General features: G+C 47.6%; 1 protein-coding gene and 2 pseudogenes across 1 annotated transcript; all 3 read left to right on the plus strand.

The window, feature by feature from the left end:
- The first annotated feature begins 9,640 nt into the window (after positions 1–9,640).
- On the plus strand, positions 9,641–10,221 carry LOC129395853 (immunoglobulin heavy variable 3-15-like; annotated as a pseudogene).
- A 1,168-nt stretch (positions 10,222–11,389) lies between these two features.
- On the plus strand, positions 11,390–41,437 carry LOC100973968 (rho GTPase-activating protein 23-like). Its single transcript, XM_055107281.1, has 16 exons — positions 11,390–11,723; positions 11,948–12,059; positions 12,271–12,328; positions 14,275–14,418; positions 20,030–20,347; positions 21,895–21,956; positions 22,226–22,356; positions 24,508–24,629; positions 25,009–25,164; positions 28,540–28,618; positions 32,604–32,677; positions 32,958–33,047; positions 33,900–34,025; positions 40,269–40,312; positions 40,902–40,996; positions 41,418–41,437. Exons 1-16 carry the CDS (start codon positions 11,390–11,392, stop codon positions 41,435–41,437), a joined length of 1,965 nt encoding a protein of 654 aa, XP_054963256.1.
- A 28,890-nt stretch (positions 41,438–70,327) lies between these two features.
- Positions 70,328–70,770, plus strand: LOC129395856 (immunoglobulin heavy variable 1-3-like; annotated as a pseudogene).
- Positions 70,771–71,385: the final 615 nt, after the last annotated feature.

The following is a 71,385-nucleotide window of genomic DNA, read 5'->3' on the forward strand; positions in this document are numbered from 1 at the left end:
CTGAAGTGGGTCAGGTGTGTAGGTCATGAGGAAGCACACAGTACCACGCGCTTCTCAAGAGTCCAGTCACCACCTCCAGATACACATTCAGAAAGCAGTTTTTCCTACAGCTGAGCTACATGTGCAATGAGTACACCACCATGGATTTTTATACAAAAGACACAGAGGGGGAAGTCATTGTGAGGCCAGACACAAACCTCCCTGCAGGGAAGCTCAGAACACCAGGGGGTGCTCAGGTCACCAAGGGGTGCTCAGGACACATTAAGGCAGGTGCAAGAGGGGAAAAAAGGTGCTGGAGGTGGGGTTTTTCATCACTGACATATTTTACTCTCCACCATATTTATTCTAATGTATATTATTGTATTATTAGACAATGATATTTATATAAATATATAGCCATACGTAGGTGCACCAAGTTGTCCTCTCCATCTAATGTGGACTTTGTCCTTCAGGACTAAGTCCTTGTATATATTTGAGCACCTCATAAATTATGGTCAGTTATGTAGGATCTCTCACTTGTTCTGTGTCCCTTCCTCCCTCCTCTCTCACACACAAACTGACACACACAAAGAGTTCTACAACTTTAATTACCTGATGTGTTGAAGAAAATTTATTGAAGTGCAGCTTTTTCAGTTTAACTGCTGTTCACATTGATGTAGGAATAAGAACATTGTCTTTCTCAACTGTGTAGTTCTCTAAGCTGAGTAGCACCTTTCTTTATAATACCCAGATACTGAAAGCAATCCAAATATTGATCAGCAGGTTAAGCAGTAAACACTTTGTTCTAAATTCATTCACTTGAATAATACCCACCGTTCAAACAAGTACTGCTGGAAATGCGCAACAAGGGTAAATTCACAAGTACTTATGACGAGTAACATAAACCAAAGAAATACAAGTACATACATACAGTTCCACTTTTATAAATTCTATAAAATGAAAACTAATCTAAAGTTACATAATGAAAACCAGTAGTTGGCCATGGTCATGGTATGAGAAGGGAAGGTGTAGGAAGTGGAAATTACAGGACAACGAGAGGAAATTTTGAGGATAATTTTTTCTGTATTGAGAAAAGTTATGGTTATGTCATTATTTGTTAAATTGTACACATTAAGGGAAGATTGTTACTTTCTAATTTCAACTTATTAAAATACTACAAATTTAAACGTATATAATTTGGTAGAAAAGTATTTAGAGATGGATAAAATATATGAGAAATAAAAAAGAAAATCTCAGAACGATGGCATAAGGACTTCAATCATCAAACTAAAGAAATTTTAAATTTCTCAACACAGAATTAAAGATTCATAAAAGCAGCTCCTGGATCATTGATTTTTTGGAGTTGATTTTCATGTCTTTATCTCCTTCAGTTCTGCTCTGATCTTAGTTATTTCTTCTCTTCTGCTAGCTTTTGAATTTGCTCTTGCTTCTCTAGTTCTTTTAATTTTGATGTTAGGGTGTCAGTTTTAGATCTTTCCTGCTTTCTCTTGTAGGCATCTAGTGCTATACATTTCCCTCTACACACTGCTTTAAATGTGTCCCGGAGATTCTCATATGTTGTGTCTTTGTTCTCATTGGTTTCAAAGATCATCTTTATTTCTGTCTTCATTTCTTTATTTACCCAGTAGACACTCAGGAACAGGTTTTTCAGTTTCCATGTAGTTGTGCAGTTTTGAGTGAATTTCTTCATCCTGAGTTCTAATTTGACTATTGCACTGTGGTCTGAGAGACTGTTTGTTATGATTTCTGTTCTTTTGCATTTGGCGAGGAGTGTATTACTTCCAATTATGTGGTCAGTTTTAGAATATGTGCGATGAGGTGCTGAGAAGAATGTATATTCTGTTGACTTGGGGTGGAGAGTTCTGTAGATATCTATTAGGTCTGCTTGGTCCAGAGCTGACTTCAAGTCCTAAATATCCTTGTTAAATTTCTGTCTTGTTGATCTGTCTAATATTGGCAGCGGGGAGTTAAAGTCTCCCACTCTTGTTGTGTGGGAGTCTAAGTCTCTTTGTAGGTCTCTAAGGACTTCCTTTATGAATCTGGGTGCTCCTGTATTTGGTGCATATATATTTAGGATATTTAGCTCTTCTTGTTGCATTGATCCCTTTACCATTATGCAGTGCCTTTCTTTGTCTCTTTTGATCTTTTTTGGTTTAAAATGTTTTATCAGAGATTAGGATTGCAACTCCTGCTTTTGTTTTTTTTCTTTTTATTTCTTTTTTTTTTTTTTTTTGCTTTCCATTTGCTTGGTAAATATTCCTCCATCCCTTTATTTTGAGCCTATGTGTGTCTTTGCACATGAGATGGGTCTCCTGAATACAGCACATCAACAAAATAGATAGAAAGTTAGCCATATTAATAAAGAAGAAAAGAGAGAAGAATAAAATAGATGCAATAAAATGTAATATAGGGGATATCACTACTGATCCCACCAAAATACAAACTACCATCAGAGAATACTATAAAAACCTCTATGCAAATACACTAGAAAATCTAGAAGAAATGGATAAATGCCTGGACACATACACCATCCCAAGTCTAAATCAGGAAGAAGTCGAATCCCTGAATAGAACAATAACAAATTCTGAAATTGAGGCAGTAATTAATAGCATACCAACCAAAAAAAGTCCAGGACCAGATGGATTCACAGCCAAATTCTACCAGAGGTACAAAGAGGAACTGTTACCATTCCTTCTGAAACTATTTCAAACAATAGAAAAAGAGGGACTCCTCTCTAACTCTTTTTATGAAGCCAGCATCATCCTGATACCAAAACCTGGCATAGACATAACAACAAAAAAAAGTTCAGGCCAATATCCCTGATGAACATCAATGCACCAATTCTCAATAAAATACTGGCAAACCGAATCCAGCAGCACATCAAAAAGCTTATCCACCACGATCAAGTCTGCTTCATCCCTGGGATGCAAGTCTGTTTCAACATATGCAAATCAATAAGTGTAATCCATCACATAAACAGAACCAATGACAGAAACCACATGATTATCTCAATAGATGCAGAAAAGGACTTCGACAAAATTCAACACCCCTTCATGCTAAAAACTCAATACTCTAGGTATCCATGGAATGTATCTCAAAATAATAAAAGATATTTATGGCAAACCCACAGCCAATATCATATGGAATGGGCAAAAACTGGAAGCATTTACTTTGAAAACCAGCACAAGACAACCATGCCTCTCTCACCACTCCAATTCAACATAGTATTGAGAGATCTGGCCAGGGTAATCAGGCAAGAGAAAGAAATAAATTGTATAAAAATAGGAAAAGAGGAAGTCAGATTGTCTCTGTGTGCAGATGACACGATTGTATATTTAGAAAACCCCATTGTCTCAGCCCAAAATCTCCTTAAGCTGATAAGCAACTCCAGCAAAGTCTCAGAATACAAAATCAATGTGCAAAAATCACAAGCATTTCTATAACCCAATAACAGAAAAACAGAGAGCCAAATCATGAGTGAACTCCCACTCAAAATTGCTACAAAGAAAATAAAATACCTAGGAATACAACTTACAAGGGATGTGAAGGATCTCTTCAGGGAGAACTACAAACCACTGCTCAAGGAAATAAGAGAGGACCCAAACAAATGGAAAAACATTCCATGCTCATGAATAAGAAGAATAAATATCATGAAAATGGCCATACTGCCCAAAGCAATTTATAGATTGAATGCTGTCCCCATCAAACTACCAATGACTTTCTTCACAGAATTGGAAAAACTGTTTTAAAGTTCATATGGAACCAAAAAAAATCCTGCATAGCCATGACAATCCTAAGCAAAAAAAAAAAAAAAAAAAAAAAAAAAAACAAAGCTGGAGGCATCATGCTACCTGACTTCAAACTATACTACAAGGCTACAGTAACTGAAACAGCATGGTACTGGTACCAAAACAGATATATACACCAATGGAACAGAGCAGAGGCCTCCCAAATAACACCACACATCTACAACCATCTGATCTTTGACAATCTTGACACAAACAAACAATGGGGAAAGAATTCCGGAACTATTTAATAAGTGGTGTTGGGAAAACTGGCAAGCCATATGCAGAAAACTGAAACTGGACCCCCTTCCTTACAGCTTATACAAAAATTAACTCAAGATGGATGAAAGACTTATCAAGACCTGAAACCATAAAAATCCTAGAAGAAAATCTAGGCAATACCATTCAGGACATAGGCATGGGCAAAGACTTCAAGTCTAAAACACCAAAAGCAATGGCAACAAAAGCTAATACTGATAAATGAGATATAATTAAAGTAAAGTGCTTCTGCACAGCAAAAGAAACTATCATCAGAGTGAACAGGCAACCTACAGAATGGGAGAAAATTTTTGCAATCTATCCATCTGACAAAGGGCTAATATCCAGAATCTACAACAAATTTACAAGAAAAAAAAACCCATCAAAAAGTAGGTGAAGGATACGAACAGACATTTCTCGAAAGAAGACATTTATGCAGCCAAAAAAACATGAAAAAATCCTCCTCATCACTGGTCAATAGAGAAATGCAAATCAAAACCACAGTGAGATACCATCTCACACCAGTTAGAATAGTGACCATTAAATAGGAAACAACAGATGCTGGAGAGGATGTGGAGAGATAGTAACATTTTTACACTGTTGGTGGGAGTGTAAATAAGTTCATCCATTGTGGAAGACAGTGTGGCGATTCCTCAAGGATCTAGAACTAGAAATACCATTTGACCCAGCAATCCCATTACTTGGTATGTACCCCAAGGATTATAAGTCATTCTACTACAAAGACACATGCACCCGTGTATTTATTGCGGCACTATTCCCAATAGCAAAGACTTGAAACCAACCCAAATGTCCATCAATAATAGACTGGATAAAGAAAATGTGGCACATATACACCATGGAATACTATGCAGCCATAAAAAAGGATGAGTTCATGTCCTTTGCAGGGACATGGATGAAGCTGACAACCATCATTCTCAGCAAACTAACAGAAGAATAGAAAACCAGACACCGCTGTTTTCACTCGTAAGTGGTAGTTGAACCATGAGACCACATGGACACAGGGAGGGGAATATCACACACTGAGGCCTGTCAGGAGGTAAAGAGCTAGGGGAGGGATAGCATTAGGAGAAATACCTAAGGTAGATGGCAGGTTGATGGGTGCAGCAAACAACCATGGCGTGTGTATACCTATGTAACAAAACTGCACATTCTGCACATGTACCCCAGAACGTAAAGTATAATTTAAAGAAAGGATTACATATTCCATTAAATATATATGAGAAATCAGTGACTCCTGAATATACACATGAATACACGCTGGGTCTACCTGTATTTTTAGGGAAACACTAGAATACAGCAAAATAATGTCATGATTTTATTAAAAATGGGGGTTTATCAAACCACACCAGGCATGTCCAGCTCTGTCCTGGAGTTGGTTCAGGGAACAGGTGTGTCCTGTGTTTAGCAGCCATGACAACAAGCTCACAGCATCAGTTCTAGTTGACACCTCAAAAAGGCGAAGGGATCTCAACTAAAATGTCATGTGGATGTCACATCTGTGGGTGCTGCGTACTCCCTCGATGTGAATATGGAAAAGTTAATTACCTCTTGAGGCGTCTGTTGAGATTAGTGCTGGTCTCTAAGGAACACCCAAAATGGCTCGATAGAGCCAGAAAGCAGACTGGCTCAGGGCTTTTGTGATGGTTTCGTGGTGGGTCAGAGTGAGGCTTCCCACTCACAGGAAGGGGATTGCACAGTGTGAAACACCCACTGGTGTCAAATGAGGAAGCTCCTGCGATTCCTAACTAGATTCACATTGTGTGATAAAAGACACACAATAGACATAACTTCATGGTCGGATATCACAAAATGCTGTTAAAAGATGTGGTAAAAAGGCAACTTTAAATTTTTAGTCATTGGAGTGTGTATAACACAAAAATCATTTTCAATATTTTGTAACACATGCATGCAATAGGACAAAGGTATGTGATGAGGGTAAAATCTCGAAAGTGTGAATTTTCCAGCTACCAAGTCATAGGGTAATAACTGATGTGTGCTGAGGGAGGAAACCATCATGCCATAGTGCTAATGGTATAACCCTTGGTGAATAGAGTTCAATATTTTATTGAAGTTTTCATAATTTTTATTTGAAGGTGCCATTTTTCAACATATTCAGATGATTGTGAGTGCCATTGATTCTGTATCATATGAACAATGGCAATACCTTCCATGTTTACATAATATTAAAAACCATGTTAAGACTGAATATTTGGTGTAATGGTGCATCACATTATTCTAGCTTCCATACTAGTTGTTTTATTTGTTTGTTTTCTCCTTTGTTGGCATTTGGTTTCAAATTCATATGTCAGGTCTCTATAATGTAGGAATTTATTTAAAAGTGTCTTTTTTTGTCCATTTTGATGGGGCTTCTAGGAGACATAAGAACCTCCTCTGCTTGCAACACATTTCAAAATTACACACTAATGTAGAACATCTGTATTTAATCCTGGTTTTTAGTTAATTGACAAGCTCTAATAAGAGAAGTAACTTCTCCATTCTGGGCTGATTTTACATCAGGTATAGGAATATGCCCTAGGTGAAAGTTTATACCAGTAATATGAATTATTAGGTAATAACCTCCACCTTTATGATTTAGGTGTTATTCATCAAGAAATAGTGTTAAATCAGGAGTCTCAATGAAAGTATTACTTAAGGGATATACAAAATATGTTGCTAATCTACATAAAACAGATGTGAACACACTCTTAGTATCCAGCCATGTTTCCTGTCAACCACACAGTAACTTTGACTTCACTTGGGACTTGCTCTAATTTTCAAATTAGTTACTTATTAATCTTAATGCTTCTAGATATTACGTGTGACTATTTTAGCAGAGAGTGAAGAAAGACAACCTAGGCTGACTACACAATGAGGAAAATCACAACCTGATGAAACAGGAAGCCTCTGGAAGTGAGTGGCTCCAGGATTGAATAATTTGACAGCTCATGTGCCCAAGAAGTTTCTTTTCTCAATTTTCCACACTGATGCATCCAGAAAGTCAGCTTCACCCCTCAGGTGACTCCCATCATGCAGTTACATGGTGACAATATTCCCATGGTCACATACATATTTTATATATTGGCTGGAAAAGGGGCAGAGACAGTTCTGCAATTCTCCTCTGAAGGACCAGGAACACCTGAACAGACCACCTCCCCTGCCCCCATGACTAGAACTGCACCACGTGCCCACATGGACACTCATCCCTGATGGGGATAATAAGACTCCATTGATGAGGCCAACTATTTTAGCATATAAATTAGTAAAGACTGATATAAAGGTTTCAACAACTAATTGAAGTCTGTTCTTCTATGTCCAGCAGAGACTACAGATGCTCCAGTGATATCTTGTTTTTCTTTGCTGCGTGACTGTGTCTCTTCTCCTTGTTCCATCCTCCAGAGAATCTCTTTCAGCTCCCACAGGTGCATTCCTCTGTTATATGTAACTGACAATTGATAAATTAGTGGAAGCCCTTACACTGAAAGAAGAGTCTCTGACCTCATCTCGGTCCATATTCCTAGAAAGGCATTGTGCCCGTAAGTCTGGGTGTGACCTTCTGAGTGTTCCTGACCCTCCTCCAGATGAGATGCTCATCTGTGTGTTCTTGTCCCTTCCACTGGGGTACAGCCCCCCTGTTTCCCCCAGGTGTTCCCTCCCACAGCTCCAGTGTTCCCCATCAGGGTCATCACCTCCCAGATCTGCTGCCCTGCCCTGCAGACTAAAGCTCTGATTCCATAAGAAAGAGAGTTATGTCTCAACAGAACTTCGTGGCAGTGACCTCTGTTCCCATCTCAATTCCTGAGGAGTTGCACCAGTGCCCCTAGGGTACTGGTTTTGGTGGTTCCCCTGCAAAGTAATTTTTAGTTCTGTAGTGGATATAAGGGAGTCGAGTCTGAATGCCTTTCAAAAATGGGGGCTCTTGTTCTCTCCCAGACAGACACTTTGGGAAAGGAAGATTTTGTGACTGCCCCTTTTTTGGGGAAAGGGATTCAAGAGGATAGAAAAGCTCTTCAGTATGTGATCCCTTAGAATTTCAAACTACAACAAGCTAACCATATTCCATTTCAAGCAATCCCATATATATTTGCATTTTTATCTTTAACAGCCTATATTTCATATGCCAGACTCTGCCTTAGGTAATCTCATATGCTGGCTTTGTTACTCTCTACAAGAACTTGCTTCTTGTTAAATTTAAGATTTTTTTTAACTTCAGTTTTCCTAAGCATTCAGAAATTTGCAAAATTTCATCTTGACTGTTTATCTGTTATTGTTGATGTAGTTGTAAGAAAAAAAGAAAATATATTCCTCATTTATGTACATTTTCAAGTTGAGTAGTAGATTTTTAGTACTACCAGAGTAATAAAATAATTTGAACATTGTTAAGCTGCTTAACAGAAAATCAAATTATGGTAAATTTGTTCAATGGAATACTACACAACATTTATAATAAATAATTGTCTGATACATGCAACAAGAAGGTAAAATATCTAAGTATTTTTGCTGAGTAAAATAAACCAGACAAATGAGAAGATTTACCATATAATTTCATTTATATAAATTCTGGAAAATAAAAACTGAACTTAAGCAATATAACAACAAGGTAAAATATCTAAGTATTGATGTTCAGGAAAATAAAGCAAACAAGAATATGTACTATGTTATTCCATTTTAATAAATTCTGATAAATTAAATTGAATCTACAGCAATATAAAGAAGATCAGAATTTACCATTTGGGGAAATGGTAGAAGAAGAGAAGAGGAAAGGAGGAGGAATATGGAAGAATGAGAGGGAAATTTTGAGAATTTTCTGGTTCACCTTGATAACTAGGATGGTTACATCAGGTTTATCAATTGTACACTTTAAATATGTGAAGTTTGTTATCAGTAAACTGAAATTTATAAAATTTATTACCAGCAAACAAATGAAAACTTGCACAAGAAGTGATATAAAGATAGAAAAAATACTAAATTTCAGAAACACCTAATAATTTATCTTCGTGAACCCTAGTTCTCACCATATTTTTAGGTGAATGCTAGAATGCAGCAAAATTACACATGTTCTCAATACAGAAAGAGGGTTTCACAAACCACGCTAGGCATGCCCAGCTCTGTCCTGGAGTTGGGTTAGGGAGTAATATAGGGCCAGTGGATGAGGAGCACAGGCCCAGATACTGGGGCTCACTAACCTCAGGTATGAGCTCTTAGATACATACAAAGCCCCTCCACGTATGGGTTTACTTCGCCATCTGTAAATAGAGAAACCATTGACCCCTAAAAATATGATTTACACAAATATGTGAAAATGTAAGAGAGTGATTAGTGCAAAGTGTTTATCACAGCACAATTTCCTAATAAGACAGCAAGTTTTCCAAACACCATCATTGTCATCAGATTCTTGCAGGGCATCATTACCTTATCTGGGCACTGCCCTCTGCTCAGGCGTCCCACCCCAGAGCTTGCTATATAGTAGGTGACATGCAAATAGGGCCCTCCCTCTCCTGATGAAAACCAGCCCAGTCCTGACCCTGCAGCTCTGGGAGAGGAGCCCCAGCCTTGGGATTCCCAAGTATTTTCATTCAGTGATCAGGACTGAACACACAGGAATCACCATGGAGTTTGTGCTGAGCTGGGTTTTCCTTGCTGTTATTTTTAAAGGTGATTTATGGAGAGCTAGAGAGATTGAGTGTGAGTGGACATGAGTGAGAGAAACAGTGGATATGTGTGGCAGTTTCTGATCTTAGTGTCTCTGTGTTTGCAGGTGTCCAGTGTGAGGTGCAGCTGGTGGAGTCTGCGGGAGGCCTTGGTACAGCCTGGGGGGTCCCTTAGACTCTCCTGTGCAGCCTCTGGATTCACTTTCAGTAACACCTGGATGAGCTGGGTCCGCCAGGCTCCAGGGAACGGTCTGGAGTGGGTTGGCCGTATTAAAAGCAAAGCTAATGGTGGGACAACAGACTACGCTGCACCTGTGAAAGGCAGATTCACCATCTCAAGAGATGATTCAAAAAACACGCTGTATCTGCAAATGAACAGCCTGAAAACCGAGGACACGGCCGTGTATTACTGTACCACAGACACAGTGAAGGGAGGTCAGTGTGAGCCCAGACACAAACCTCCCTGCAGGGGCGCGCGGGGCAACCAGGGGGCGCTCGGGACCCACTGAGGACGGGACAGGTCCCAGGAGCAGGTGCCGGGAGAGGTTTCCTTTCTCCTCAGCTGGAAAAGTCACGTTTATCTTCGCAGGACTCTGGAGTCTTCTAGGCTGTGATATTTTGTTACTTATATTTATTATGAATTTTATCATTAATATTTAAATTTTAGTAATTATTAACATTCTACATATTATATTTTTAAGTATATACTTTCAAGAAATAAACATTCCTAATTGTTTGCACTGATTCTTCCAGAGTTTTATTAACATTTGTTGACATCAGCAACTACATAGCTATAGGGACAAAAATTTATACCCATAGAAAGATGTATAAATACACAGACCAATGCATATATATGTAGGCATTTGTATTAAACATTACAATGAAATGATAAAAAAGTTTGAAAAAAATCAAACTTAATTAACTACATTATTAACTTTTAATTATTAAATTATTACAGTAGTTCATAATTGATTTCCCAGATTTTCAATTGTTTACATAAATTGGTTTCTATTGGTTCATTTAAAATAGTACATTGGTCATTTTAAAGAGCTAAGAGTAAATGTTAAATGTTGTCACAATAAAAGATAAAAATTTGAAACAATGAACGATAATTATATCAGTTATTTCTTAATTATCTTAGTTATTTCATATTGTATTCACAAATCATAACATTGCCCTTTACCATGTACATATAAACAACCATAATTTGTAAATTTGCAATACAATTTTTATTGTAATTTTTTATATTTATCCCAGATTATAATCTTTTTCTTCACTTCCAGATCTCACTGGATTGTCTCAAGGGCCCCATCCACACCACTGACCCCTGATGAAAGGCTCTAGGCTGTGGCCGGGAGAGGCAGTCTCTTCTTCCAGAGCACACTCTGTTTGAGAGGGAGATGTCATCTCTGCCCTTGAGGAGCCCCAGCTGATGGGGGAGCTTTTGCCCTTAGGAAGCTCTCAGTCTGATGGGGAAGACGCTGTCCCTGCCCTCAGGAGGCTCTTGGTCTGAGAGGGGAGACATAATTCATTCTTTCTGAGTGCCCTCAGTCTGATGGGGGAGACACCGTCCCTGCCCTCAGGAGGCTCCCAGTCTGATGGGGGAATATTGGCTCTGTCCTCAGGAGCCCGGTTTAAGGAGGGTGTCTCAGCCCCACTCCTGAGGGTAAGGATTCCATGGCCACAGTCTGGACAGTGGGCCAGTCACGCTTGACAGTGGGCATGTTGCCAGCAGGACCCTTTGGGATGTGTCTGAGCCTGGAGGTGAGTGGCACGGGGGCTGGCAAGGCTAGGGTGGAGGTAAGCAGGTTCCGCTGTCTGCCGTCTTCACACCTTTCTCCTTCCACATGCATAGATGAGCCCACCAGCCCCAGCACTGACCTCCAAGCCAAGCATGTCCCTGCCTTTGCTGTGGTCTCCAGTGCCATGAACTCAGCCGCTGTCCTGGGCACCAGCCCATCTTCCCCGACCTTCACCTTCACCCTCGGATGGCATTACTCGCGGGACTGCAGTGAGCGCTCCCCACACCCCCAGCCCCACCCTTTCCCTCGCTGCCCAGTCCCAGGGGTCTCTGTTGGGTCTGCTGCTTGATGTCTGGCCTCTTCCTCTGGTTTCCGCTTCTCCTGGGGCACCTTGGGAGAGTCACCTCCTGCCCCTGCCTAGAAGGGAGGGCTCTGGGAAGCCCCTGACCTGCTACCCCGCTGACCCTGAGGCCCGATGCGGGCGGCTTTGCAGGCAGCATCAAGGCTGGCCGCCGCTCCTCCTACCTGCTGGCCATCACCACGGAGCGCTCCAAGTCCTGTGATGATGGACTCAACACCTTCTGCGATGAGGGCCAGGTTCTGCGGTGAGGCCCTGTCTGGACATGGGGTGGGGTGGCCACAGCCACCCTGGCCAGCTGCTCTGGGGCAGGGCTTTTGGCCCTGGGGGTCCTCTATGCATGGGACAGTGTGCCTCCCCCGCTGGAAGGCTTCTGGGCTTGGGGTTTGGTGGGTGATGAGATAGTGAGGTCCCAGCTTTGCTGCCCACATCCCTCACCCTCGACCCTTGCTTCCCAGGCACCTGCCAAACCGCATACCCAGCCTGCCGTTGCTCCGGAGCTTCTTCACAGACGGGGTGAGCTGCAAGTGTGTGTGCGTGCGCAGGAGTGAGGGTGTGGGGAGAGAGGGTGTCAGGGAGGTGGGGCCACAGCCTCGGCATGGGGGTTCCTGCTCCAGCTCCTGCCTTCCCCCTCTTCCCTGCACCCCTCACCCTTGTGTCCACCGCGGGACTGGCCCTCTGCTGTGGGCCCCGACATCCCTGAATGACATCATGCAGCCCCACCCAGGGGCCCCCGTCTGGACTGCCTCTTTCCAGCCCCATCCCCCATAGCCACACGACTCACTTCTCCACTGTCTTCGCAGCTTTTTAGGTCTTCCCTGAAATTCCAGTCTCCACTCCTGACATTTCATGCCTCCCTTCGCTACTCTGTTTTCCTCCTCAGCACGCCTCATGCACAATTGGTGTTTCCCTTCCTCCCTGCCTGGCTCTCCAGCTAGAATAGAAGCTCCCCGAGCTTATATTTGGGGCTTCATTTGTTTCCTTCACTACCCTGAGTCAGTATTTGCATCGCGTCTTGTCTTCATGGGATGGGGTCGGGGTGGACACTGGAAAGGTGTGGCCTGGACACAGGGTTGAGATTGGTGGACAGGTGGAGTTCCCAGCCTCAGGACCTGGGGAGGCAGGATCAGGCCTGTGATAGCCCTGGCTGTTTGTTTGTTTTGAGACAGAGTCTCACTCTATTGCCCAGTCTGGAGTGCAGTGGCATGATCTTGGCTCACTGCAACGTCCACCTCCTGGGTTCAAGCTATTGTCCTGCCTCAGCCTCCTGAGCAGCTGGGATTACAGGCGTGTGCCACCACACCTGGGTAATTTTTGTATTTTTAATAGAGACTTGGTTTCACCATGTTGGCCAGACTGGTCTTGAACTCCTGACCTCAGGTGATCCACCCACCTCGGCCTCCCAAAGTGCTGGGATTACAGGCGTGAGCCACCGCACCTGGCCTCAAGTGATCTTCTTGCTTCGGCCCCCCAAAATGCTGGGATTACAGGCATAAGCCACCACACCTGGACATACTGTTGTTTTTAAAATCACATATATATTTTTCATGCACGATTTTTCTTTTTTTTTGAGATGGAGTCTCACTCTATTGCCCAGGCTGGAGTGCAATGGCACGATCTCAGCTCACTGCAACCTCCATCTCCTGGGTTCAACCAATTCTCGTGCCTCAGCCTCCCGAGTAGCTGGGATTATAGGCATGCGCCACCACACCTGACTAATTTTTGTGTTTTTAGTAGAGATGGGGTTTCACCATGTTGGCCAGGCTGATCTTGAACTCCTGACCTCAAGTGATCTGCCTGTCTCAGCCTCCCAAAGTGCTGGGATTACAGGCATGAGCCACCGTGCCTGCCCCACCTTTCCCTGGCTGTTTTTGATTTTAGATGGACTGGAAAAGCCATCTTGATGTCAAGCGCTCTGTCTCATTGGTTGGTTGAACACCCCGGTGATATTGGCCCCTAGCTTATTTCTTATCACTTCTTCTGCTTACTTAACTCTCCCTTGACTTGCGCCCTCTGGCTGGAGTCCTGTTGACACTGTCACTTCCTCTGTTTAACGCCTCGTGGACATGACTACCTGCTCCACTCACTCAGCCTTTGTTGATGTTCCCACTTCCCCTGTTTATTTAACTCCTCGTTGACATGATCACTTCCTCCATTTCCTTAATTCTTCTAAGTCTATAAAGTTACGGGAGGCTCCGAATTGGCTCCTCTAGCGTGGTGAGGCGTGTGGTCTGCTGACAGGTCATAGCCTTTCCTCCTTTCTGGCCTCTCCTTTACGTATGTCTCATGACCTCAACACAAGTGGTCCAGAGAGGACAAGCAATGCCCATGAGGTTGCACGGCACATCGGGGTGTAGCACAGACATATATCAGGACTGTGCAGCCACAAGTGGTCCATGGGGTTCCTGAGATGCTGGCATTGTGGGAGCCACCCTAAATTGTCCTCTGTTGTCTCCCTGCAGTCCTTGGATAGCTGGGGCACCTCTGAAGATGCTGACGCTCCTTCTAAGCGACACTCAACCTCTGACCTCTCAGATGCGACCTTCAGCAATATCAGGAGAGAAGGCTGGTTGTATTATAAGCAGATTCTCACCAAGAAGGGGAAGGTAAGATGGGTGGAGGAATGAGGTGGAAGCTGGCTCCAGCAGAACCCTCCAGCCTCTCCTAGGCCTACCCTGACAGCCTCTGGAGCCAGAGAGAACCAGTGTAGGTTGTTGCATGAAGGATGGAGGATAGATGCTAGGAAGAACTTCCTGGCAGGGGGATTTAAAGAACTTATGTAAAAGAAGTTAACAAGAGAGGTGGATTTTGCTGTGGGATGGATCTGATCGAGTCGTGCTTGGAATTCTGGCAAAACCATCCCACAGTGGCCCTGGCTTGACAGGCCATCCTGAAGATGGCCGCTGGGGCTCATGGAAAACAAGGAGCAAGGCCGGGGTGATTTCCGTAGGAGAGTTAAGGCCCAAGAGATGCGGGCAAGCCAGCAAAGGGCTTAGTGTTCATCCTAAGGGCAACCAAAAGCTCTCGGGGGCTCTTGCCAAGGGAGTTACAGCTTTAAAATATTCATTTGGCTCCCTGGGAGTGAGTTAGGGAGGGGCCATGCTGGAGGCAAGAAGACCAGTTAGAGCCACCGTGGAGACCCAGGTGAGAGGCAAAGGGGGCTTCAGGGAGTACTTGGGGAGGGCCTGGGAGGGAACCAGCAGGACTCTGAGAGGAGAAGGGCAGAGCCCCTGGATCCATGGGGTGCAAATCCTGGCCCCAGGCTGCACTGTGGGCTGGAGAAGTGGGAGGAGAGACCACTGCCTTCCCTCCCGGCAATTAGGATGAACCCGGGTTAGACTCTTGACTACATCGCCCATTGCTCTGAGAGCCTGGGTGACTCACCTGGCCATGACTCAGTGTCCTCGTCTGTAAATGGAGCTAACAGTAATCCCTAGCTCATAAGCCTATTGCTAAGGATTAAATGAGATGATCTAAGTAAAGGGTTTACCCAGTGCCCGGCACTTGAAGCTGCTGTACTTCTGCTTACTGCTATTTGTTTTCTTTTTTTGAGATGGAGTCTCACTCTGTTGCCCAAGCTGGAGGGCAGTGGCATGATCTCGGCTCACTACAACCTCTACCTCCTGGGTTCAAGCAATTCTCCAGCCTCAGCCTCCTGGGTAGATGGGACTACAGGCACTCACCACCAAACCCAATTAATTTTTTTTTTGTATTTTTTTAGTAGAGACGGAGTTTCACCATGTTGGTCAGGCTGGTCTCGAACTCCTGACCTCAAATGATCTGTCTGCCTTGGCCTCCCAAAGTGCTGGGATTACAGGCGTGAGCCACTGTGCCCAGCCCACTTACTGCTATTTGAATTTTCTGCCCTGCCTTCTGGGGTCTTGGGGGTCCCTGGAAAGAACATAAGCTTTGAAGCAGACAGACTTCGAGTTCCTATCCAGCCACATATCAAGCACATGGCTTTGGGCACCCCACTTACCTTCCCCGAGCCTCACTTTCTGATTTGTACGATGGGAACAATGTTATCCTACCCCAAGGGCTGCTGTGGATTAAGTGAGGGTGAAGTCGAGGCGGGACTGATGCACCTCCATGGAGAATGACTAAGGCCTCCCTGCTCGGGAGCCTCTGTGGAGGTTCTGGGGAGTTAGTGGTGAGGGAGCCAGGGCAGCCCTGCCCTCCTGGGGCTCCTGTTGCTCCTGTTGAGCAGAGAGAACGCATGTGGCATCATGGTTCCAAGTGTACAGACTGCCGTGATGCCCAGGTGCAGGGGCAGGTGGGCGTGGGTAGGGAGGTATCCAGAGGCTGAGACACGAAAGGATGAGAAGCCACAAAACTGGGAGACAGTGGAGGGGCCTGACAGGGAGGATGTCTCCTTAGAGGGTCCTGGGGAGAGGTGGGGAGAGGTGTGCTGGGAGCCAGGGCGAGAGGTGGAAGATGAGTTGGGGAATTGGGCGCCTGCCCAGAGTGTGGGGCCTTCATACCCAGAAAGAGCCTGTCCAGGGTTTTTTTATTTTATTTTATTTTATTTTATTTATTTTATTTTATTTTATTTTATTTTATTTTATCTATTTTTGAGACGGAGTTTCACTCTGTTGCCCAGGCTGGAGTGCAGTGGTACGATCTCAGCTCACTGCAACCTCCGCCCCCCGGGTTCAAGCAATTCTCGAGCCTCAGCCTCCTGGGTAGCTAGGACTACAGGCGCCTGCTACCACACCCAGCTAATTTTTGTAGTTTTAGTAGAGACTGGGTTTCACTATGTTGGCCAGGCTGGTCTCGAACTCCTGACCTCAAGTGATCTGCCTGCCTTGGCCTCCCAAAGTGCTTGGATTACAGGCGTGAGCCACCGTGCCCGGCTCTGTCCAGGGTTTTAAATGTGGGCTGGGGCTGGCAGGAGACTGGGGTTATGTCTGTGACAGGAGGAGCCAATCCCATTGCCCTTGTCCAGGTGAGTGAGGGTGGGGGCCCCGACCCAAGGCAGTGGTGTGGGGCTTGGTGGAGCGGACACTTTAGAGAGAGATTCCATGGGAAGGACGGGCAGGGCTTGCCGGCTGCTGGGAGGTATGGAAGGAGGAGGAGGCGATAAGGTTCCTGGATTCCTGGCTTGGGCTGAGGGAGGGTGGTGGGTGGTGGGACCCTCCCTGGGCCATGGCACACTGGAGGAGCAGGTTTGGGGAGAGGAAGCCAAGTGGCTCCACTTGGGCTATGTGAGTCTGAGGGCCCTGCGACAGACCCCAGTGGAGATGTCCTGGGGACAGAGGCTCTGAGGGCGTGTTACTAGAGGGAGGCCCACCTGGGGACGGCCTTTGTCTGTCAGCACCCACGAGTTACATATGCCTCTGTGCAGGGGCTTGAAGGAAGAAGGCAAGAGACCTGGCTGAGCCTTGAGAGAAGTGGGGGGGCCGGGGAGGCCAACAGAGACCAAGAAGAGCCAGCAAGTTGGCAGCGACCCGTGGGGTGGGAGCCATAAGGCAAGGAGGGACCAGCCACGTGCACTGTTCGAGGAGAGCCGCAAGTGGGCCAGCCCTTCCAGTCTAACCTGTGAGCCACATGAAGGGTCCTTGTGAGGGTGGCTGGCTCCCCCTGCTGGGGAGCCTGACCCTCAGCTCCTGGGGGCCCTGAGCCCAGTTCAGGGACAGGAGCTGTCCCCTTCCTGCTCACTGGCCAGTTCTGGAGGACCAGGCCTCCACTCCCTTGCTGGCGAAAACCCGATGTCACTTGTGCCTTTGGTGCCGTGGCCTGGACGTTAGAGGAGAGTCTTCAAGTCAGCCTCAGGTCCTTGGTCCACCCAGGCCGTGAGCACCCTCTCTGTGCTCCCTCCCAGCCCCAGCCTCTTTCAGAGACATGGACTGTCAGGCAGAGGAGGGAAAGGGACAGTGACTTGTCCCCGCAGCCTCAGCCCCAGCATGGGAGCTGCACGCAGCCTTGGTGACCAACTCCCTCACTCATTTACCAGCCAGAGACACTGAGGCCTGGGAGTGTGGTTGACTTGTCCTAGGTCATGCCGCTGGTTTAGCCTCAGAGAGGTGCCCTTGTCACCACCTCACTGTCACATTAAAATTCTCCCTGGAGGGCTCTGCTGTCTCCTACTCTGAATGTCCCTGTCTCCCTCCAGCAGTTCTGTGATGAACAGGGCTCACAGCTCAGGATCCACATGATGGGAGGCCAGATGTGGGCTGTGCCCATCTGCCAGCCACGGGATCTCTTTGTCTGGTTTGTTCGGAGAGCTGAGGCCTGTGCTGGATGTGGAGCCACCAGCCAGCAGAGAGGAGCTCTTGGTCTGATGGGAGATGGAGCTCCTGCCCTCAGGGTGCTCCAAGGATCATTAATTCATTTATTCAGCAAATATTGATGAGCGCTTGCATGCTGCTGTAGGTCCTGGGATATGGAAATGAGAGGACGGACAAGCTCCCTGTCCCCAGGACAGCCTGAGGCTGCAGTAAGTTCTTGGAAAGGATCAAGCTGATCAGAAGCGGGAGCTGCATTGAGGGAAAAATATGGCCAGAGAAGGCCTCGCTGAGGAGGTGACATTGGTGATGCTGGAGTTCAGATCTGAAGGGGAAGAAGGAAGCAGCCACATATAGAAGTGAGGGAGGGGGGCTTAGGCAGAAGGAACAGCAAGCGGAGAGGCCCTGAGAAAAGAAAGGCTTGGCTCGCTCACCTGCAAGGGCCCCCTGGCTTGACATAGTGAGAAAGGTGTGAAGATGAATTTGGAGAAAGGCAGGGACAGACCACAGGAGACTTTAGATTTGATTCTGAGGGCTATGGGATCTCTTGAGAGGATGCTGAGCAGGGGAGAGATGTGATCTCCTTTTCATTCTAACATGATCGCTGCAGCTGCTGCTGGAGAATGGATGCAGGAGCAAGAATAGACTGGGAAGGTCTGTGCATCCTCCAAGCAAGAGGCGTTGATGGCATGGAAAGATGTCTTTCCTCTGGCAGGAAAGACAGAGACAGGGGATGTTTTGGAGGCAGAACAGTTGTGACTTCCTGATGGATGGGATGTCAAGGGCGAGGAAAAGGGAGGAGTCAAGGGCAGCTCCCAGGTTTCTGGACAACTGGATGGATTGACTGAGCTGGAAAAGATGGGGGTAGAGAGTGGAGAAGAGGTTTGATGGTAAGAAATCACATGGCCTGGCAAGTATTGTGCAAAGTGCCCATGGGACCTGCAGATGAAGACACTGAGCAGGGTGGGGGTGCCGAGCTGTGGCTGGGGGAGATGCTGGGCTCGGGAATGGCCATCAGCAGATGGACCTGGTTTAAAGGCATGGCACAGGTGACATCCTTGAGGGAGGTGTGCAGGGAGAGGAGAGGAGGGGAGAGTCAGGACAAAGTTCTGGAGCTCCGCCTCCTTTAGGGCGGAGTCTGTTACGCTCCGCTCTGCTGACATTTTGAGCCAGATAATTCCTTGTTGGCGGAGGCTGTCCTGTGCATTGCGCAATGTTTAGCCGCATCCCTCAGATGCCATAGCACACCCTCCAGCTCCCTCCACACAAATGTCCCGTGGGGACGAGTCTCCTGGCTGTTTAACTACAGGTGTAGAGGGTGGGGGAGGGGAAGTAGAGAAGACTAGGAAGGAGCCAGTGGCATTAGGAAGAAAGCCGGGAACGTGGGGTCTCAGGTGCCGAGATGGGGTCTGGAGAGGGAAGGAGGGGCTGGCTGTGTCAGATGCCGCCAAGGGGTTAAGGCAAGTTGGGGAGAAGCAGCCTTTGGCTTTGGCCACATGGCGGTTCTGGGTGTCCCTGAGAGGAGCTTCTGGGCAAGTGGAGTCTTGGGTGGGCGGCAGGAAAGTGGGGAGAACGACCCTCTAAGAGTGCGGACAGCTTCTGAGCAGGTTTGCTGGGATGAGGGGCAGCCTGGGGAGGGGCGTGGGCTGGGAATGGCTTCCCGAGGATTTCATGTATGGAGGGCCATGCTGGGTGTCTGAGCATTGCCACCGCTCGGTGAGTGTTGATGCTGGTGTTTAGAGGGGGAGAGGGTTGGGGTCTGCTGGCGGGCTTTAGGGTGATGGGTAGGGGTGTCTAGGCAGGCGAGGGACTGAGAAAGCATTGGTGGGCTGTGGGCAGGAGGCTGCCCAGGTCTAGCCAGGTGGAGCAGGGGGCTCCTTGTAGGCAGCGTGGGGTCCATCCCCTGGCTGTCCTCTGTCTGCTACTGTGAGAGCAGTGGGCAGAACTGACCTCTCACCACTCCTGTTTCCCCCAACCCCGTGTCTCCCTGCAGAAAGCGGGCAGCAGCCTGTGCCAGTGGAAGTGGGTGTACGCCGCGCTGCTGGCTCGCTCGCTCTCGCTGAGCAAGGAGCGGCGGGAGCCCGGGCTGGCGGCGGCGGGGGCTGCGGCGGCTGGCGCAGGTGAGGATGAGGCGGCGCCCGTCTGCATCGGCTCCTGCCTCGTGGACATCTCCTACAGCAAGACCAAGAGGAGGCACGTGTTCCGGCTGACCACCGCTGACTTCTGTGAATATCTCTTTCAGGCTGAGGACCGGGATGACATGCTGGGCTGGATCAGAGCGATCCGGGAGAACAGCAGGGCCGAGGGCGAGGTGAGGGCCCGGCCAGCCCGGCGGCCACAGAGGGCGGGCGGGGTGGCCTCTCACCGGCTGTGGACCTGGGATGTCCGCTCTGAGCCTCACTTCCCTCTGCTAGAAAGCGGGGCTGACAGGAGTGCACCTCGTGATTGTGTCCCCCTAGGTTTCGGGGTGACGAGGGTGCAAGGGCAGGGCTCACGGAGGACCTGGCGTCCTCGGGTGCGGGGACCGGCAGTCACCATCCTGACCCTAATGATGACAGGGATTATTGTGACTGTGTTAGGATCGCCTTGAGCAGGCTCTGATGTGGAGTGGTCAGCTCCAGGCCAGTCTCAGCTTTTCTCAGCAGGCGAGGAAGACAGGGGCCTCCTATGGAGTGTGTTAGGGCATGAGTGTCCCCACACCAGAACTGCACTGGGCTGGCCTGTCTGCAGGAGGATGACCACATTGACCTTGTGAGGAGGCTGAGAGGCTTGGCCTTTGGCCACAGGTGGGCAGGGTTGGAGCCAAGGGCTTCGGCAGGGATTTTGGGATAATTTTTTTTTTTTTTTTTTTTTTTGAGACAGAGTCTCGCTCTGCTGTCCAGGCTGGAGTGCAGTGGCACGATCTCAGCTCACTGCAACCTCTGCCTCCCAGGTTCACGTGATTCTCCTGCCTTAGCCTCCTGAGTAGCCGAGACTATAGGCACATGCCACCATGCCTGGCTAATTTTTTTTAATAGAGACGGGGTTTCACTGTGTTAGCCAGGATGGTCTTGATCTCCTGACCTCATGATCCTCCCACCTCAGCCTCCCAAAGTGCTGGGATTACAGGTGTGAGCCACTGCGCCCAGCTGAAGAATTTTTTTTTAATGGTGCCCATTGCGGTCAGCCGTAGCTACACTCCAGGGGCCTAGGTAGGGATTCCTCCCTGTTTACTTCTTTGGCCAGGAGCCTGCACAGAAGTGCCTTGAGACACCCACACAAAGTCATGTGGGCGTCCCGGGCCTGGGGTCTCTGCCAAGAGGGCAGTGGGCCTGGGCCTGCTCTGGCCGTGGGAGGAGGCGCTAGTGCATGGCCTCTTGCTGAGGACACATCCTCTCGCTGACCAGGCTCTGCTCTCCCGGGAACAGCTTTCCCCACTGCAGGGAGGAAGGCACCTGGAATTTGGGCCTCCTCCTCTGGGGGCCTGGCTTGGCTGTCTCCAACAAGGCTTAGTCAGGGGGGTTCCAAGTCACATCACTATGGCAGTAGCAGTCCCTCCTGGGGCACCTCCTCCATGCCTGCTCAGCATCTGCCAGGAAAGTGGCGAGTGCTGCATGATTCTGCACCCAGCCCTGAGCCTTCCCTTTTAGCCACCCATGTTTATTACTGAGGAGACTGAGGCTCAGAGAGGCTAAGAGGCTTCCCCAAGGCCTCAGCTGGTGAGAGGGTGCTGGGGAGTCCAGGCCTGGTCTTTCTCACTCCAGGGTCTGGGCTGTCCACCTGGCAGGTGGACAAGAGGGGAAGCAGGGCTAGGGATGAACCCAGGGGTGGGCTGGCTGTGGGCACTGACATGATCCGCTCTCTCCTCTCCTGCTTCAGGACCCCGGCTGTGCCAACCAAGCTCTGATCAGCAAGAAGCTTAATGATTATCGCAAAGTGAGGTGAGGCGTAGCCCTCGTGGAGCAGTCTCCTCTGTGGGGGTGGTAGGGGGCTGAAGGCAGAGGATGTCTTCCTGGACCACCTCCAGGGCTGCCCTCTGCTGGGGGAAGGGGTATCCAGGGTATCCAGGGTCTCCAGGCTGCAGTTTGGCATGGAGGCATTGCCTCAGGGTGGAGGGGATGTCCCGAGGGGCAGGAGGCCAGGGTGGGTGGCCTGCTTGGCCACCCCAAGTGAAGACCTCTCCTCTCCTCTCCCCCTTTTTCCTACACAGCCATAGCTCTGGGCCCAAAGCTGATTCCTCCCCCAAAGGCTCTTGCGGCCTGGGGGTCCTCAAGTCTGAGTTCCTCAAGCAGAGTGCGGCACGTGGCCTCAGGACTCAGGACCTGCCTGCAGGGAGCAAAGGTAGGAAGGTGGCCACTGAGACAGGGTGGTGTGTTGGGGAAGAGGGCATGGAGAGGGGAGGGCATGTGTGTGTGTGTTGGGCTGTGTCTGCTTGTGTGTGCCTGACTGTGTGCCAGGGTTACCGGTATGTCTGTCTACGTGTGCATGCCTGTGAGGGTCTGGGGGCTCTCAGGGTCTTGGGGTGGAAGGGCCTGAAGCCTGATTCCCCTCCCTGACATCCCTGCTGGGTGGTCCTCTAATCTTTGCTGGTGTCTCTGCAGGGATGAGAGGCCCACCCTTTCCAAGAGCAACCTTTCCCATTTCCCTCAGCTTTGGCTATTAGAAAGTTCTTACCTGGCTGGGCAAGGTGGCTCACACCTGTAATCCCAGCACTTTGGGAGGCCAAGACAGGCAGATCACCTGAGGTCAGGAGTTCAAGACCAGTCTGACCAACATGGCGAAACCCCAACTCTACTAAAAATACAAAAGGCCGGGCACAGTGGCTCACGCCTGTAATCCCAGCACTTTGGGAGGCCAAGGCGGGTGGATCACAAGGTCAGGAGATCGAGACCATCCTGGCTAACAAGGTGAAACCCCATCTCTGCTAAAAAACACAAAAAATTAGCTGGGCGTGGTGGCAGGCACCTGTAGTCCCAGCTACTCAGGAGGCTGAGGCAGGAGAATGGCATGAACCTGGGAGGCGGAGCTTGCATTGAGCCAAGATCGCGCCACTGCACTCTAGCCTGGGTGACAGAGCAAGACTCCATCTCAAAAAAAAAAAAAAATACAATAAAAGTACCCGGGCGTGGTGGTGTGCGCCTGTAATCCCAACTACTTGGGAGGTTGAGACACGAGAATCACTTGAGCCTGGGAGGTGGAGGTTGCAGTGAGCCGAGATCACACCACTGCACTCCAGCCTGGGTGACAGAGTGAGACCCTGTCTTGAAAAAATAAATAAATAAATAAATAAAAAAAAAGAAAGTTGTTCCCTTGGGCCAGCAGGCATGGTGGCTGACACCTATAATCCCAGCATCATTTCGGGAGGCTGAGGCTGGAGGATTGCTTGAGGCCAGGAGTTTGAGACCAGCCTGGGTAACATAGCAAGGTCCTATCCCTACAAAATATTTTTTTATATATTATTTATTTATTTAGAGACAGAGTCTTGTTCTGTCACTCAGGCTGGAGTGCAATGGCATGATCTCAGCTCATCGCAACCTCCACCTCTTGGGTTAAAGTGATTCTTGTGCCTCAGCCCCCCTAGTAACTGGGATTACAGGCATGCGCCACCCCGCCCGGCTAATTTTTTTTTTTTTTTTGAGACGGAGTCTTGCTCTGTTGCCCAGGCTGGAGTGCAGTGGTGTGATCTCGGCTCACTGAAAGCTCCGCCTCCTGGGTTCGCGCCGTTCTCCTGCCTCAGCCTCCTGAGTAGCTGGGACTACAGGTGCCCGACACCACATCTGGCTAATTTTTTTGTATTTTTAGCAGAGACGGGGTTTCACCGTGTTAGCCAGGATGGTCTCGATCTCCTGACATTGTGATCCGCCCGCCTCGGCCTCCCATAGTGCTGGGATTACAGGCGTAAGCCACCGCACCCAGCCCACGCCCAGCTAATTTTTGTATGTTTAGTAGAGACAGGGTTTTGCCATGTTGGCCAGCTGGTCTCGAACTCCTGGCCTCATGTGGTCCTGCCGGCCTCAGCTTCCCAAAGTGCTGGGATTACAAGCATAAGCCACTGTGCCTGGCAAAAAAATTTTTTTTAATTAGCCAGGTGTGGTGGTATGAGCTTATAGTCCCAGCCACTCGGGAGGCTGGGGAGGGAAGATTGCTTGAGCCCAGGAATTTGAGGCTGCATTGAGCTATCATCATACCACTGCACTACAGCCTGAGCGACAGAGACCCTGTCTCTAAAGAAACAAAGTTCTATGGCTTCCGCCTTGTAGTTTTGGCCCACGAGCCACACAGAAGTCCTTGCATTGCTCTGGGCCTCTCCTTTGGGGTAAGCATCCTCCCCTTCAGGCCTTCTCTCTTGCCATACAATGTCCCATCAGCCCTGGGCATCTGGTTTCTTCTCTGATGTAATCCCCATACGTCCAAATGTGTGAATGTGGCAGTGAATGTGTGCGACCCTCCTGGATACTCCAGCTCACTCTGCCTCTGTCTCCCCCACTTCAGATGACACTGCTGCAGCCCCCAAAACCCCCTGGGGCATCAACATCATCAAGAAAAATAAGAAGGCTGCCCCAAGGGCATTTGGGGTCAGGCTGGAGGAGTGCCAGCCAGCCACGGAGAACCAGGTGGGTCTCTGCCACATGCCAGAGCAGGCCCGGCAGGGGGAGACCAAGGCACAGAGGGTCAGAGCAGCAAGGGACATGGAACAAGCTCTCCACCTCATTGTACAAACACAGCTGGGAAAACAGCCCAGAGAGGGGAAGGTCCCCGCCTGCCCTGGGCCTCCCAGGGAGGGAGCAGCAGGGCTGAGGCTGAGCCCGGCTCCTTCTCAGACCATGGTGAGGCTTTGGTGTCATTTGTAGCTCCCAGACTGGAGGCAGCAAGGGCCTTTTGTTCCCCCCAAGGGTTCCTGGCAGCAGCTCTGGGCCTTACATTGTCCCCTTCTTGGCCTCCCCAGCTCCTCTGGCCCCTGTCCCCCCTAACACCCCTCCCCTGTGTCCCCAGCATGTCCCCTTAATCGTGGCTGCATGCTGTCACATTGTGGAGGCACGAGGGCTGGAGTCCACAGGCTTTTACCGAGTGCCTGGCAACAATGCAGTGGTGTCCAGCCTACAGGAGCAGCTCAACCATGGGCCTGGTGACATCAACCAGCAGGATGAGGTGGGTGAAGCTGGGGGGTCTGTGGAAGGGGGGCTGAGATGGTGTGTGGGTGGTGCTCCGCTTGGAGAGTTCTGTGGTCTATTGTGTTGCATGCATTGTGCCCTATGACATGCCCGGCATTGGTCCAGAACACCAAGATGGGCAAGATGGCAACTGCCCACGCTGGCCAGCCTGGGGATGGGCATCACCCCAGGCTGAAGCTGACCAAGTAAATGCAGTCATGGCCTGGGGAGCTCTGAGGCAGAGGCTCACAAATGGCAGTTTTGTCCAAGTGTTTAGGATGAGTAGAGTTCACCAAAGGCTGGTGAAAGCCAGGTGAGGGCATTCCAGGCAGCAGAGTGGCCTGCGCAATGGTGTAGACACGAAAAGTGTGCCAGGAGTCCACCAGCTTTCTCTGTAGAAGGCAGAGAGTAAATATTTTCTGCTGTAGTTTGCTCTGTTGCATTCCCCCCTTCTCTTCCTCCTCCTTCTCTTCCTAATCCTTTAACAACGTAAAAACCATACTTAGCTCAAGGGCCATCCAAAAGAAGGCTGTGGCTAGATATTGCCTACAGATCATGTTTTACAAACTGCCGGCTTAGAAAAAGGGAATATATGATGTTTTCTAGAATGGCCAGCCATTTGGGTGGCTGCAACATGGAAAGAGAAGTGGCTGATCAGGCGAGATGAGACCAGCCTGTGAAGGAATCTGCAATCACACTTAAGTGTTTCCAGTAGGGCCGGCGATTCTCAAAGGGTGTTCCCAGAGTCCTAGGGTTCCCCAGAGGGGCCTTGGGAGGCCAGGGTCAGGTCAGGACCCTGTGTCCTTGCTAGAGCAACCCTGCTTTGCCCTGTCTGTTGTACTGGGTTTTCACGTACAATTTTATTTGCCCAAAGGGGCTCTGATAAAAAAGATATTTTGGAAAACCATGAACATGGGCAGTGATGTCCCATGAGTCACACATGTGAAGGCTCATGGAATACACAAGTCTTCCTGTCCTTGGAGAATGAGGAGCTGAGACAAGTGTGTGTGAAATTGTGGACAGGAGAAAAAGATGATCTCTCATCAGGGACCACACTGTGATGAGGAAGGAAAGGGTGCTCAGGCTGGAGCAGGTGGTGGCTGGAGGATTTGAGTATTGGAGGAATGAATAGGAGGGGGCAGGTGGACAGGAAGCCTTTCGGGGTGTGAGATGATGGCATTTTCCAAAACCCCAGCAAGGGCCAGGGAGGGCTTGAGGGTTAGGACAGAGAGTGGATCTACCTCCTGGGCTTGAAGGTGGGGAGGGTGAGGCCCCAGGGGGACAGAGAGGGCATTTGATGGCTTCACTGAAGACTTTGACCTTGATCTGATGGACAGTAGGGAGCTTTTGATGGTTCTTAAGCTGGGGAGGCATCGTGAGTACAAAGTTCAAGAAAGAGTAATGCTCCTGCTCATGTCCATTGGATACGAATGCGGAGGGCAGGGGTCTGGGGAGAAGTCGCTGATCTATGGAAGCACTAAGTGTCGGGAGGACTTGGTGGTCCCGGGGGAAGGGGGAGGATGGGAGCAACCCTAAGAGTTGGCTGCATGAGAGGGAGGAAGGAGGGGCGAGGAAGAGCCTCATGTTTGAGCTGGGGCTGGTGGTATCTTCCCCTGGCAGAAACCAGGGAGTAGGGCAGCGTGAGGAGAGGTGGAAGGGAGGGGCCATCTCAGGGAGTGGCTCCATTGGATTTGGGGTATGGAAAGTCCCTTGCATGGGGCGAGGGCATAAACAGGCGCTAGATTGAGCATGGACTAGAGAGTGGCATGGGTCCTGCTGCAGCTGGGGCATGGGATGACCAAGGGTGGGCCACAGAACAGCAGGGGCCACGTGCTGAGTGGGACAGAAGGAGAGGACCGCCGGTGACGCTGGGGTGAGGGCAGACACTTCACTCTGGAGGAGCCAGGAAGCACTGGCCAGGGCATTGGGTTTGGCAGCTGGGAGATGAGAGGAGCTCACACCTGAGGGCCAGGAGGTAACGGAGTCGGGTGGGCAGGAGCCGCACTGGGTGTGTGTGAGATGAGGGGGTCATGCTGGCAGGCAACTGGTCCAAGCCAGGGCCAATATACAAGGTATATTGGGTGTGTTGTTTTGTCTTGGATATCATTGTGTCATTTGTTGTGGGTCGTGCTGGGAGTAAGTGTAGTGGGGGATGAATCTAACCCCTGGTGAGCCTGTGGGGAGTGTATTGTTTATGGGATTGTCTGGCATTAAGCTGTGGATCCATTGTAATGAGTGTGTGTACTGCTGTGCTGTGTCTCTTTGTTGGGGGTATTAGGTCGCTTTCTGGGCCTGAGTTATTCTGAGCCATTCCCAGCGAGGCGGCTGTGCCCGACTTGGTTGCAATGTGGGGTGATGGTGCCCCCTGGAGGACAGAAGGGACAACGACCCGGCCGTTAGTTCTTGTACTCAACAACCATTTATTTTAGAGTAGGGTTTCTCAACCTCAGTGGACATTTTGGGAAGAACAATTATTTGTTGTGTGGGGTTGCCCTGTGCACTGGAGGAAATTTGGAATCATCCCTGGCCTCGATCCACTAGATGCAAGTGTCACCTCCCAGTTGGGAAAATCAAAATGGCTCCAGACATTGTCAAATGTCCTCTGGGGGTGGAGTGGGAGTTTGGGGGACAAAATTGCCTCCTTCTGTTAGAACTACTGATTTAGGGCCATGTAAGTATCAGGTTAACTGTCCTAGCTAGGTGATAGGAGCACAGTGGGAAATGAGACAGACGGGATCCTGGCTCCTCCTGGAGCTTACAGTCCTGCAGGGAGACAGGCATGAACATAGAAACAAAAGCAGAAAATAATGACAAATTGGGTTAAGCGCCATGAAGGAAACAAAGTCAGGGCTGGGGTGCAGGTGCCAGGGCAGTGGTGAAGGTGGCTGCTTTAGCTATGAGGGTCAGAGAAGGCCTCTTTGAAGAGCGACTTTTAGGCGGGGATGAGGAGCCAGTTGTGTGGAGGCGGGGAGGAAAATTCTGGTTGAGCGAACCAGCACATGCAGAGGACCTGAGACAGGAAGGAGCTGGCATGAATGACTGCTGTGTCACGGATGCTTAAACTGTGTCCAGTGGAGGCAGCAGCTGCCACTTACTGTGTCCCCACAGTGCCTGGGACTTTCTGTGAATGGGGAGGTGTTGGAGCCCACGCGCTGGCCGGAGCAGGGAGGGGCTGGGGCCAAGTGTGAGTGTGGGCACAGGACCTCTGTGGGGGCTCAGTTCTGCTGCCACCATCCTGATGAGTAGAGAGCTTAGTCTAAGTGGGTCCCAGGGAGGGCCTGGTGGGCTTGATTGGGCTCTGGGGTGAATGATCATGGAGGCATGGGCATTGGGCTAGGCCTACCTGTGGCCTGACATCTGACTCCTCCCCCAGCGCTGGCAAGACCTCAATGTGATCAACAGCCTGCTCAAGTCCTTCTTCCGAAAGCTGCCTGAGCCTCTTTTCACTGCTGGTGAGTAGGAGGTGGAAGTGGGGGTGGGGAGGGGACACCAGTCTGTGCCGCACCCTGACCACTACTTTTGCATTTGGTTTGTTGGTTTTACTCTTTTATTTATTTATTTATTTTGGAGACAGTCTTGCTCTGTCGCCCAGGCTGGAGTGCAGTGGCGCAATCACGGCTCATTGCAGCCTCAAGCTACTGGGCTCAAGCGATCCTCCCACCTCAGCCTCCTGAGTAGCTGAGACAGCAGGTGAACACCACCACACTCAGCTAATTTAAAAGTTTTTTTCAGAGATCGGGGGAGTTTCTCACTATGTTGCTCAGACTGGTGTTGCACTCTTGGGCTCAAGCAATCCTCCTGCCTGCCCCAGCCCCACAAAATGCTGGGATTACAGGCATGAGCCACCACGCTGGCTTTTTTTTTTTTTTTAACACAAAAGCTTATTAAAAAAAACATAGATTGTACAGATGTGAATAAAAACAGCACAGGACCCTGTGAATCTCCTCCTCCCTTTCACGGGAGGTTGTGGCTAACATTTTCTGAGCATTAGTGTGTGCCAAGCACAACTCCCTACAGCAACTCCATGAGGAAGGTGCTATTGTCTTCCCTCTACAGATGAGGAAACCAAGGCTCAGAGAGGTTTAATGCCTTGCCCAAGGTCACACAGGTTGTAAATGGCAGAGCCAGGATTCCACCCCAGGCGTCGGGCTCCGATGGGCTTTGGCCATTTGCTGAACTGCTTATTCACAATCTGTTGTGTTTCTCTCCTGGCCCTCTTATATGCATGGCAGAGATACACACGTGCCTGCGTGGGGTTTGGAGTTGGGTCAGTTCAGGGGTGTGCTGGCAGATGTTTAACATCTGTTTCTGGGAGAAAAAAGCCCTAATGCCTAGCGTTTTCCAGCTTCCATGGTGTAAATACTCCTACCATGGTTTATTTCAAGCCACCAACATGATGTCACCAACATGGAATTGGGAAGAGAGGCACACAGTCGCTCTCAGGAGCTGGTGTGAGCGGACTCCAGCACACCGCTGGTTGAGTTGTTTTTAACAAAAGCAGAGTTGTAGTTCTGAGATTCATTCATGTCAGTGCAGAGAGCTCTACCTCATTCTTCTTTTAAATCAGCCACATAGAATTTCGTGGTTTGAATAGACTATAATTTCTTTAAGTACTCCTCTATTGATGGATATTTAGCTTGTCTTCAAATGTTTGCTATCACACAACCTGTTGCAATGGCTTTCCTTGAATAAGTCCTTGCACGCCTGGATCTGTGCTCTCTAAGGGGATTCTTAGATGTAGAATTGCTGGGTCAAAGTCCTGGTGAACCTTTCTGAGACCAGTGTCAATTGCACTCTGAGAAAGAGTCCCTGATTTAGACTCCCACTAACAATGTAGGAGTCTGTCTCTCCACATACCCAACAGCATTGGATATTACAACTATTATTGTTATTTGAAGGCCAGGCATGGTGGCTTATGCCTGTGATCCCAGCACTTTGGAAGGCTGAGGCGGGTGGATCACCTGAGGTCAGGAGTTCAAGACCAGCCTGACTGTGGTGAAACCCCATCTCTACTAAAAATACAAAAATTAGCTGGGTGTCGTGGCGGGTGCCTGTAGTCCCAGCTGCTAGGGAGGCTGAGACAGGAGAATTGCTTGATCCCAGGAGGCAGAGGTTGCAGTGAACCGAGATCGCACCACTGCGCTTCAGCCTGGGTGACAGAGCAAGACTCCATCTCAAAATAAATAAACAAATAAATAAATAATACAATACAATAAAAATAAAAATACTATTATTTGACACAGGATCTTGCTCTGTTGCCCAGACTGGAATGCAGTGGCGCAATCATGGCTCACTGCAGCCTCAACCTCCTGGGCTCAAGTGATCCTCCCATCTCAGCCTCCTGAGTAGCTGGGACTACAGGTTTGTGCCACTATACCCATCTAATTAAAAAAAAATTTTTTTTTGGTAGAGGCAGGGTCTCACTACGTTGCTCAGGCTGGTCTTCAACTCCTGGTCTAAAGTGATCATCACTCCTCGGCCTTTCAAAGTGCTGGGATTTTAGGCTTGAGCCACCTCACCCAGACAGCATTAAATATTATTAATATTTTAAACTTTTGCTAATCAGATAAGAGAAATGGTATCTCATTATTGTTTTTATTTTCATTGCCCTCATTACTAGGGAGATTAAATCGTTTTTCATTAGCATATTGGCTGTTTCTATTTTCTCTGTAATTGCTTGATCAGACCATGTGCCCATTTTTCTGTTGGGTTGTTTATCTTTTTCTTATGTTGATTTGTGGGAGAAAAGCTCTTTGTGTTTTACACATATTAATCCTTTGTTAGTTTTTGCAAATATTTGCTTTGGCCTGCCATTTGCCTTTTCACTTTGCAGTATAGAAACTGAAAACAAATTTTTTGTTGTTGTTGTTTTGTTTTGTTTTTTGAGACAGAGTTTCACTCTTGTCGCCCAGGCTGGAGTGCAATGGTGCGATCTCGGCTCACTGCAACTTCTGCCTCCTGGGTTCAAGCGATTCTTCTGCCTCAGTCTCCCGAACAGCTGGGATTACAGGTGCCCACCATCATGCCCAGCTAATTTTTGTATTTTTGGTAGAGACGGGGTTTCACCATGTTGGCCAGGCTGGTCTCAAATTCCTGACCTCAGATGATCCACCCTCCTTGGCCTCCCAAATTGCTGGGATTACAGGCGTGAGCCACCGCGCCCTGCCTAACAATTTTTAATTTTATTTTTATTTAATTTTATTTATTTTTTTGAGACTGAGTCTCACTCTGTCACCCAGGCTGGAGTGCAGTGGTACGATCTCGGCTCATTGCAACCTCGGCCTCCCCAGGTTCAAGCCATTCTCCTGTCTCAGACTCCCAAGTAGCTGGGATTACAGGCACCTGCCACCATGCCCAGTTAATTTTTATATTTTTAGTAAAGATGAGGTTTTGCCACATTGGCCAGGCTGATCTTGAACTCCTGACCTCAAGTGATCAGCTGATGCGCCTCAGCCTTCCAACGTGCTGGGATGACAGACGTAAGCCACCATGCCTGGCCGAAAACAATTGTTTAAAATGTGACCAAAGCTGTTCATCTTTTCTTCATGGATTCTGCATCTCATGTTTAGGATGGCCTTAGGATTATAAAAATATTTTCTTATTTTTTCCCCAGTGCTTTTATAATTTTCACAATTGGCTCTGCCGTGTGATTGCGTCTGTGTATTGTGAGCTGGAAATGATCCCCCCCGCCCCCGATGGTAGCCATTTGTCCCGGGGACATCTGTTGAGGCACCCATCCCTCCCCCCGATTGGAAGTGCTGCCTTTATCATATAATAAATATCCACATGGCCCGCTTCCCCCCTTTCTAGCCTTAACATTGCTCTGCCTTTTCTGCCGTACCAGCCGGCTTCAGCTGTGCCATCCATTCAGGATGTTTCAGTCCCTGGTAGGGCAGATCCTCCCGCGTTACTCTTTCTTTAAAAACTATTCCTGGCTGTCTTTGTGCATTAGCTCATCCAGATGAATTTCAGAATAGGCTTATCATGTTCCATTCTTTAAAGGTCCCCATGGAATTGTTCTGAAGGGAGTTGGGGGAATCCTTGGTCGAGGCTGTCTGAAGCCCCTCCCCCTCTCCAGGTGCCCTTCTCTTCTGACCTGCTGAACCTTGGTGTCCATGTCCTGGAGACAGGGGCATGGACCCCTTTTCTGCGATCAGCATGCACCTCAGGTCGTATTGCCTCCCACATGAACACAGCTGGGCTACCCCAGGTCAGGTGCACACCCGAGTGTAGCTGTGGTGAGTGCAGCTGTGGTGAGTGCAGCTGTGGTAAGTGCAGCTGTGGTGGGTGTGTTCACATACACAAGAGGCTGTCACCCATGTTGGAGCCCCCGAACTGGAGGAGTTCAAAACACAGCCCTCCCAGCAGGGCCCTCAGCCTGGAGAAAAGGGGAAGGTGCTGCCCCTACCTCTCTAAAGAGTCTCTGCTGTGTTCTAGACAAATACAACGACTTCATCGAGGCCAACTGCATTGAGGATGCACGGGAGCGGATGAGGACGCTGCAGAAGCTGGTAAGGAGAGAGAGGTGCTGCCAGGCACGAGGTGGGGCAGCTGCCTGAGCACCTCTGTCCCAGGAGGCAGGGAGTCCAGTGTTGCCCAAGACCCCTGTGGCCTTGCCCTGCTCCACTCAGGGCCTCAGTTTCCCCATCCACACAAGAGAACTGGCGGTTAGAGGATAGGTTCTAGACTCCCTGAGGCATGGTAGTGGGAGATCTTTGGGGCATGGTGGTGACGGAGGACAGGGGCAGGCCCTTACAGCCTGTCCCCATTCCCCTCCTCTCTTCTGCTCAGATCCGGGGTCTCCCAGGACACTACTATGAAATGCTCAAATTCCTTGTGGGCCATCTCAAGACCATCGCTGACCACTCTGAGAAAAACAAGGTGGGTAGGAGTCCCGCATGGAGTCTGGGGGAGGCAAGCACAGACTTACTGTGTGGGGGCCCTCAGCACACACTGAGCTCCTGCAGGTCCAATAACTCAGGCCCCTCTAGGCACGCCCTCCTCCTATGACTGCTCTGTCCCCATCCCGCTCCTACATGCTGGTCAGTGCTTTCCCCCAGAGAGCCATCTCCTGAGTTTCTGAGGGCTTTCCAGAGGCAGGGAACCCTGGCTCCCCGTATCCGATGCATTGCCATCCTCCGACTTAGCTCAAGTCCCTCGCATTGCATTTTCCTCATCAAACCCCTTATGCCTTCTGGTTCTGCAGTGGGGAAAGTGAGGGGAGTGATAGGATTTTTTGCGTTTTTTGTTTGTTTGTTTTTTTGAGACGAAGTCTCACTCTGCCACTCAGTATGCAGTGCCTTGGCACGATCTCGGCTCACTGCAACCTTCACCTCCTGGGTTCAAGCAATTCTCCTGCCTCAGCCTCCCGAGTAGCTGGGATTACAGGCACCTGGAAGTGATCGGATTTTTTCCCAGGCCTAAAATAACCCCTGGGACCTCCAACATGTTTCCTACTGCAGGGTCTCCCACTGCTGGCACTGACCACTCAGGGCTGCCCTGTATAGGTGTGCAGGTTGGGCACTGCTCATGGCTGCTGGGCCTGGGAATGAAAGGGGCTGAAATCTGGCCTATGCTCTACTCATCAAGCATCTCCATGCCCATACAAGGGGGTGTCCACCCTCTAAGCTGGGGACTGGTGAGGATGTAGTTGGGGACAGAGGCCTTAGGGGCCAGAGTGAGGGAGGACTGAGTTCAGGATGTTGACAGTGACCTGCTTTCCCTGCTGCCCAGATGGAACCCCGGAACCTGGCCCTGGTCTTTGGGCGGACACTGGTGAGGACGTCTGAGGACAACATGACAGACATGGTGACCCACATGCCTGACCGCTACAAGATCGTGGAGACACTGATCCAGCACGTAAGCCCCTGTTCTGGGGGTCACCCGGCAGCCCCTGGGGCCCAGGCCATGTTCCTCTGAGCCCCTCACTCTTGCTCAGCCTGGCGGGGTGTGCCCCAGGAAGGGCTCGGCAGCTTTAGAGCATGCTGCTAGGGTGGTATATACTCCTCCAAAGCCATGGGCTGCATTTCAAGGCAAGGCAGGAATGGATCCTGGAATCCTTGCTGCCCTGGGATGTTGTGTCCCCAGCAGGAGAGTCAAGAGGCCCCCGAGCGTCCAAGATGCCTGGGAAAGGCAGAAGAGGAGGAAGGGCAGGGAAGGTGCTACAGGTGGAGGGCGGAAGGGGCAGCTTCAGAAGGTGACCCCTGGAGAGGTGTCCTGGCAGACACGAGCAGATGGGGGCCAAGGTCTGGCCTGACATCAGGAGGCCCCGGCTCTAGTGACTTTCCCTGCTGGCCCCACTGAGGTTTTGGGGAGGTAGTGGTGATGTCCATGGTAACAAGGGGTAGATGGGGCAAGGCACAGGGCCTTGGCCTGAGGCAGGATCCTGCACCAGTGCCTGGCATGTACTGGGCTGGCCACCTCCCTTCTCATGGATTCCTGGATGCCAACAGCCGTGGTCCTGTAGGTTCTTGTTACTGTGCATGGGCGGAGGAGAACCCAGAGTGGCCAGCAGAGGGCTCAGGAGGCCTTGGTCTTCCAGAGCCCAACCCTAAGGCACCACTGCCGCCTTCTGGGGCACACACAGATGTCATTATGAATCATAGATTTTCCATTTCCAATTCTTGTTACAGCCCACAGAGGATGAGAACAGAGCCCCTCCTGCCAGGGGAAATAAGACTGGCAGCTGGTCAGAGGAAGGGAAGCCTCAGTCCCAAGCCCCCTAGACACTTTAGGGAAGGAAAGCTGGGCCCTATCACCCCCATTTTACAGAGGAGGAAACAGGCTCAGAGAGGCAAAGCAACTTGCTCATGGTCACACAGCTAATAAGTGGCAGCCCAAGATTTCAAGCCAGATCTGACTGACCAAAGCCTGTGTTTTCCTCCTGCTATCAACCCAAAGGCCAGACTCCTAGGTCCGTCCTTGAGCTGGCTTGGGACGGAGGGAGGGGGCCAGGGTAAGGATGCGAGGTGGTGGGCAGCTGAGCCATGTTAACAGCCTTGCTTGCCCATCTCCTCCTTCACTGCATGCTCAGGGCTCCGAGCCACAGGAGGAAGCATCACAGCCTGCTGTATCCGGACACTGGGAACACCACTCCAGAGCTGTCTGGGAGGCCAGGGCTGCCCTGCAGCGTCGGGGATCCTGGTGAGGCCTTGGGAAAGCTTAGCTCTCCAGGGCACCAGGGAGCCCCAGAACCTCCCAGGAGGGTGTGTTTTGGGGGCAGCAGCAGGGAAGAGTGGGTGTCTGGCCCTGTGCTCCTGGAGAAGCCCCTGGAAGCCCAAGGTCTGAGGTCAGCTGAGGTGTCAGGAACTGCAGCCTTCAGGGAGGAAGGAGGCCAAAGCCCCAAGGGGGAGTCCCTGCTCTGGGCAGGGTGGAGAAGGTGGAGTTTGTCTCGTTTAGCACTGACACTAGCGCCTGGCACACAGTGGATACTCAGTGTTTGTGGAGTATAAATGAATGAGTAAATTGCTAATTGAGGTTATATCAGGCTGGGCTTTTCTTTCTCTTTCTTTCTCTCTCTTTTGCTTTCTGTTTTTTTTTTTTTTTTTTTTTTTTTTGATAGAGTCAGTCTGTCGCCCACACTGGAGTGCAGTTGGCAAATATGGCCCACTTCCAGGCTCAGGCGATCCTGCCATCTCAGCCTCCTGAGTAGCTGGGACTAGAGATGCCACCACCACCCCAACTGGCTAATTTTTGTATTCTTTTGTAGAGATGAGGTCTTACTATGTTGCCAGGGCTAGTCTTGAACTCCTGGACTCAAGCGATCCTCCCATCTCGGCCTTCCAAAGTGCTGGGATTACAGGTGTGAGCCATCACGCCCGGCCAGGCTGGGCTTTTCTACTCAGAGATTCATTCCCGAGAGCTAACTGAGCTAGTGTCCTTCCCTTCTCTGCCTCCTTGGCATTTGAACGTAACCAGCCCTGGCTGATTGTCAAGGGAATGAGCCACCCACTCTGCAAGCCCTGAAAGCCTGCCCACCCAAGCGTGCCAGCTCTGTCTAGCCCAGAGGCTCCATAGCCAGGGCAGTGCTGCTGTCACTTGGGGCACCCAGACCAGTCTTCATGTCGGAAAGAGGGTGGCAACTGAGGGGTAAAGAGGAACAGCGACTTGCCCAGGGCCACGCAGCAAGATAATGGCAGAGCAGAGAGGAGAGCAAACCTGGATGTCTGATCTTACAGCGGGCAAGTTGCCAGGAGCCTCTACCTATGTTTACGAAGTCAAGTGGAACCCAAACAAAGATCACCCAGGGCATTTGCTCAGGGACTCACTCAGCAAAGGCAGTGATACTTAATGTTTCTCAGCTTCAGCACTAGTGACCACTGAGGTCCAGATAAGTCTTTATTGTGGGAGGCTGTTCTGTGTGTCTTTCAGCAGCATCGCTGGCTTCTACTTGCTGGATTCTGGGAATATCACTCTAGTTGTCACAATCAAAAATGTCTCCAGACACTGCCAAGTGCCCCCTGGGGTGGGGGATTGATGGCAGTGGCTCTAGGGCCAGCCTGCTCCTATGTGCTGTGTGGCCTTGGACAAGTTCCTTACCTGCTGTGCCTCAGTCTCCACACCTGTAAAGTAGAGATGACAATACTGTTTACCTCACATTGTTGTGAATGTCTGCTAAAGCACTCACGGCGGTGCCTGGCAGGTCCTAAGTGTTGTGTGAGAACTGACTGTCATTCTCTTCCTCGTGGTCATTATTCCATGCCAGAGACAGATCCCCATGCTGGGAACACGGAGGTGAATGGGAGCCTGCTCAGAAGGAATATTGCCAGCGGGTGTGGTGGTGCGTGTCTGTGGTCTCAACTACTTGGGGGGCTGAGGTGGGAGGCTGCAGTGAGCCGAGATTGCAACACTGCACTCCAGCCTGGGTGACAGAGTGAGACCCTGCCACACACACAAAAAAAAATCCATAAAATGATGTTTCTCATTCATTTATTCATTTAATAATGTTTATCAGAGTAAGAGCTGCATCTCTTTTTGCTCTGGGCTATGTCCAAGGAAGCCCCACAGAAGGACCCACCCTGGCCCTGGGTGCAGGGCTGGGGTCATAGTCATGGAGTTCTTGAACTGCCTTAGAGGACCATGATGAGAACTTAGCCAGGCAGAGCAGGAGAAAGGGCATCCCAGGCGGAAAGAACAGCATGTGCAGAAACAGGGTGGCAGGAACTAGTGTGGATTCCTCTTGAGAGCCGTGGCCAGCCGGGCACTTCCTGTAGACGCTGTGGCTTGCAGAGTACTTCTGGGCACCTTCCAACCCGAGTTAACAGCTGGCTTCTTTGGGCCGATCCTCAGGCTCCCCCTGGTCAGCCTGTCTCTGGAAGCCGCACTTTTGAATAACGGTAGCTGACATCTATTATACATTAACAATGTGCTGCACTCAACGTTTTCCATACAGTATTTCATCTCAATCCTCCTCAGGCCTAGAAGGAGGTGCTCACATCATGCCCATTTTAGAGATAAGTAAATAGACTTACAGAGGGAAGTAACTTGGCTAAGGTGAACTCGAACCAAGATAACTGACTCCAGAGCTTCCATTTTTCTTTTTCTTTTCTTTTCTTTTTTTTTTTTTTGAGACAGAGTCTCACTCTGTCGCCCAGGCTGGAGTGCAACGGCGCAGTCTCCACTCATTGCAGCCTCCGGCTCCTGGGCTCAAGTGATCCACCTCAGCACCCCCAAGTAGCTGGGATTATAGGCACACACCACCATGCCGGGCTAATTTTTGTATTTTTAGTAGAGCTGGGGTTTCACCCTGTTGGCCAGGCTGGTATTGAACTCCTGACCTCAGCTGATGCACCTGCCTCAGCCTCCCAAAGTGCTGGGACTACAGGTGTGAGCCACTGTGCCCGGCCAGAGCTTGCATTTTTCTTATCTTCCTTTGCTCTCTTCTCTTCTATCTCTTTCTTGTTTCCCTTCTGGCCTTCCTGTGCTGTTTGATTTAATCACATGTCAGATCATGAGCAATAATAACTGAGGCTCATGGCGCATGCTCAGGCAAGTCCCCTTGTTTCCCCTCTTCATTCCCCTAGGTGCCCACTCTTAATAGGCTAATATGTGTCCTTCCAGGACACCTTCCACTTATAGTAAATGCATGGCTATCCTTAAATATATATAATATTCTTTGTGTGTTTTAAGTCTACATAATGAGATTATAAATTGCCTGTTCCTGTTCTTTCATAGGTGTTGAGGGGGGTAAAGGGTAATTGCCTTAATTTTTATTCATTTATTTTTTTTGAAATGGAGTTTCACTCTTGTTGTCCAGGCTGGAGTACAGTGGTGCGACCTCAGCTCACTGCAACCTCTGCCTCCCGGGTTCAAGTGATTCCCCCACCTCATCCTCCCGAGTAGCTGGGATTACAGGTGCGCACAACCATGCCCAGCTAATTTTTATATTTTTAGTAGAGATCGGGTTTCACCATGTTGGCCAGGTTGGTCTCAAACTCCTGACCTCAGGTGATCCACCCACCTCAGCCTCCCAAAGTGCTGGGATTACAGGTATGAGTCACTGCACCCAGCCTGTCACTGTCAATTTCTAATGCTTATCAGTTTCTGTGTCTTCCTTCCACCACATCTAAAAGCCAAAAGTGGTGGGTGCAGTGGCTCATGCTTGTAATCCCAAAATCTACAATTTTTTTTTTAATTAGCTGTGCAAGGTGGCACATGCCTGTAGTCCCAGCTATTCAGGAGGCTGAGGTGGGAGAATCTCTTGAGCCCAGGAGTTCAAGGGTACAGTGAGCTAGGATCATGCCACAGCATTCCAACCTGGATAACAGCGAGAGACCCTATCTCAAAAATAAATTAATAAATACAATAAAAGCCAAAAGTGCCTTAGTTATTTCTTGGAGCTTGCCGAAGTCCATCTCTTTACTTGCTCAAGTATTCAATTAAGAGAGTCTTTGTGTAATAAATTTTCTGCTGTCTCAGGATAGCTTTATTTCAAGGCCAGGTGTGGTGGCTCCAGAGAGCAGGAGGTTCACTTAAGGGGTGATTAAAACAATCTGTGGTATGCCTGTAATCCCAGCACTTTGGGAGGTGGAGGTGGGTGGATCACTTGAGGTCAGGAGTTGAGACCAGTCTGGCCAACATGATGAAACCCCATCTCTACTAAAAATACAAAAATTATCCAGGCATGATGGCATGCACCTGTAATCCCAGCTACTTGGGAGGCTGAAGCCAGAGAATCACTTGAACACAGGAGGCAGAGGTTGCAGTGAGCCAAGATTGCACCACTGCACTCCAGCCTGGGTGACAGAGTGAGATTCTGTTGGAAAAAAAAAAAAAAGAATAGCTTTATTTTACATTCTCATTTTTTTAAATGAGAGTTTAGCAGGGTATAAAATTCTAGGTTCCTTCAACACATCAAAACTTACTTTCTTGTCTTGTCTTCTTGTGTCTTGCTGCTGAAAGTTCCAAGTACCTGTGATAGGTGTTCATTTATAAGCAATCTGGATTTTTTTTTTCAGAAAACTTAGAATTTTATCTTCAAGATTCTCAAATTTTACAAAATATATTAAACTGTGGGGGTCTTTATTTTGTCTCTTGCTTGGCCTTTATGAGAAAGCTCTCGCCTCCTGCCCCTCAGGAAACCTCCAACACCTTTCTCCTGTCATTTTCCTTTTCTGGGCTGAGTATGTGACGCCCCTGTTGTCAGTGTGGCACCCATGGGTGGCAGGTGGCCTGGGGCATGCTCAGCTGTCACAGCCATGGACCTGGCCAACACTAACGGCACTGGTGCCTCCCTGCCCCCCGGCTCGTGTGGGGAGTATACCATAGGGGTGTGCCCAGGACAGTGTTTAGAGAAAAGCAAGTAAAAGCGAAGCTCTCCCTAAGCCTATCTCCCGTCTGAGGTGGCCGCTCCCACTCACTGCTGTGTCTCCTCCCACACTGGGGTCCCACCTTTTCTCTCCCCCAGGGTTTTTCATAGTCTGTGGAGTCAGGTTTTAGTGTCCATCAAGCTCCCTCTGAGCCCTCTTTTGCAGCCCCGCCAGCCTGGGGTTTGTTGAGAGAGAGGCGCCCCTTGCCACCTGAGTGGGTCCTCTGGAATGAGCAGGTGGAAGAGACTCTTCTTTCCCATGCTGATTTCATCCCTTCCTTTTGTCTTCTCTGCAGTCAGACTGGTTCTTCAGTGACGAAGAGGACAAGGGAGAGAGAGAGTAAGTGATGCTGCGGGCTGGGCTGGCATGGGGGCTGATCTGGGGTGAGCCCCAGTCCTTGGGGGTGGGGCAGGCAGCGAGACTTAAGCTGGGGAAGGTGTCTGTCCTTGAGGCTTCCCTCAAGTCTGATGGAGGAAACACAGACCCTCTCCTCAGGAGCCCCTAGCCTGATAGAGAAGCACAAAGCTTGCCTTCAGGAATCCTCAGTCTAAATGGGGGAGATACAGGCCTTGCTCAGAGGGAACCCAATTCAGGAGTAAAGGCAGCTCCTGCCCTCCAGGCTACTGAGAAGGACTTAGGTTGGAGGAGTTCCAGTCTAGTGCGGGAGACACAGCTCCTGCCCCTAGCTGAAGGGGCCGCTCTGGCCTTCGTGGTTCTGAGATGTTGAGGAAGGCACAAAGCTGTCTAACAGGGGACATGTAGGAATCATCTTCAAGAGCACCCGGCTGATGAGGGAGATGGTCCCTGCCCCAGTGAGCCCGGTCTGATGGAGGAGACACGGGCTCTGTCATCAGGGCACCCCCCTCTGGGGGGTCGGCAGCCCAGCATCCGAGGGCATGCCAGCTGACCCCTCCTCCTGTTTGCAGAGCCCTGTGGGCAGCAAGGAGCCTCAGGCAGTGCCCAACATTGAGTACCTCCTGCCCAACATTGGCAGGACAGTGCCCCCTGGTGACCTGGGGTCAGGTGAGCACAGGAGCCTGGGAGTGGGGAAGCGGGAGGGTGGACACTGCATTCCTGAGGGTCCCAGATGCCTGGCCAGATGCCCAGCTTCCCTGTGCCACCCCAGTGGGGCCCTCCCCTGCCAGCCACCATGGAGATGGGGCTGTTGGGGGCCTTCTCCCTCCCTGGGGAAGTCCAGCTTGCCCCATGCCCACCTCCTGTCTGTGCAGCTGCCCCGCCCCAGGCAGGGTTGGAGCTTTGTTCCCCCTCTCTCACTGGTTTCTTTCCTCAGCCTTTAATTTCTCATGGGCTGGCTGTGTCCCTCTGGGCATGTTCCTCTTTTTAATTTTTCTTCCTTTTCTCCTTGCACCCCCACCTCTCCCTCCTCCTCTCCCCGTGCTCTCCTCCCACCCCTTTCTCTTCTCCTCCCCCTCCCCTCCTCCAGCGGACCTGTTGGAGATTTAAAGGGTACAGTGCAGTGTCGCGGCCTCGGTCACTAACAGTGGCGGGTGATTATAAGAAGACTGGGTGGGCACAGACGCAGGCAGAATGTCCCGGACTGTGAGGACCCCACACTGACATGCCAGTTACCCCTGCTTGTTATCCACTTACCCCAGCAGTCCATGCCCCTCCCATCCTAGAGCCCCTTCTCAGGAGGAAGGAGGCACTCACTGGGCCCAGGGCCCTCCCCGTTGCCTGGACACCGGGACATCGAATTGCTGCCCTTCTGCAGTGCCACAGACCTTGTGGCCTCTCTTTGCCGAGTCTCACCACTGCTAGTCATCCGGGCTGGGGACCGACACTCTCTGGAGACCAGCGATGCCACGCCCAGAAGCTTCTCTTTATCTCTAACTCCTGCCTCAGTCACCCCAATGGGCCGCCTCCTCCTGCTTAAGAAACCGGGGCCCTAAGTCCTGTTTGCAGGGCCTGTGGCCCTCTCATGGCAGAGGACAGATGATTTACATGCTCAGAGACAGATGAGGGCCACTCCCTTTGTGGCTGCAGCCACTGAATCCTCCCCCCGCCATTGTTGTCCCTCCCTTTAGTTTTAGCATTTCTGTTTGTCTCTGACAGAGGCACACAGGAGCTCCCTAGTCACCAGAGGCAGGCTCAGGAGGGGCCAGAAGACATGGGGGTGGGATGGCAGAGAGGGACCCCGTGTCTCTTCTAATCACCTGCCACCCCCCGCGCCCCGTGTGTCATGTGTGGTCGCCCATCTTGCTTTTCTCACCTTGTGCAGGGGGAGGGGTCCGGAGAGGGGGGCATCTAACTTGCCTGCCAGAGAGTGTGGATTAACCACACCTGCCCACTACCCTGTGGGACCCCAGGAGGCCCTTGGACCAACCTGCTCCCTCTTTAGCCTTGGAGAGGACCCACCAGGACGTGTTTCTGGTTCCTTCTCCACCCCAGTGATATTAAGGGAGTGGGACCCAAGTCCCATAGAAATCATGCTTTTAGTCTCCTTCATAACTGGGTGATAACTGGGGACCCTGCCCATGAAGCAGGGTGACCCCAGGTCTGGAGGTGGAACCTATCAAGGCTCTAATCACCAGCCCACTCCACCTGCTGCATCCCACCCATTTCATTTCTGCCCTTTTATCCATTATTCATGTGGTCCCTCTTCTTTGTTGTGTGCTCGGGGGTGGATGTAGGGCACCCACCTCTCTGTGCACTGTGTGGTCTCCATTTCTCCAGAGCATCTGTGATTTGCTGTGTTTCACTGTGGTGGTTTCCACGGACTGCACCTGATATTTGGCATTTTCTCTCCAGTGCTTCAGAGTAACAGGGACGGGCGGAGAAGGGGAGAGGAACTAGGCTCAAAGACAATGCCCCCTTGCCCTTAGCCATCGGTAAATGAGGGGCCAGTGGCTGGCAGCCTGATGTCACTTCCTGCCTCTAGAGGAAGTGGCAATTAACATCATTTTCTGCTCCATCCCTTTCCCATAGATGGACATAAGAGGTCCATCATACTCCTAGGGCCTGGGGAGATCTCATGTTTCAGAATTCCCTGGTTTCTGAAGCCTTTGAGGAGAGGAATTGTGTGCATAAGACTCAACTTTCTTTTTCCCTGATGCAACTTCCATTTTTTTTTCTGTCTTTCACCAACAGATTCTACCACCTGTAGTTCAGTCAAGTCCAAGGTACGTATGAAGGCAATTCTGAAGGCTTGATCCCTGTACAAGCCAGCCCACTTTGGTTTTTGTTCAAGGGAATTGAGGGAATGGCAATTGGACTGTGGGGAAAGTTGATGGTCCCTGGGAGGGAAGGCAGGAGGTACCGAGTGCCCAAGGTAAGCTGAGAAGTTGCTTACCTTGGCAGTGTTTGGTGAGGCATCTGCTGTAGTAGAAGGACCTGGCCTGGGAGTTATGTGGCTAGGAGGCAATGTCACTCGGTAGTTAGAAGCACAGACTCTGGAGTCAGACAGTCCTGGGTTTGAGTTCTGGCTCCACCATTTAGTAGTTTGGGACATTGGGCAAGTTACTTAACCACTTTCTGATCCTTAGCTTCCTCATCTATAAAATGGGAATATCAGTAAATCTGTGGGGTGCTATAATAAATAAAACAGATATCCTTTAAGGTCTTTGGAGAGCCTAAAGCAAGCAGAAGGAAATAAAGAAAGGAGCAGAAATCCATGAAATTGAAAACAGTTGAAGAAAAGCAAGGAAACCAAAAGCTGGTTATTTGAAAAAAAATCAATGAAATTGATAAACCTCTAGCCAGACTAACAGAATAAAAAGAAAGATGGCACATATTATCAGTATCAGGGATGAAAGAGGGACATCACTACAGACCCCTAAGTTATTTTTTATTTTTTATTTATTTATTTTTTTGAGACGGAGTCTTGCTCTGTCACCCAGGCTGGAGTGCAGTGGCACCATCTCAGCTCACTGCAAGCTCCGCCTCCTGGGTTCACACCATTCTCCTGCCTCAGCCTCCCGAGTAGCTGGGACTACAGGTGCCCACCATCACGTCCAGCTAATTTTTTGTATTTTTAGTGGAGACGGGGTTTCACCAGGTTAGCCAGGATGGTCTTGATCTCCTGACCTCGTGATCCGCCCCCCTTGGCCTCCCAAAGTGCTGGGATTAAAGGCGTGAGTCACCACGCCTGGCTATAGACCCCTAAGTTATTGAATTTATGGGCATAAAGTTGCCCATAAATTCAATAACTTAGATGAAATACACCAATTCTTTGAAAGATTCAGACTGCTAAAACTCACTTAAGAAAAAATAGATAACCTGAATAGTCCTATACCTCCTAAAGAAATTGAATATGTAATTTAAAACCCCCCAAAAATGAAAACTTCAGGACCAGATGGTTTCACTGTTAAATTCTACCAAATATTTAAGGAATTTTTTAAATGTTTAAACAATTTACTTTAATAATTTTAAAATATTCTAAATAGAAAATAGTATAATTTTAAATATTGATATATTTAAATAGTTATTTAAATATTTGAATTATTTAAATGTTATTTAAATAGTTATTTAAGAAATAATACCAATTCTCCACTATCTCTTTTGGAAGATAAAAGAGGATGGCTGGGCACCATGGCTCACACCTGTAATCTTAGCACTTTGGGAGGCTGAGGTCGGATCTTGAGATCAAGAGTTAAAGACCAGCCTGGCCAACGTGGTGAAACCCCATCTCTACTAAAAATACAAAAAAATTAGCTGGGTGTGGTGGCATGCACCTGTAATCCCAGCTACTCAGGAGGCTGAGGCAGGATAATTGCTTGAACCTGGGAAGAGGAGGTTGCAGTGAGCCGAGGTTGTGCCACTGCACTCCAGCCTGGGCAACAGAGCGAGACTCCGTCTCAAAAAAAAGAAAGGAAAATAGAAGAGGAACAAACACTTTCCAACTCATTTATGAAGCCAGCATTACCCTGATACCAAAACCTAACAATGCTTTTGAAAAAGATAGGGCTAATTCATATGATAATACCACAAATACTTGTTGAATGTCTACTTTATATCAGTACTGTGCTGGGTACTGAAAATATAAATAATGAGCCAGATAGGTTCCTGCCCTCACAAAGCTTATCTTCTACTGAGAGACAGACACTAAGCTAATGAAGAAATAGACTATCTGTCTGGCAGGTTTGGAGGCACAGTGGAGGCAGAAACCAGATGGAATGAGCAGAAACCAGATGGAAAGTGAGGGAGGGAAGAGCGCATACATAGACAACTCTTGTGAGAAGTCCGATTGTGAAGAGATATTTACAGAACAAAAATGGGAAAATATGTGGCTTGAGGGAAACTTTCATTAAAAGATGAAAGCAGCCAGTCATGGTGGCTCATGCCTGTAATCCCAACACATTTGGAGGCCGAGGCAGGAGGATCCCTTGAGCCCAGGAGTCTGAGACCAGCCTGGACAACATAGTGAGACCTCAACTCTACAAAAAATGCAAAAATAACCAGGCATGGTGGGTCATGCCTGTAGTCCCAGCTACTTGGGAGGCTGAGGCAGGAAGATCATTTGAGCCTGGGAGGTTGAGGCTGCAGTGATGAGCCATGATCATGCCACTGCAGTCCAGCCTGGGCAACAGAGCAAGACCCTATCTCAAAAACAAACAAACAAACAAAAAAAGATGAAAGCACATATTTACTTGCCAATGGGAATGATCCAGGTGAGAGACAGAGAGAGAGGAAGAGCTGTTCCCAGAGCCCATGAAGCAGCAGTAGCCTGTGCTCCTAGCAGATGCATCCCCAGGTGTAGTAGGAAGGGAGGGAGGGAGGGAGGAAGGAAGGAAGGAAGGAAGGAAGGAAGGAAGGAAGGAAGAAAGGAAGGAAGAAGGAAGGAAAGAAAGAAGGCAGAATCAAGGAATAGAGGAACAAAAAAGGCAAGACATATGAAAACAATTAGCAAAATGGCAGACATAAATCCTAACTTATTAGTGATACATTGAATGTAAATGAATTTAACACCCCAATCAAAAGGCAGAAATTGGCAGAATGGATTATTATTATTTTCTTTTTATAAGACTGGGTCTTGCTCAATTGCCCAGGCTGGAATGCAGGGGTGTGATCCTAGATCACTGCAGCCTTGACATCCTGGGCTCAAGCAATCCTCCCACCTCAGCCTCCCAAATAGCTGGGACTACGGGGCCACACCACCATGCTTGGCTAATTTTAAAAACAAAATTTTTGTAGAGACGAGGTCATGCTATCTTAACCAGGTTGGTCTCAACCTCCTGGGCTCAAGTGATGCTCCCACCTGGGCCTCCCAAAGGGCTGGGATTACAGGTGTGAGCCACCAGGCCCAGCCCAGAATGTATAAAATAAAATAAAATGATCTGTGAGAGATTTACTTTAGAGTCAAAGACACAAGAGTTGAAAGTAGAAGGATGCAAAAAGAAACCATGTGAGGAGTTATTAAAAGAGATCTAGGGTGGCTACACAAGCGTGAGACAAATTAGACTTTAAGACAAAAATTCTTACTGAAGCCTGGGCGAGGGGCTCACACCTGTAATCCCAGCACTTTGGGAGGCTAAGATGTGTGGATCACCTGACGTCAGGAGTGCAAGACTAGCCTGACCAACATGGTGAAACCCCATCTCTACTAAAACTACAAAAATTAGCTGGGCATGGTGGCATGCATTATAGTCCCAGCTACTCAGGAGGCTGAGACAGGAGCTCCTAATTGCTTGAACCTGGGAGGCGGAGGTTGCAGTGAGCTGAGATAGCACCACTGCACTCCAGCCTAGGCGACAGAACAAGACTCTGTCTCCAAAAAAAAAAAAAAATTGTTACTAAAGATACAATATCTTTTATAATGATAAAAGAGGCAGTTTATGAGGAAGATAAAATGATTGTAAATATATATACTCCTAACAACAGAGCCCAAAATACATGAAGCAAAAACTAATAAAACTGAAGGAAACTGAACTGAATTAGACCATTCAATATAGTAGTTGGAGACTTCAATACCCCACTTTCTTTTCCTTTTTTTTTTTTTTTTTTTTGAGGCAGAGTCTCACTCTGTTGCCCAGTCTGGAGTGCAGTGGCACGATCTCTGCTCACTGCAAGCTCCGCCTCCCGGGTTCACGCCATTCTGCTGCCTCAGCCTCCCGAGTAGCTGGGACTACAGGTGCCCGCCACCATGCCCGGTTAATTTTTTGTATTTTTAGTAGAGACGAGGTTTCACTGTGTTAGCCAGGATGGTCTCGATCTCCTGACCTCGTGATCCACCCACCTCGTCCTCCCAAACTGCTGGGACTACAAGCGTGAGCCACTGCTCCCGGCCCCCACTTTCAATAACGGATAAAACAACGAGGCAGAAGATCAACAAGGAAGTAGAAGCCTTGAACAACACTGTAAGCCAAGAGCTGAAAGACATCGAAACACTCCACACAGCAGCAGAACACACATTGTTCTCAGCTACGCATGACACACTCTTCAGGATAGACTTATACTAGGCCTTAAAACAAGCCTCAATAAATGGAAAATGATTGAAATTATATAAAGTCTGTTCCCCAGCTGCAATGGAATTAAATTAGAAAATGACAACCGAGGAAATTAACAAATATGTAGAATTTATTTTTTTTCGAGGTGGGTCTTGCTCTGTCCTCCAGGCTGGAGTGCAGTGGCACTGTCTCGGCTCACTGCAGCCTCCGCCTCCTGGGTTCAAGTGATTCTCCTGCCTCAGCCTCTCAAGTAGTTGGGACCACAGGAGTGTATCACCACACCCGTCTAATTTTTGTATTTTTAATAGAGACGGGGTTTCACCATGTTGGCCAGGCTGGTCTCGAACTCCTGACCTCCAGTGATCTGCCTGCCTTGGCCTCCTAAAGTGCTGGGATTACAGGCGTGAGGCACCATGCCCGGCTAGAACTATGTAGAAATTTAAAAACGCTCCTAAATAATCAATGAGTGAAAGATGAAATCACAGGGAAATTAGAAAATATCTTGAGATGAATGGAAACTAACAAACAACATAACATAACTTACTGGATGCAGCTAAAGCAGTGCTTAGAGAGACATTTGTAACTATGTCAATATTAGAAAAGAAGAAAGATTTCTAATTAATAACCTAAACTTCTGCCTTAAGAAACTAGAAAAAGAAGAGCAAACTCAATCAAAAGAAAGCCAATGGAAGGAAATAATAAAGGTATGAGTAAAAATAAATGAAATAGAAAATAGAAAAAATAGAGAAAGTCAGTAAAACCAAAAGTTTTTTCTTGGAAAAGAGCAACAAAATGACAACTGTTTAGCTAGACTGACCGAGAAAAAAAAAAAAAGAGAAGACTCAGATTAATACCTCAGGCATGAAAAGGGAGCTATCAATACTTATAAAAAGTAAAGGGGGGCTGGGTGCAGTGGTTCTCGCCTGTAATTCCAGCACTGTGGGAGGCCGAGGCGGGTGGATCATTTGAGGTCAAGAGTTCAAGACCAGCCTAGCCAACATGTGAAACCCTGTCTCTACTAAAAATACAAAAATTAGCCAGGCGTGGTGGTGGGCGCCTGTAATCCCACCTACTCAGGAGGCTGAGGCAGGAGAATCACTTGAACTTGGGAGGCAGAGGTTGCAGTGAGCTGGGATCGTGTAACTGCACTCTGCCTAGAAGACAGAACAAGAGTCTATCTCCACACACACACACACACACACACACACACACACACACACACAAGTAAAGGGATAATAAGGGAACACTGTGAACAACTGCATGCTAGCAAGTTAGATAAATAGAAGAAATGAAAAAACTCCTAGAAAGACATAAATTACCAAAACTGACATAAGAAGGAGAACCCATAAATAATCTGAACAGACTTACAACATGGAAAAAGATTTAATTAGTCATTTAAAAACTTTCAACAAAGAAAATTCCAGACCCAGATAGCTTCACTGGTGATTTCTATCAAATATTTAAAGAAAAATTAATACAAATCCCTCACAAACTCTTTCAAAAAAAGAAGAGGAAGGAACTGTGAGGCCAGTATTACCCTGATACCAAAGCTAGAAAAAGATATCGCAAGAAAACTTCAGACTAATATCCCTTGTGACTATAGAAACAAAAGTCCTCCACAAGCTACAAGCAAACCGGTTGGGTGTGATGACTCACACCTGTAATCCCAGCACTTTGGGAGGCTGAGGCAGGCGGATCACTTGTGGCCAGGAGTTGGAGACCAGCCTGGCCAACATAGCAAAACCCTATCTCTACTATTAATAAAAATACAAAAATTAGCTGGGTGTGGTGGCACACACCTGTAATCCCAGCTACTCTGGTGGCTAAGGCACAAGAATTGCCTGAACCCAGGAGGCGGAGGTTGCAGTGAGCTGAGATCACGCCACTGCACTCCAGCATGGAAGAGAGAGCCAGACTCTGTCTCCAAACAACAACAAAAAGACACCAGCAAAACAAATCAAGAAACGTATACAAAGGGTTATACACCATGACCAAGTGGGATTTATCCCAGGAATACAAGGTTGGTTTAATATTTGAAAATCAATCAATGAAACACACAAAATTGAGAGAATAAAGAATAAAAATTACATGATCATCTCAATAGATGCTGAAAAAGCAAGACAAAATTCAACACTCTTTTATGATTATAAAATTCAATAAACTAGGAATAGAAGGAAACTTCCTCAACCTGATAAACATACCTATGAAAAATCTGTAGCTAGGCCAGGCAGGGTGGCTCATGCCTATAATCCTGGCACTTTGGGAGGTTGAAGTGTGTGGCTTGCTTGAGCCCAGGAGTTTAAGACCAGCCTGGGCAACATGGTGAAAGCCCGTCTCTACAAAAAATACAAAAACTAGCCAGGCATGGTGGTTCACACCTGTAGTCCCAGCTACTTGGGAGGCTGAAGTAGGAGGATTGCTTGAGCACAGGAGATCGAGGCTGCAGTGAGCCATGATTGAGCTACTGCACTCCAGCCAGGGTGACAGAGGGAGACACTGTCTAAAAAAAAAAAAAAAACTACAGCTAATATCGTATTTCATGCTATTAAATTAATAGACTGAGAGCTTTCCCTCTAAGATCAGGAAACAGAAAAGATGTCCACTCTTACCACTTCTAGTCAACATTCTACTGGGAATTTTAGCCCAGGCAATTAGGCAAGAAAAAGAAATAAAAGCCATCCACAAATAGAGATGTAAAACTGTCTCTATTTGCAGATGACATGAGATTGTATGTAGAAAATTCTGAGGAATCCACTAAATAGGAAACTCCAAGGGGCCTCAAATAGTGAAAACAAAATTTAAAACAAAGTAGCAGTACTTACATTTCCCAATATCAAAACTTACTACAAAGCTGCAGTAATCTAAACATTGTGGTACTGGCATAAGGCTAGATAAATAGACCTATGGAAAAGAATTAAGAATCCAGAAATAAACCCAAACATTTATGGTCAACTGATACATATATTTTTTACATCCATGATACACACTGGATGTCAATTTGATATTTGACAATGTTACCAAGACCATTCAATGGGGCAAATGATAATCTTTTCTAAAAAAATGGTGCTGGAGGCCGGGTGCAGTGGCTCACACCTGTAATCCCAACACACTGGGAGGCCGAGGTGGGCGGATCACAAGGTCAGGAGATTGAGACCATCCTGGCTAACATGGTGAAACCCCGTCTCTACTAAAAATATAAAAACTTAGCCGGGCGTGGTGGCGGGTGCCTGTAGTCCCAGATACTCAGGAGGCTGAGGCAGGAGAATGGTGTGAACCCGGGAGATGGAGGTTAGTGAACCGAGATTGCACCACTGCACTCCAGCCTGGGCGATAGAGCAAGACTCCATCTCAAAAAAAAAAAATGGTGCTGGGACAACTGGATAACCACATGCACAGGCATGAAATTGGACCACTATCTCACTCTGTCTACAAAATTTAACTCAAAATAGATCATAGACTCTAAAATAAAATCTAAAACTCTTAGAAAAAAAAATAAGGTAAATCTTCATGGCCTTGAATATGACAATGGATTCTTAGATTTGGCACCAAAAGCATGAACAATGGAAGAAAAAACAGAAAAATTTAAAACTTCTGTACGTCACGAGACATCACCAAGAATGTGAGAAGAGGCCAGGCCGGTGGCTCACGCCTGTAATCCCAGCACTTTGGGAGGCTGAGTTAGGCGGATCCCTTGAGCCCGGGGGGTTCGAGACCAGCCTGGCCAACGTGGTGAAACTCCATCTCTATTAAAAATACAAAAATTAGCTGGGTGTGGTGGCAGGTCCTGTAATCCCAGCACTTTTGGACACTGAGTTCAAGACCACTCTGGGCAATATAGCAGGACCCCCTCTCTACCAAAAATTTTTTTTCCTCTTTTTTTTTTTCTTTTTTGAGATGGAGTCTCACCCTGTTGCCTAAGCTGGAGTGCAGTGGCACAATCTCAGTTCCTTGAAATCTTCACCTCTTGGGCTAGAGTGATTCTCCTGCCCCAGCCTCCTGAGTAGCTGGGATTACAGGCTCCCACCATCACGCCTTGCTAATTTTTGTATTTTTAGTAGAGACGGGGTTTCACCATGTTGGCCAGGCTGGTCTCAAACTCCTGACCTCAAGTGGTCTGCCCACCTCAGCCTCCCAAAGTGCTAGGATTATAGGCATGAGCCACCATGTGCAGGCAAAAAAATTTTTTAATTAGTGAGGTATGGTGGTGTATGCCTGTAGTCCCAGCTACTTGGGAGGCTGAGGTGTGAGGATCTTCTAGCTGTGACACCAAAAGCACAAGCTATAAAAGAAAAAAAAATGATAGATTGGACTTCATAAAAATTAAAAACTGTGTGTGTCAAAGGATACTATTAGGAAAGTGAAAAGACAACCAATCATTGGATGGAAGAAAAGTGTGTGTGTTTGTGTGTGTGTGTGTGTGTGTGTGTGTTTTCCTGAGACAGGGACTCACTCTGTGGCTCCAGTTGGAATGCAGTGATATGATCATGGCTCACTGTAACCTCGACCTCCTGGGCTCAAGTGATCCTCCTGAGCTGGGATTATAGGCATGCACCACCACACCTGGTGGGAGAAAACATTTTCAAATCATATATTTGACAAGGGACTCATATCTAGAATATATAAAGAACAATAAAACTTCAACAATAAAAAGACAACCCAATTTAAATAAAAATAAGCAAAGGATCTGAAGACATTTATCCAAAGAAGATATGCCAATAGCTATTATATACATGAAAATATTTTCTTTTTTTTTTTTTTTGAGATGGAGTCTCGCTGTGTCACCCAGGCTGGAGTGCAGTGGTGCGACCTCGGTTCACTGCAAGCTCTGCCTCCCGGGTTCATGCCATTCTCCTGCCTCAGCCTCCCAAGTAGCTGGGACTACAGGCGCCCGCCAACATGCCCGGCTAATTTTTTTGTATTTTTGGTAGAGATGGGGTTTCACCATTAGCCAGGATGGTCTCGATCTCCTGACCTCGTGATCCGCCCGCCTTAGCCTCCCAAAGTGCTAGGATTACAGACATAAGCCACCGCTCCTGGCCAAGATTTTCAACATCAGTAGTCATCAGGGGAATACAAATCAAAACCATGAGCTACGTCTTCATACATATTAGGGTGGCTGCAGTAAAAAGACAGACAATAACAAGTGTTGACAAGAATGTGGAGAAATTAGAATGCTTATTACATGGCTGGTGGGGCAGCCACTTTGGAAAACAGTTTGGCAGTTCCTCAAAATGTTAAACCTAGAGTTATTGTAAAACCCAGCAATTCTATTCCTTAGGATATACTCAAGAGAGCTGAAACATATGTCAACACACAAAAAAAACTTGTACACAAATGTTCATGTACTGACAACCTAAATATCCATCAACCAATGAATGGATAAGTAAAATATGATATATCCATACAAGAAAAAATTATTCAGTCTGGGCGCAGTGACTCATGCCTGTAATCCCAGCACTTTGGAAGGCCAAAGTGGGTGGATCACTTGAGGTCAAAAGTTCAAGACCAGCCTGACCAACATGGTGAAACCCCTTCTCCACTAAAAATACAAAACTTAGCCGGGCATGCTGGCACACACTTGTAGTCCCAGCTACTCGGGAGGGTGAGATAGGAGACTCGCTTGAGCCTGGGAGGCAGAGGTTGCAGTGAGCCGAGATCACGCCATTGCACTCCAGCCTAGGCAACAGAGAGAGACTCTTGTCTCAAATAAATAAATAAATAAAGAATGAAATACTGAGGTAGGAGGTGGGACTTGACTCCAGAGTCAGCTCTTGGACACTGGACCAAATTGAGAACTAGCTAAAACAAAGATGGAGTGGAAGCAGTTCTCCATAAGACATGCCTACCAGTACAGCATTTCAGTTTACCATTGCCACGGCAATAGCCAGAAATTACCACCCCTTTCCATGGCAACGACCCAATGACCCAAAAGTTACCAAAATTTTCCTACAAATTTCTGCATAATCTACCCCTTAATTTGCATACAATTAAAAGTGGGTGTAACTATGAGTGCAGACCCACCTCTGAGCTGCTACTCTGAGCACACGGCCTGCGGGGTAGCCCTGCTCCACAAGGAACAGCACCTTTGCTGCTGTGCACTGTCGCTTCAATAAAAGCTGCTGTCTAACACCACCGGCTCACCCTTGAATTATTTCCCAGACAAAACCAAGAATCCTCCTCTGCTAAACCCCAATTTGGGGGCTTGCCTGCCCTGCATCAGTACTGATACATGGTACAACATAGATGAATTTTGGAAACATGTAGAAAGAAGATTATCACAAAAGATGACATGTTGTATAATTCCATTTGTGGGAAGTGTCTGCAATGGGAAATCCATACAGATAGAAAGTAAATTACTAATTCCCTAGGGCTGTGGGTCGGGGTGAGGAGGTAGGTGGCAGGGAGGAGGGTGCAGGAATGGGGAATGACTGTCAAGTGGTCAGGGTTCAGGGAGTTGAAATAATCTAAAGTTAGATTGTGGTGATGGTCACACATATCTGTGAATATGCTAAAAATCACTGAACTGTAGCCTTTAAAAGGGTGCATTTTGTGGTATGTGAAATAAATCTCAATAAAGCCGTAACAGGCCAAGCATCGTGACTCACGTCTGTAATCCCAGCACTTTGGAAGGTGGAAATGGAAGGATCACTTGAGCCCAGTAGTTTGAGACCAGCCTGGGCAATATACTGAGACCTTGGCTGTACAAAAAACTAAAATTGACCAGGCATGGTTGCACATACCTGTAGTCCTAGCTACTCTGGAGGCTGAAGTGGGAGGTCTGCTTGAATCCAGGAGGTCGAGGCTGCAGTGAGCAGAGATAGTACCACTGCATTCTACCCGTGGTGACAGAACAAGACCCTGTCTTGAAAAAATAAAATAAATAAATAAATAAATAAATAAATAAATAAATAATTTTAAAAAGCCATAACAGGTCGGTCGTGGTAGCTCATGCCTGTAATCCCAGCACTTTGGGAGGCTGAGGTGGGCAGATCACTTGAGGTCAGGAGTTCAAGACCAGCCTGGCCGACATGGTGAAACCTCGTCTCTACTAAAAATACAAAAATTAGCTGGGCATGGTGGTACGTGCCTCTAGTGCCAGCTACTCAGGAGGCTAAGGTGGGAAAATTGCTTGAATCCAGGAGGCGGAGGTTGCAGTGAGCTGAGATTGTGCCACTGCACTCCAGCCTGGGCAACAGAGCGAGACTCCGTCTCAAAAAAAAAAAAAAAAAAAAAAAAAAAAAAGAAAGGAAAAAAAAGCAGCCATACAAACAATAACAAACTGTACTCTAAAATTTGCTCTAGGCCAGGCTTGCTGTCTCACGCCTGTAATCCCAACACTCTGGGAGACCAAGGCAGGAGGATCACTTGAGTCTAGGAGTTCAAAATAAGCCTTGGTAACTCTGTCTCTGCAAAAATTGAAAAATTAGCCAGGGGTTGTGACTTGCACCTGTAGTCCCAGCTACTCAAAAGGCTGAGGCCAGAGGATCACTTGTGCCCAGGAGTTTGAGGTTGCAGTGAGTTATGGTGGCGCCACTGCACTCCAGTGTGGATGACAAAGCAAGACCTTGTCTCAAACAAATAAAATAGGGTAAATAAAATACAGTAAAACTTGCTCTGCCTATCCAGTGGGTTTTTTTTTTTGAGATGGAGTTTCACTTTTGTTGCCCAGATTGGAGTGCAGTTGCGCGATCTCAGCTCACTGCAACCTCCGCCTTCCAGTTTCAAGCGATTCTCCTGCCTCAGCCTCCCGAGTAGCTGGTACTACAGGCATTCGCCACCACACCCAGCTAATTTTTTGTATTTGTAGTAGAGACAGGGTTTCACCATGTCGGCCAGGATAGTCTCGATCTCTTGACCTCGTGATCCACCCGCCTTGGCCTCCCAAAGTGCTGGGATTACAGGCATGAGGCACTGCGCCTGGCCTCCAGTGGGGTTTGATATATTTCATAGGAAACATTTCTTTTTTTTAGACAGAGTCTTGCTCTGTCACCCAGGCTGGAGTGCAGTGGTGCAATCTCGGCTCACTGCAACCACCGCCTCCCGGGTTCAAGCAATTCTCCTGCCTCAGCCTCCTGAGTAGCTGGGATTACAGACGACTGCCACCACGCCCGCCTAATTTTTGTATTATTAGTAGAGACGGGGTTTCACCATGTTGGTCAGGCTGGTCTCGAACCCCTGACCTTGTGATCCACCTGCCTCGGCCTCCCAAAGTGCTGGGATTACAGGCGTGAGCCACCGCGCCCGGCAGGAAACATTTCTTTGGGAAAACTCCAAATCTATGAGGGCTTAGGTGAAAGGAATAGAGATTTTTTCCTGCCCTTCTAGTATGGACATGGAGAAGCAGCATGATTGTCACCCTGAACTAAAGCACAGGCTGAGATTTTGAGTGAAGGTTTCTGGAACAATGACAAAGGGGAGGGGATGGAGGGATCCCCCTGCCAGGTGTGCCATTATGAGTGGTATCAGCCAGTCAGCACCAGTGAGCTTCGAGGAAGCCTGTTCTCAGTTAAGGGGCACAGATGCCACTAGCCCCAGGCCCCCATCCTGTGGATGGTGCTCTGTCACTCTGAGCTCAGGGACCACTTAAGCCACTCAATGATCAAACAGTCAGAAAATGCCCAGGGGGGCCCAGAGAGGATGTGCAGACAGTGAAGGAGAGAAGCTGAGGGCTTCCCCGACCACTACACGTCAAGTAGCGCCTGCCTCCTCTCCATCAGGAACCTGAGCTCTGAAGGCAGTCAGATCGCGCTCAAATCTTGGCCAGAGTCAGCCTTCCCCACTGATAGCACAGAGGTAATAATATCTATTGTCTGGGTTGTTAGAAGATTAACGAACTCTTCATAAATTGTAGCAATTAGTATTATAAAACATTAATAAAGCATGGCTATTGGGAGGGATAAGTTCCGGTTTTTCTTTTTTTCTTTTTTTTTTTTTTTGAGATGGAGTCTCACTCTGTCACCCAGGCTGGAGTGCAGTGGCGCGATCTCGGCTCACTGCAAGCTCCGCCTCCTGGGTTCACGCCATTCTCCTGCCTCAGCCTCCCGAGTAGCTGGGACTACAGGCGCCCGCCACCATGCCCAGATAATTTTTTTTGTATTTTCAGTAGAGACAGGGTTTCACTGTGTTAGCCAGGATGGTCTCGATCTCCTGACCTCGTGATCCGCCCGCCTCTGCCTCCCAAAGTGCTGGGATTACTGGTGTGAGCCACCGCACCAGGCCTACTTTTCATTTTTGAGACAGGGCTGGGGACTGGCTTTCTGTAAGTCTCAAGGGTTGCTAGGCTTTGGTGGGTGGGTGACTCATGGAGGGGCCTTCCCTGCAGACAGTAGGCAGTATTGTATTTGAGACAGGGTGTCCCTCGGTCACCCACACTGGAGTGCAGTGATGCCATCATAGCTCACTGAAACTTCGAACTCCTGGCCTCAAGCAATCCTCCCACCTCAGCCTCCCCAGTAGCTGGAACTGCAGGTGCATGCCACTCTGATTAACTTCTTTTTTTTTTTTTTTTTTTTGAGACGGAGTCTCATTCTTGTCACCCAGGCTGGAGTGAAATGCCATGATCTTGGCTCACTGCAACCTCTGCCTCCCAGGTTCAAGTGATTCTCCTGCCTCAGCCTCCCCAGTAGCTGGGATTACAGGTGCCTGCCACCACGCCCAGCTAATTTTTGTATTTTTAGTAGAGACCGGGTTTCACCATGTTGGCCAGGCTAGTCTCGAACTCCTGACCTTGTGATCTGCCCACCTCGGCCTCCCTAAGTGCTGGGATTACAGGCGTGAGCCACCACGCCCAGCCCACTCTGAGACAACTTCTGAAACAACATGTCAGTTCATGACACTTTCTTACTTTAAACCCTCCTATTGTTTTCCATGGCACCTTCCTTACCACAGCCCATAAGGCCTCACATGAGGTGTCTTCTGCCCACCACACTGCACTTTCCCCTCCTCACTCTTCTTGGATTTCCTTCATTTTCCAGAACCCACTGGTTATGTCCCACCCAGGGCCTTGTGCCTGGGACTCTCAGCCACCAGCACCCCCAAAGCCCACTACTCACCCACCCACAAGGTCTCCTCTCAAATGTGACCAACCCTGCTACTCCCCGCCACACCTGTCACTGGCCTCTTTCCTGTGTGCTCCCAGCACCTGCCTTGGTTGAGCTCGGGTGTCTGTGTTCTGTCTGCTGGCTGTCCTGGCAGCTCCCCTGCCAGACAGAGCCCCAGCCCCAAGGAGTGGATGAGCAGTGCCTCACAGGGAGTGCATCCTGGATAGGCATCTGGCGGCTGAATGAGTGCTGGCCTCCTTCCAGGTGTGCAGCGGATGGTTCCATTTGTTACTTGATCTTGAACTGTCATGAGTGCAGTGATTCTGGGAGAGGGTTTTTTTTTGGCTCCTCTCCCAGTTTCTGGGGAATAGGATGGCAGAGAGAAGGCAAGATCTGCTGACATTCTAAAAAGGACATAGGAATGGGCTACGGGCAGGCTGGGGACTGGCTTTCTGTGAGTCTCAAGGGTTGCTGGGCTTTGGTGGGTGGGTGACTCATGGAGGGGCATTCCCTGCAGACAGTAGGCAGGTTGCTGCCCTCTGTCTCCAAAGAGGTCTTTAGGAGAAGAAACTGCAACTGGGGCCCCTGTGATGACTGGAAGATTGTGGCTCCAGGACACGGTCACTACCTTCAGGGATGGAAGTGAAGTGATGCTGAGGGGGGAGAAGAGATTTGGTAACATGCCAGCCCTCAGTCATGCAGAACAGCTGAAAGGCAGCCTCGGGGACTCTTAGAACATGCTGGAACAGTGGCACAGCCTTCAGAATTCCGGGAAAGCCTGTAAAATCCAATCAGGACCCGTGGCATACATCATGGTGCTCTGTGTAGCAGGTGCTGCTTTGCTGTGGCTGTTTGTGCACATGTCTGTACATACCTAAAGCACAGAGGTGTCAAATGCATTTTGTATTGTTACCACTTTACGGGTTTGAAAGCTGCTGCATCTAGAAAAGATGGGTGTGGCCAGGCTCGGTGGTTCACGCCTGTAATCCCAGCACTTTGGAAGGCCGAGGTGGGCAGATCACTTGAGCTCAGGAGTTCGAGACCAGCCTGGGCAACATGGCGAAACCTCGTCTCTACAAAAAGTACAAAAAATGTAGCCAGGTGTGGTGGCAGGCACCTGTAGTCCCAGCTACTTGGGAGGCTGAGATGGGATGATTACCTGAGCCCAGGGAAGTTGAGGCTATAGTGAGCTGTAATCATGCACTCCAGCCTGGGTGACAGAGGGAGACCCCGTCTAAAAAAAAGAAAAGAAAGAAAAGATTGGTGGACCCCCACCAAGGGTCATCTCACTCAAAGGGCAGGAGGCTGAGACCCAATTCAGGGGACTGCTGGAGGTCATCAGCCCTGCTTGGTTTTAGGGTAACCATGGGCTTTGGTGTCAGGCAGAGCTGGATTCAAACTTACTGGTTTGTCTACAACCTACCAATTGTATGACTCTGGGTAAGATGCCCAACATCTCTGAGCTTTGTCACTTGCCTGAGTAGGTAGTGCCGGTAGCTACCTCACCGATGGTTGAGGGTTAGGCAGGACACCTCCTGGAATGCCAAGCTGAGAACTGTTTTTTTGTTTTGTTTTGTTTTTGTTTTTTGAGACAGGGTCTCGCTCTGTCACCCAGGCTGGAGCTCAGTGGTGCAATCTCGGCTCACTGCAACCTCCACCTCCTGGGTTCAAGCGATTCTCATGCCTCAGCCACCCGAGTAGCTGGGATTACTGGTGTTACACCAGCCCGCCTGGCTAATCCCAGGGGCCCTGTTCTGTCCTCCCCTTCATGCTCTGCCAGCTGAAGGCCAGTGGCTGCCAGGGATTCCCCACCTGCCACCCCACCCATCCCAGCACCTTCCAGATCCTCCAGAATGAAGCAGAGAAATAATGAGACATCAGCCCATAGGAAGGAGATCCAGGAGAGGAAAAAGAAACAAGTTTTATTAAAGCCCCAAACACTTGGCTAGAAAAACTGAAAAGGAAAGAGAGCAGGGAGGTGGGGAGAAGAGAAAAGGACATTAAAAAAAGAGACAGAGAAAACACAGCAACCCTTTTCCATTTAGAAATTGTCAAGTTACACCGACAGAGGTCACAGAATATCCACAGAAGCCATCACCGCTACACCAACATGGGCCCTACAGGGTGGATGGGGCAGGGTGTGGAGCTGGGGCTCACCCCAGGGGGCCCCCTGGGGACCCCACTCCGAGCCTCAGGCCTGAGGCTCCTGGGGGAAACAGCATATTGTGGAAGGGGCAGGAAATCCCCCATGCGAGTAACACAGCACAGTGGGCGGGGGCTGAGAGGACCAGGTACAGAGGTCCCCCATACGTCTTAGTTTTCTCTTGGTCAAGCACACACTGATGGACAGAGCAGTGAGGCGCATGCAGCTGGGGGCACTGATGTGTTGCAGGCTGTGAGAGGGCCAGTGGGGACGGGGGCTCAGGAAGGGATCTGGAGCCAGTGGTGCAGGGATGATGGAACACACGCACACAGAGGCACACCCACACACCTGGGTCTGCACCAGCACACATACGTGCACACACACACTCGGAGACACAGATTACATGCACCTCCATGTATGTGTCTCTGTCCACATGTACGTGGCCCACACACAAGTCTCTGGCGCTCGGCATGTCTGCACACACATTACACATGTTCTCACACACAAAGCTCCTCTCACGCTAACATGCAGGTAGGCACGTGCCAATGCGCAAGCAGGTTACATGCACCTATGTGCCCACGCCTTCCCCCACACACGTGCTCGGCCATGCCTGTGGGTGCAGGCGCCATGCGTCTGCACACACAGTGCATGGACTTGTGCCAGCACACACACAGGCTGCACGCAATTCCACACGGATGCCTCCCAGCCCATAAATGTGCAGGAACCAAAGGGAAAGAAAGATGCAAATCCCACTGGGCTTCCCCCGAGCGGGTGGGGCAGGGCCCGTGGCTCCCTCCTTCTGCCCCTTCGTGGATGGACACTGCCCCCCCACCTCCCCCACAAAGGGACATTCAACTCAGGACAATGACGGTGGGGCACACATTCCAGTCACAGGGCTGAGGGTGGGAGGTGGGGGCAAGCGAAGTAGCAAGCAGAGAGTAATGGAGTGGAGGGAGGAGGGGGCACCACTCCCCCTTCCCCTCCCAAGTCAGGGGATCTCTATACAGTCAAATCAAACCAGACCATTTCACTGGGACCACAGAAGCCAGGCCGACGTGCCCGCCCCCCCAGCTCCCCTCCCCCACCAAAACAGTGGCCAGGAAGAGTGCTGTGGTTTTCTTTTTTCTTTTTTAAATATTTATATATATTTGTATTACGTATATTATATATATATAATATGTAAATATATTTTTAAAACCGTATAAAATGTTAAGACACTTCACTTAAATGTAAAGAGTTGCCTGCAATTAAAAGTAATTGCATCATTTATGAGGTCCTTTTTTTTTCCTATTTTCCAGGGTTTTTTTTTTTCCAGGAGGGATTTTTTTCCCCTCTTTTGTTATTTTTCAAAAAGGCTTGCTCGCCTTGCTACAAAAATGATCCAAAGCTAGAAAATAAGGATGAACCAACAAAGTCAAAAACAAAAAAAGAAATGAAGAAACACAACACGTTTCCCCTCCCCCCAAACCTTCAACAGCTCCCAGCTATCCCCAAGTGCGGACCTTCCCCAGCCAGGCCCCAGGGGCTGGGGGGCTCTGCCTTCTGCGCAGCTCCTCCTTTCTGTGCTTGCTGTGGGGGACTGATTCTAGTCCCCCTCCCCTGTGCTTGCTTCACTTTGTGCTCCAAGTGGGAATCCTGCTGCCGGGGACACCGGAGGCTCCTCCTCCTCCTCTTCTCCTATCCTCTCCCTACTGGCTCCTCACTGTGCCCTCTGGGGGGCCAGGAGTGAGAACCAAAATTGGCCTCTCTCTGCCTCCCCAGGACCCAGCCAAAAGCCAGGTGGCACTGCCAACCGCCTCTGCAGGGCAAGCAGGGCGTCCACAGGCCAGGGGCGCTGGCTGGATGGTCAGGCCTCGGGGACCTTCAGACATCTCACCAGGGTCACCAGAGCCCCATTGAAAAACTACGTCTCATCGTTTCCTGGGAAAACCCTCAAATCACCAAGAGGATGACTGAAGGTCAAGTCACCCCACCTGTGGGTCCCAGGTGTCTTCAGTGTGTTCATTAATTTTTTAATTTTCAGATGTTACATTTATCTTTCTTATTTCTGTGATTTTATTCTAGTAGATATAGCCGAATGCACATTAATAATTATTGTAACAATCCCATTCTCATTTTGTATTTGAATTTTCATATTTATTTTAAGATTTTAATTTTAATATAAAATATTTTTCTACAATTGTCTATTTTCCATTTTTGTGAGATAAAATTAGCATATACAAAATGCACAGATTTTCCAGGTACAGTTAGAGGGTTTCAGGCAAATGTGCACATACTTGTCTACAGCAGCTAAGTGAGGGTGAGGAACAGGTCCATCTCCCCACAAAGTGTCCTCTTCAGTGCTTCCAGTTAGTTCTCACATAAGGATTTTTTTTTATTTCAACTTTATAATTTAGAAACAGAAGGTTCATGTGTGGATTTGTTACATGGGATTATTGGGTGATGCTGAGGTTTGGAATACAGATTTCATCACCCTCTCCCTCCACCGTCTAGCAGTCCACAGTGTCTGTTGCTCCCATATTTATCCATGTGTGCTCAATGCTGAGGTCCCACTTAGGAGAATATGTGGTGTTCAGTTTTCTTTTCCTGAATTAATTTGTTTAGGATTAAGAACTCCAGCTCATTTGTTTTGCTGCAAAGGACATGATTTCATTCTTTTTTATGGCTGTGTAGTATTATACATTTTACATATACCACATTTTATATATCCACTCTACCATTGATGTGCATCTGGGCTGATCTTTGTCTTTGCCACTGTGAATAACACAGCAATAAACATACACACACATGTGTCTCTTTGGTAGAATTATTTGTTTACCTTGTAGTGTATACCATGTAGAAGGATAGCTGGTTCATATAATATCTCCGTTTTAAGTTCTTTGAGAAATCTCCAGTCTGCTTTCCAAAGTGGGTGGACTAATTTATATTCCAATTAACAGTGTGTAAGTGTTTTCTTTTCACCACAGCCCCATCAGTATCCATTGGTTTTTGACTTTTTAGTGATAAAAATTTGAGTGGTGTGAGGCTGCACACCTACAACCATATGATATTTGATAAGGCTGACAAAAAAACAAGAAATGAGAAAGGAATTCCCTGTTCCATAAATGGTACTGGGACAACTAGCTAGCCATATGACAAAGATTCAAACTGGATATCTGCTTTCAACATATATAAAAATTAACTCAAAATTGATAAAAGATTTAAATGTAAGACATCAAACTATAAAAATCCTTGAAGACAACATGAAAATACTCTTCTCGACACCAGCTTTGACAAATACTTTTTGGCTAAGTATCCAAAAGCAATTGCAACAAAAACAAAAATAGATAAGGAGAGACTAATTTGCTAAAGAGTTACTATGCAGCAAACCAACCAGCTAACCAACCAACCAACCAAACAAACAAACAAAACTATCAGCATAGTAAGCAGACAACCTACAGATTGTGGGAAGTTATTCACAAATGTTGCATCCAACAATGCCCTAATATCCAGAATTGTATTAGTTGGTTTTCATGCTGCTAATAAAGACATACCCAATATTAGGCAATTTATCAAAAAAGAAGAAGAAGAAGAGGTTTGATCCACAGTTCCACAAGGCTAGAGAGGCCTCGCAGTCATGGTGGAATGTGAAAGGCACGTCCCATATGGCAGCAGACAAGAAAAGAGAACTTGTGCAGGAAAATCCCCCTTTATAAAACTATCAGATATTATGAGACATTCATTCTCAAGAGAATAGCATGGGAAAGACCCGCCCCCACGATTTAATTATCTCACAGGGTGTTTATTCCACAATATTAGGAAATTACTGAAGCTCCAATTAAGATGAGAATTGGGTGGGGACACAGTCAAATCATATCATTCTGCCCCTGGCTCCTCCTAAATCTCATGTACACACATTTCAAAATGGATCATGCCTTCCCAACAGTCCCAAATTCTTAACTTATTTCAGCATTAACTGAAATGTCCACATTCCAAGGCCTCATCTGAGACAAGGCAAGTCCCTTCTGCCTATGAGCCTGTAAAATCAAAAGTAAGTTAGTTACTTCCTAGACACAATGGGAGTACAGGTATTGGGTAAATAGAGCAATTCCAAATGGCAGAAATTGGCCAAAACAAAGGGGCTAAAGGCCCTGTACAAGTCCAAAATCCAGTGGGACAGTCAAATCTTAAAGCACAAAAAAGATCTATTTTGACTCCATGTCTCACATCCAGGTCATGCTGATGTAAGTGTTGGGTTCCCATGGTCTTGGGCAGCTATATGCCTCTGGCTTTGCAGGGTACAGTCTTTCACCCAGCTGCTTTCACTGGCTTGCTCTGAGTGTCCATGGCTTTTCTAGGTGCATGGTGCAAGCTGTTGGTGGATCTACTATTCTGGGGTCTGAATAACTGTGGCCTTCTAATCATAGCTTCACTAGGCAATGCACCAGTGGGGACTCTGTGTGAAAGCACACACCCCACATTTTCTTTCCTCGCTGCCCCTAACAGAGGTTCCCATGTGGGCCCCTCCCTGCAGCCACCTTCTGTCTGGACATCCAGGCATTTACATACATCCTCCGAAATCTGGGCAGAAGTTATTAAACCTCAATTCTTGACTTCTGTGCACCTGCAGGCTCAACACCAAATGGAAGATGCTAAGGCTTGGGGCTTTCACCCCTTGAAGCCACAGCATGAGTTGTATGTACCTTGGCCCCTTTTAATCATGGCTGGAGCAGCTCCAATGCAAGGAACCGGGTCCCTAGACTGCACACAGCAGAGGGACCCTGAGCCCAGCCCATGAAACCATTTTTTCCTCCTAGGTCTCTGGCTTACAATGGGAGAACCTTCCACAAAAGTCTCTGACATGCCCTGAAACATTTTCTGCATTGTCTTGGTGACCAACATTTGAGTCCTCATTACTTATGTAAATTTACGCAGCTGGTTTGAATTCATCCTAAGAAAATGGGATTTTATTTTCTATTGCATTGTCGGGCTGCAAATTTTCTGAACTTTTATGTTCTACCTCCTTTTTAAAACTGAGTGTGTTTAACAGCACCCAAGTCACACCTTGAATACTTTGTTGCTTAGAATTTTTTACTGCCAGATACCTGGTATCATCTCTCTCAAGCTCAAAGTTCCACAAATCTCTAAGGCAGAGGCAAAATGCCACCAGTATCTTTGCTAAAGCCTAACTAGAGTCAACTTTGCTCCAGTTCCCAACAAGTTCCTCGTCTCCATCTGAGGCCACCTCAGCCTGGATTTTATTGTTCACATCATTATCAGCATTTTGGCCAAAGCCATTCAACAAATCTCTAGAGAGTTTCAAACTTTCACACATTTTTTTCTGTCTTCTTCTGAGCCCTCCAAACTGTTTCATCCTCAGCGTGTTTTCCAGTTCCAAATTCGCTTTTATGTTTTTGAGTATCTTATCAGTAGCACTTCACTCAACTGATACCAATTTACTGTATTAGTTGCTTTTCATGCTGCTGATAAAGACGTACCTGAGACTGGGCATTTACAAGAGAAAGAGGTTTAATAGACTCACACTTCCACGTTGCTGGGGAAGCCTCGAAATCATGGCAGAATGTGAAAGGCACATATCACATGGTGGCATACAAGAGAAGAGAGGACATGCAGGGAAACTCCCCTTTATAAAATCATCAGCAAGAGAGGAGAACTCATGCAGGGAAACTCCCCTTTATCAAATCACCAGATCTCATGAGACTAATTCACTATCATGAGAATAGCATGGGAAAGACCCCCCCCACCATGATTCAATTATCTCTCACGGGGTCCCTCCCACAACACATGGTAATTATGGGAGCAACAATTCATGATAAGATTTGTGTGGGGACACAATCAAACCATATCAAGAATGTATAGGAAACTTAAACAAATCAAGAATCAAAAGACAAATAACCCCATTAATAAATGGGCAAATAACAAGGACACTTCTGAAAAGAAGACTTACAGGTGGCCAGCAATATTTTAAAAGATTCTCATCATCACTAACCATCAGAAAAATGCAAATAGAAAAATGTTCTAATTTTTGTCACTCTAGGTTAATTTTTTCTGTTTTGAACTTATTTTTGCTATTTTTTAGGTTTATTTATGTAATTTCATGTCTCAAGGTTTTGTCATCATATATATACATATGTACATACTAATACACATATGAATATTTCATATCTGAATCAATCCATAACATCAGTAAATGACAGTTTATTAAGTAATCAGTTTATTATGTGAAATAATGACAATATGTATATTTGTTTTCCTGTTGATGAAATTTAAATTTCTTTCCAACATAAATATTATAAACAAACTGTTATAACTATTTTCATACAAGTTTTTCTGTTTATATTCTCACATATTGATAAAATACGTAGAAATATAAGTATGCATTTTTTTATTATAAGACTGAGTTACATTTTCAGCTTTATGGAGCTAAAGTTGACAAATAAAATTGTATGTATTTAAGGTACACCAGCTGATGTATTGATATACATGGGAAAATGCTGGATGATAAATAAGTAAACAATGCTAAACAGGACTAATTATCAGGGAGATGCAAATTAAAACTGCAATGATATTTCTTAAACCAGTCAGAATGGCTACTATTAAAGAGCCAAAAATAACAGGTATTGGTGAGGATTGAAGGCAAAAGGAACGCTCGGACACTTGTGGTGAGGATGTAGATTAGCACAGCCTCTATGGAAAACAGTATGGAGATTTTTCAAAGAAGTAAAAGTAGAACTACTTTGATTCGATAACCACAAACAACTACCTAAAGGAAAAATAAATCATTATATCAGAATGATAAGCAGACTTTTGTTTTCTTGCAGAACTATTCATAATAGCCCAGTCATCAAACTTAGGAATTAACCTATGCCTAACAACAGATAATTTTATAAAGAAAATGTTACATATATATACATTTAAATACTATCCAGCCATATTAAGGAATGTAATCATATCTTTTGCAGCTACATGGATGGAATTCATCATTATTTTAAGTATAATAATTGAGAAACAGAACATCACACACCACATGTTCTCACTTATAAATGAGAGCTAACTCATATGTGCACAGGGACATAGAGAAAGGAATGATGGACATTGGAGACTCAGAAAGATGGGAGAGCAGAAGGTGGGAGAATGGTGAGAAATTACTTAATGGGTACAATGTACATTATTTGGATCATGGATACATTAAAGCCAAGACTACTATGCAATATATATATGTAACAAAATTGCAGTCACTCCCCACAAATTTATACATATAAAATAAAAACAAATATAATTAAAATATGATTAACAGTTGATCAACAATACTGAAAATTAAAATTGTGACCAATAAATGAAAATAATGTTAGTTGAACTTCAAATTTTAAAACATTTTCTACTCAAGTGACTATCAAGAAAATTAAGGACAAGCTGCAAAGGAGAAAATATTTGCAAGTCATATATCTACCAATGTAATTATAATATGAACCGGCAAACCTCGAAGATGTACAGATGACACACCAGCATATGAATGTGATTTTCCACTAGAGAACTGCAAATCAAGACCAAAAGGAGACACTACCATAGACTTTCTAGAAAGACAAAAAATAAAGAAGAAATACTGACAATATCAGCGTTGGTGAAGAAGTCAGGCACCCTAGAGACTAATATATTGCTAATGGGAATGCAAAATGAAACAGTTTCTGGGAAAATCATTTACAGTTTCCTATAAAATTAAACATGTCCTTAATCCATGACCTAGAACTCTCACTCCTAAGTATGTCCTACAAAGGATTAAAATCATATGTTCACACACATGTATTCAGATGTTTAACATTTTGTGTGTGTGTGTGTGTGTGGTGTGTGTATGTTAGAAACTAAAAACAACATGAATGTCTTTGAAAATGTGACATAAAGCATTACAGGTGAACTCCAGACTTTCTTCTGAGTGACAGAAGGCCTGCCTGAAAGATCCCCAGAGACACAGTTGTGGATTTCACTGTCACCCCCACATGTCATTGGTTTGGGCTGGGCTCTCTCTGTCTCTTCCCTGACTAGGACCAGATGTTGAGCTCCACTACTTGCAGTTGGAAGTTTATATTTTCAACAATGCACTGAGGTCTAAGTTGCTCTACAGATGGAACCAAACAAACATGGGCACCTTTGAACAAACAGTGCCTGACATTTGTACTGATCCCAGGAGAACTCTTCCCAGCTCTCTTTCTTCTTGGTTCTCTCCTGCAGGCCAGCAGCCCTGCAGTTTAGCCTGGATCTCCCATGCATTCACCCATCTCCGTCCAAGTGCATTTTACCACAGCCTCCACCGTTTTTGAAGCAACTCTTGGGCTTTGTAATTCTCCACACTCTGTTGTAAATGAAGTCAGGTCCTTCAAGACCAGATTCGGGACTCTATTTTATGACCAAATTTCAGCCTCACCCCCGCTCCTGAGACAGAGCTCCAAGATAAGATTCTGCAGGTGGAGATTAGGAGTGTTTTTCTTCTTCAATGTAGGAGCTGAGTGCTCAGTGCAGGGTTGGGGAGAAACTTTCCACTTTATCAGCATGCAGCTCCTGCTGGGGTAGACCTTCTTCCATAGAAGCAGGGTTGGGAACCAGGGGGCCAACGTCTTCAGTGCTGCTGCACCCAGGGCAGAGCCTTCATCCATCAGTGAGGCTGTGTGGAAGAAGTGAGTCTCTGGTTCTCAGTAGCTCTTGTCCAGAACTGAGCCTCAGCAGCATGTTCTGTCGGCCCCAGTGTCCTGGCCCCTAGGGAGCAGCATCCTAAAATGGGAGCTAGCATATTTGAGAATAACAACATCTACACATTCAGAAGCTCTTTGGTTTTCTTTCCAGCTAATATAATTTCCTCTTTTTTGTGTAGCAACCTGTACACATGCATACTGATGCATAGAGACCTATGACAATTTTTTCTCGATAAGTAAAAAATTATTGGTCACTGTGATCTTTTCTCCAAGTTCACCATTTCCCTGAAGGTGAGCACAGGTCCTTCTGCATGTGTTCAAACAAAAGGCCCAGAGACTACCTGGTAAGTGAGGTGCTCACCTGGTTCTGGATGTTTGGTCTGTCTCCTCCCCTCTGTTGCCCCACACAAGGTCAGCCCACTCTTTCCAGGTCCGAAGAAGACAGCACAGTTTTGTCCTGATTATATGACTCACCCAGCTTCTGATGATTCTCCTGTTGCCAGCGTCCATGGAGGCAGATTATTTATTATGTAATTCACTAAACTAATATCAAATAACAAAGCTGTAATGCCCCACACCCAAAGGTATGTTCATGCAATTCAGTGGAGGAGAGGGCCTTTCAGAGATATAAGGATCGAGCTAGATTGGTCAATATATGAATGAGGACACTAGACTTGATTGTCGTTGTCCTGCCCCATGTCACAGGTGTGATCTGTCAGGGCAGAAGCAGAGTTCCTTGTGTGCTCAGATGAGAGGGGTCACGGAGGATCTCTCTGGTTCCCAGGAAAGGTAATTGCAGTAATCTTGGTGATGTGACTATTCTCCAGTGCTGACCTATTATAGAGTTTGCATATGAAATTGTCACTGCAATCCCCAATCTACATCTTTTAACACGGAAGTGAACAGAGGTCAGGCCACATCCTCAGGATCACACATTAAGGAGAATGGAGATCTGCCCCATTGCTTTCTCCTAAGATCTCCAATAGATCTCAGGATTCAAAACGACTCAGAAGGAAAGGTCTCAGGTGCTTCTGTTAAAATCACCCACTTCCTGGGACCGGAAGTTTCCCTCTAACCACGATGGATAAAAATAAATCACACTCTTGATCTTTTCCACATCCAAAGATTCCTGAAGGCAGAGCTGATTGATATCCTCACAGATAGACTACTGCCTTTCAGAGGTGAACTTGGTATTCAAGTTCCAGCAATTCTGAGAATTCAAGGACACCTCCATCTCTCCACTACTTTGCACCTCACCTAAAAACAGCTTTCTTGTTAGAGTGTCTTGTTTCCTGATGTAAATACATCACAAAATTATTTTCAATAGAGTGAGAAATAAAACCCAAGCTTATTCAAAACACAAATTCTTTGGAAATTATTTTGAGAGCTGGGAGTTCATGAAGAACTCCTAATTGCTATGCCAACCCTTCATTGCTATTGTCAGTCTTATGAGAAAATCAGCGCCAATCACACATCACAGGCCAAATCAGTAAAGTAAAAGTCTTCTATTAAAGATCTTAGGATCTCAGGTAGATGCTGAAGACACTGTCTCAGGAGCACCCGGCAGATCTCATAGCTTGTCCATAGGCCCTGCTGGACACTCACATGGGACATCCATCAGTCTCTTTCTCAGAGCCACCAGTGGTCTGTGTGGGTGGCTGATGAGACCAGAATGAGGCAAAGGCATCTGCTCAGTGTCATAGTGATGGTCCAAGAAATGATCCAGATTGTCTCCATGCTAATCAAATATGGGTTCACTGTGAGGAACGCGTCCTGTGGGTGCTGGTTCTTCAGTGAAAGGACCTCTGTCCACAAAGTGTTTGGAAATGGAGCAGGGCATGCATTTCCTCAAGTGGGATTAGGACTTGGACCATCACCATCTCACTTTTGTATGGCTGATGTGCCATTTATCCTCTCTTTCTTGTCCTGAATCAGGTCTTGAGTTATGAAATTCTCTGAATCATGAATATGCAAATATCATGAGATCCACTGAGATTAAATATGGTTATTCCTGTGCCCTGAGAGCATCACCCAACAACCACATCCCTCCTCTAGAGAAGTTGCTGAGAACACAGCTCCTCACCATGGACTGGACCTGAAGGATCATTTTTTTGGTGGCAGCAGCTACAGGTAAAGGACCACCTACTCCGAAGGATGAGAGGACTCTTTTCAGTCAAAAAGAATTTCATCCACTCCTGTATTCTCTCCACAGGTGCCCAATTCCAGGTGCAGCTGGTGCAGTCTGGGGCTGAAGGAGGAAGCTTGGGGCCTCAGTGAAGGTGTCCCGCAAAGCTCTGGATACACCTTCACCAGCTACGATATTCACTGTGTGCGACAGGCCCCTGGATAAGGGTTTGAATGGATGGGAGGGATCTACTCTGGCAATGGTAAGACAGGCTATGCACAGAAGTTTCAGGGCAGAGTCACCATGACCAGGGACACGTCCATGAGCACAGCCTACATGGAGCTGAACAGTCAGAGATCTGAGGACATAGATGTGTACTACTGTGCGAGACACACAATGTGAAAACCCACATCCTGAGACAGTCAGAAATCCTGAGGGAGGTGGCAGCAGTGCTGGGCTTGAGAGATGACAGGGATTTTATTTGCTTTAAAGACTTTTTTTAGAAAGCGAGTTTAAGTCATTGCTGAAAAAAGGAAAATAGAAATGTGTATGGACTCTAATTATGTGGGAAATTTTCCATACAACTTTTATTCTGTAAGCAAAATTCAGGGAGTGGAAAACAAATCAAATTAATAAAACCAATAATAGAATTCCTCTGAAAATGTTAGTGCGAGCATAAGTTTTGGAACGGGTGTTGTAAATGTTTTGGAGCACAGCTGCTAGATCACATTTTAACTCTACACTTACCTCCATTATATAAAATATCAAAATGTTTTAATGTTTTCCATTTTGTGCAATTATAATTTTGTGTTCATGCCAGCAATGCATGATAGATCTTGTTCTTCCGCATCCTCATTGCCATTTGGCACTATGAGTATTGCGTATTTTAACTATTCTAATAGATTAGTAGTGATAGCTCATTGTTGTTTAAACGCACATATTTCTAATTAAAATTTTGTATTTAATTATCTCATATAATTGTGATGAAGTGTCTCCTATAGTATGTGGATTATTTTT

This window comes from Pan paniscus, chromosome 12 (assembly GCF_029289425.2).
Source record: "Pan paniscus chromosome 12, NHGRI_mPanPan1-v2.0_pri, whole genome shotgun sequence".
Taxonomy (NCBI): Eukaryota; Metazoa; Chordata; class Mammalia; order Primates; family Hominidae; genus Pan; species Pan paniscus.

What these genes read in the sequence shown, in the direction of transcription:
- LOC100973968 (XM_055107281.1), top strand. Translation starts at nt 11,390, where the DNA reads ATGGCCACAGTCTGGACAGTGGGCCAGTCACGCTTGACAGTGGGCATG. An exon ending in TGAGCCTCTTTTCACTGCTG is followed by an intron (nt 28,619 to 32,603) that starts GTGAGTAGGAGG and finishes GCTGTGTTCTAG; the next exon opens with ACAAATACAACGACTTCATC. An exon ending in CCCTGGTGACCTGGGGTCAG is followed by an intron (nt 40,997 to 41,417) that starts GTGAGCACAGGA and finishes CCCCTCCTCCAG; the next exon opens with CGGACCTGTTGGAGATTTAA.